Raw genomic sequence first — 72,089 nt, 5'->3', positions numbered from 1 at the left:
GGAAACTACACCCTTCAAACAATTCATTTATGGGTAATGTGACTATTTAGACCCCATAGTTTCTTCACAGAACTTATTTGAATTGGGCTGGGAATTTAAAAAAAAATAATTTTTTCCAATAATATGTAGTTTTAGCTCAAAATTTCTTATTTTCACAAGAAATAAAATACTCAATTTTGTTGCCCAATTTGTCCTGAGTGCAGCAATACCCCATTTGTGGTGATAAACTGCCATTTGGGCCCATGGGAGGGCTCAGAAAGAAAGGAGCGCTATTTGTTCTTTGGAGTCCAGATTTTGCTGGATTGGCTTTCGGGTGCCATGTCGCATTTGCAGAGCCCCAGAGGTATCAAAGCAATGGAAACCCACCAGAAGTGACCCCATTTTGGAAACTACACCCCTCAAGGAATTCATTCATGGTTGTGGTTATCATTTTGACCCCACAGTTTTTTTACAGCACCTATTTGAATTGGTCTGTGAAATAAAAAAAAATGAAATTTTTTCCAATAAGATGGCATTTTTTATCAAAATGTCTTATTTTCACAGGGAACAAAATACCCCATTTTGTTGCCCAATGTGTCCTTAGTGTGGCAATACCCCATTTGTGGTGATAAACTGCCATTTGGGCCCATGGGAGGGCTCAGAAGCAAAGGAGTGCTATGTGTTTGTTGGAGTCCAGATTTTGCTGGATTGGCTTTCGGGTGCCATGTCGCATTTGCAGAGCCCCAGAGGTATCAAAGCAATGGAAACCCACCAGAAGTGACCCCATTTTGGAAACTACACCCCTCAAGGAATTCATTTATGGGTGATGTGACCATTTTGACCCCACAGTTTTTTCACAGAACTTATTTGAATTGGGCTGGGAATTAAAACAAAATTATTTTTTCCAATAATATGTAGTTTTGGCTGAAAATTTCTAATTTTCACAAGAAATAAAATACCCCATTCTGTTGCCCAATTTGTCCTGAGTGCGGCAGTACCCCATTTGTGGTGATAAACTGCCGTTTGGGCCCATGAGAGGGCTCAGAAGGAAAGGACCACCATTTGGCCTACTGGGGATTTTTTGGTGCAAAGTCATGTATGCAGTAGCCCCTGAGGTACCAGTACAGTTGAAACCCCCAAGAAGTGACCCCATTTTAAAAACCGGAGACATACACCCCATAAACTGTAATGTGGGTTCTCACGGGTACGTCAATACCCTACATGTGGCTTTAATCGGCTGCCTAGGCACGCAGCAGGGCTCAGAGGGGAAAGACGAGGGGGGATAAGCTGTGCGGAGTGCATCAGGGTAAGTAAAACTGGCGTAGATTAAAAATCATGGGATGTGTGATAAATTTTGAAGCACTCTTTCATACGGAGCCTTAGTTTTTCGGGACATGTGTCACATTGATATATTGTGTCCTTCCTTATCCCCCTCTTATAGCAGACTTTGTACCTCTTTTGACTTTTTTCTTTCTTGCCAGTTTGGGGAACTTCTCCTGGAAAGTGTTGCCCTGGTACGATGCGTGTGGCCTCGCCTCCAGAAGTACTGGGTGTCCCCCCCCTTCTTGGTCCATAAAAATTAGTTTCTTGATAACCACCTCTTGAAATTCCAGGAAAGTTCCCGTCTGGCCTGTACATCGATGTAGCACGTACGCGTTGTACAATGCCATCTGTATGATGTGCCCGGCCAGCTTCTTATACCACACCGCATAGCGCTGTAGGGCTTCAGGGCTTGATCTGACAAGTCCACCCCTCTCATGTACCTATAGTAGTCCAGGATGCAGTCTGGTTTGGGAGTCTCTGTACTGGTACCTCGTACAGGTACATGGGTACTGGTGTGACATCTCTCTTGTCCTTGTACTTGAAACACAATATGTTGCTGCTAGATTGTGCCCTGGTCTCACCCCTTCTGAGCGTTTGCCCTGCAGAGTCTTAGGGAGGCCTCTCAGATTTCTTCTAGCAGTGCCGCATGCCGCAGGACTTCTGGAAGTGAGGCAGTTGAAGAGTGGGACGCTGGTATAAAAATTATCCAGGTAGAGGTGGTAACCCTGGTCCAGCAGTGGGTGCACCAAATCCCACACAATTTTTGCATTAACTCCCAGTAAGAGGGGGCATTCTGGGGGCTGAATACTGGTGTCCTTCCCTTCATATATCCTAAATCTGTAGGTATACCCTGATGCCCTCTCGCACAGCTTATACATCTTTACGCCATGGCTTGCCCTCTTACCCGGCAGGTACTGGCGGAATTGAACCCTCCCTTTAAAATGTACCAAGGACTCATCAATAGAAATACACTTCTCGGGGGTGTATGCTTGGGAAAACCGGGCACTGAAACGGTCTAATAGGGGTCTCCATTTATACAAACGGTCAAAACTGGGGTCATCGCGGGGTGGGCACGGCTCATTATCAGTATAATGTAAGAAGCGAAGTATTGCCTAATTTATTTATTTTTTTAGGTTCCAGTTCAGTTCTGAAGTTGCTTTGAGGGGCCCATATATTAGAAACCCCAATCAAACACCCCATTTTAGAAACTAGACCCCTCAAAGTATTCACAACAGCATTTAGAAAGTTTATGAACCCTTTAGGTGTTTCACAGGAATTTTGAGCAAAGTAGAGGTGAAATCTACTTTTTTTTTGTCAGAAAATCCTTTTTATACCACTTTTTTTTATAACACAAAAGGTTTTATCAGAGAAACGCAACTCAATATTTATTGCCCAGATTCTGCAGTTTTGAGAAATATCCCATATGTGGCCCTCGGGCGGTAATGGACTGAAGCAACGGCCTCCGAAGCAAAGGCGCACCTAGTGGATTTTGAGCCCTCCTTTTTATTAGGCACCATGTCCGGTTTGAAGAGGTCTTGTGGTGCCAAAACAGTGGAAACCCCCCAAAAGTGACCCCATTTTGGAAACTAGACCCCTTGAGGAATCCATTGTAGTTTTCTTGGGGTGCATGCGGCTTTTTGATCAGTTTTTATTCTATTTTTAAGTGGCGCGGTGACTAAAAAACAGCAATTCTACTATTGTTTTTTTATTCTATTTTTTTACAGCGTTCACCGTGCGCTATAAATGACATATTCACTTTATTCTGCGGGGCGATACGATTACGGCGATACCAGATGTTTATAGTTTTTTTTTATGTCTTATGGCGTTTGCATAATAAAATAAGTTTTGTAAAAAATCATTCACTTTTTGTGTTATCATATTCTAAGAGCCATAAAGTTTTTTATTTTTCCATCAATAAAGCCGTGCAAGGACTTATTTTTTGCGTAACGAACTGTAGTGTCCATCATTACAATTTTTAGGTACATGCGACTTTTTGATCTCTTTTTATTCCATTTTTTGCGAAGTGAAGTGACCAAAGAATTGTGATTCTGGGACGGTTTATTATTATTTTATTTTACGGCGTTCACCGCGCGGGATAAATAATATAATAATTTTGTAGTTCAGGCCGTTACGGACGTGGCGATACCAATTATGTATAGTTTATTTGTTTGTTTATATATTTTTATTAATAATAAAGGACTGATAAGGGAAAAGGGGGGATTTTTACTTTTATTACTTTTAAATCTTTTATTTTCTTATTTTTACACATCTTCTTTTTTTTAACTTTTTTTTAACTTATTTACTTTGTCCCACTAGGGGACATGAGGGCAGGAGGCCCTGATCGCTATTCTAATACACTGCACTACATGCGTAGTGCAGTGTATTAGAACTGTCAGCTACTCACTGACAGCAAGCATAGTGGGTCCTGACTTCGTCAGCACCCACTAGGCTTCTGTCTATGGCATAGCCGGACGCCATTGTTTGGTGTCCGGTTGCCATAGTCACCATCGCCGGCCGCTATCGTGTAGCAGGCCGGCGATGGCAGCTTAACCCCTAAAAAGCCGTGATCGCTATTGAACACGGCTTTTCAGGGTTTTATCAGCGGGGACACAGCGATCGGTCCCCGCTGTAGGAGCTGTGACAGCTGCTGTACGAGACAGCAGCTGTCACAGCTCCTGTATGTGTCGGGAGGACGGCCGAAACGGCCGTTACTCCCGAGACGTACTATTCCGTCATGGAGCGCGAACAGGGCGCTTACCATGACGTAATAGTACGTCAATGAGCGTTAAGGGGTTAAATGACATGGGGTTCTCCGTGATTTTCATAAACAGCCAGATACAACACAGCAGCGGCAGGCTAGCATTACCAGGGTGGGAAGGGATACTGTTTTTGGCCTTTCCCGGCCTAATAATACCACCCTGCATCCATCCCGTAGCCCGACCATTGCTGCAGATGGTCAGGTACTGAATCGTACCTGGATCTTCCCAGTACCCCTGGTGTCGGTTTGTACCAGGGTAATAATGGGTGTTAGTGTTGGCCTCTGCACCGGCTAACACTAAGTCCCGCCTTAGTAATGGATGCTGTCAATCAGCCAGTGGCCATTACTAAAGCGGTAGTAATAAAGTTTAAAGGACATAGAAAAAATATTTTATTGAAATAAATCCCCCCCACACACACACAGTTCTCATTAACCATTTTTTTAAAATAATAATAAAAAAGTAGTCCCGAAGTAGTCATCGAAGTAGTCCCTGAATCCGACGTGCTCCAACGACCGAACCTGTAAAAAACATAAACAAAAAAAGCCATTAGTAACACATGTGGTAGGCTTAGATACAGGGCCCATGTGTGATACTGTCTGTTAGACCATGTATCTAAGCCTACCACAAGGTAGGCTTAGATAATGGGGCCCCAGCAGACAGTAATCTTATATCGTATAAGATTACGGTCTGATGGGGCCCTGTATCTAAGCCTACTATGTGGTAAGCTTAGATACAGGGCCCATCAGACAGGATCAGACATGAGCCATTTATCTAAGAGTACCATGTGGTAGGCTTAAATACAGGGTCCATGTGTGACATGGTCTGTTAGACCCTGTATCTAAGCCTTCCACAAGGTAGGCTTAGATACAGTACCCCAGCAGACCGTAACATTACACTTACCCTCCTATTCGGCTCTGGGTGCAGCGGATGTCCTGACACCATCTAGCGTCGTGATGTCATTCACGGCGCACAGCGTCGTGATGTCATGACGCGAGAAGACGTCAGGACTTCCGCTGCGCTTGGGAAGGAAGATGGGTACGTATGTGTCGCTACTGCAGTAACAGGGCCCGTGTATTTTATTACATAGGACCTAGTTACTATAGTAACTTTTATAGATGCAGTACTGGCGGCCGCGGCGCAGTCGCAATTTTGACCGCTGCGATCTGGTCGCAAATTTCGACCGCTGCGACCCGAATGTGGCAGTCACTGGGGATCCGGAAGGCCCGATGCTAGCACAGCCCCTGCCACATAGTTACATAGTTACTAACTTCAAACCCATAAAATAATTTACAGGGAAAATATCTAAGTAAGAGGAATAAGTCTCATTATAGTAGCGGGGGGTTGGCTTGTTATAGGGGTTTCTTTCCTGCTAGAGGGTCCTTCTTATAAGCAGCTATGGGCAGCAGTTTTAAAGTGTATACATGTAACCAGATTAGCCTATGATGTCATGTGTAAGGGAGTGCTAGCATATCCCTCCAAACCTTAAAGGGAAGGTGTCACAAAATTATTATTTTTTATATAATATTGGTTTTAGTATGTCATTAAAATAAATTTTATTTATTTGTGTTTGTACTTTTTTCTTTCTTTTACTTCTCTATGGGGGCTGCCATTTATTTTTCATCTCTGTATGTGTCGATTAACGACACATACAGAGATGGAATACGGCACATACATCCCTATAGAGAATGCGAACGGGAGCCGTACCATTCACTATAGCGTACGCCATCTGTGTGGGAACGGCGCATGCGCCGCTCCCACACAGACCAAGAGGAAGGTCTTTGGTAAAGCGACATCCGGCGCCATTTTCATGTGGACCGGAAGCCGCGGCCGGACGGTAAGATGACTACTTCCGGTCGCGGCTTCCAGACATATGTTCAAGGCAGCGCAGATGCAAGGACTAGGAGCAGAGGCGGCAGCGGCGGCAGGAGCAGGTAAGTTATGTTTGTGTATGTGATGTGTGTGTATGTTAGTGTTATACTGTCTGATTACCACTGTATCTAATCCTCCTACACTGTGCATTCGCTCAGAAAATGGCGGCACACAGTGTAGGAGGTTTGAACATTCAACCCCCTCCTTTCTCCTGGCACTAGCCAGGATAAAGGGGGGGATTGTGTGAGGACACTAGAGCGAGTGTGTCTACTCCAAATTTGCAGCATAAAGCAATGAGGTTGCTTTACCACATTGCCAATACTGCAATTTTGGGAATTGCTCCCTCTAGTGACCAGCACATGGAAATGTTATAAATTAGAATCTAATTTATAATATTTCCTGACTTGTGAAAAAATAAAAAAAATTAAAACAATGTGTAATCATTTATATACTAACTGTTTAACTGAAAAAATAAATAAATTCTAGCGACACATTCCCTTTAAGATAAGCAACACCAAAGGTGTCTGCAACTAAGGTCTGTGATCTGTCCCTTTCCCCTGGTCATCCTTGCATTATCAACAAATTTAGGTTTCAAGGGGTATTACGGTTAACAAATAAATGTTATATTTTGTATACAATTTTCCATGTACCAATTTCTTATGATTTCCAAGATCTCTGCTTGGAGTCTTTTAGTAGAAATAGTCATTGTTTACTTCCAGTGCATTAGAATCTCCATAATCTTGTGATGGACACACAGGTGCATGTCCATCACATGACCAGGACAGATTTTTATCCACTGGAATTAAACAATGAAGGTTAATATTGAGTGACAGAAAGCAGAGATCTTTCTGTCACTCCATATTAACTGGGAGCAAATGATACATAAATTATATTGGAAAATGTTAATTATACAGAAAATAACATTTATTTGCTTCAATTGTATTAAAAATATAATTAAATGTTGTACTTTAGAAGACATAATCCCAGCAGTTAAATGAAGATTACCCATCTATCAGTCACATAGTGGCAAAGTCAGCTGTACAGTCCAACAAATAATGCCATACAGCTACGCACATCAGATGAATATGGTCTGTACAGTCTTTACTGCTCTTGTCAACACATACAATTCATATGAAGCTCTTCGACATTCCTTTTGGAGGGACAAATGTTTTTTTCTGCTTGCAAGAATGGTGCGATCCCTATTTAAACTAACTTCTCATGCCAATAAGCGGACTGCAAATACTGGCCCATGTTCGTATACACAGTTCCAGCTTGGTTTAAAAATGTTTTTTTTTTTATTCTTATGGTTACATGACCAGCATTGTCCCTGTAACTGGTATTTGAGTGGTTCTTTGCCATGTAAAAATTATAACGCCCAATTTTTCAAATTATTAAAAAGGAAAATTTAAGGCAGTAGCATACATAGATGCAGTGACAGATTAAATAAACCATAGGCCCTGGGCTGTTACCCAAACTTGGGCCCCCCTCCGTGGCCAAACTACTCCGCCATAACTACTGTTAACACACTTTTTGTGCAAGCATTAACAAATGGGTGTTACGATTACCCTTGTCACAGGGCTGTGTACCTACATACTGACGTTATCACACTGTGTAGGGACACATCCTCCGGACAAGTGGAATGGTGACACGCATTTGTCCATCAGTCCTGGACTGCACAAAGACTTTTTGTGAAATACGAGGATTTCGTATAATAAACATGTCAGAGTTGACAGATTCTCTATAAATCCAGTGACTCACAGGTGACGATATCTCAGATTCTAGTAGTTTTTTTCCTCTTTTCATCTCCATCCGGTCCGGACTTCATGGTTACTTCTCCCGGCCATGAATTTGCTGCTCCTCACTTTTTCAACATTTCCACACCTATAAACGAAGATAAAATTATTATGGTACCACACACTGTGCCACTAAATATAATAGCACCATGCATTGCCCCCTGTAGATAACGCCACATGCAGCCACCTGTAGTTACCGGCACACCCAGCCCCTGTAGATAGCATCACACACACTCCCCCTGTAGGTATCACACATTCCCTATGTAGATATCACACACACTCCCCCTGTAGATAGCACACCACACACGTCCTGTAGATAGCATCACACATAGCACCTCCGTAGATAGCATCACATACACTCCCCCTGTAGATAGTGCCACACACCCCCTGTAGATAGCATCACACATAGCCCCGCTATAGATAGTGCCACACACAGCCCCCCATAGATAGTGCCACACACCCCCTGTAGATAGTGCCACACACCCCCTGTAGATAGCGCCACACAGCCCCCCTGTAGATAGCGCCACACACAGCCCCCTGTAGATAGCATCAAACAGCCCCCTGTAGACAGCGCCACAGACAGCCCCCGCAGATAGCGCCACACCCCCTGTAGATAGCGCCACACACAGCCCCCTGTATATAGTATCACATACAGCCCACTGTATATAGCGCCACACACAGCCCCCTGTAGATAGCGCCACACACAGCCGCCTGTAGATAGTGCCACACACAGCCCCCTGTAGAAAGCATCAAACAGCCCCCTGTAGACAGCGCCACAGACAGCCTCCGCAGATAGCGCCACACCCCCTGTAGATAGTGCCACACACAGCCCGCTGTATATAGTATCACATACAGCCCACTGTATATAGCGCCACACACAGACCCCTGTAGATAGCACCACACACACAGCCGCCTGTAGATAGTGCCACACACAGCCCCCTGTAGATAGCATCACACACCTCCCTGTAGATAGCATCACACACAGCCCCCTGTAGATAGCGCCACACAGCCCCTGTAGATAGCGCCACACAGCCCCTGTAGATAGCGCCACACACAGCCCCTGTAGATAGTGCCACACAGCCCCTCTAGATAGCGTCACACCCCCCCCCCTGTAGATTGTGCCATGCACAGACCCAGGATCGGACTGGCCCACCGGAGGACCGGAGCATCCTCCGGATGGCCGCGGCTCCGACCAATGAAATGGTTGCCCCCTGCTGGTCGTGGACAAATCAGCATCTCAGCAGCATCGGGAGTCGGCCGGGCTTAAAGATGCTAGCGCCTGTAACTGTTTCTTCCCTGGCTGCTGTGTACCGCTACGTGTGGCTATAAACTCTGCTTTTAAGCATAGCATTGGTTGGCTGATCTTTAGCTAATCAGTGCTATGCTTGTTTCTTCTCTGCCCCCGACTCAAGTCAGTGCAGTCTGGTGCCGCGTAGGAGTCAGGAGGGACTCCATTTCCTGCAATAGGTGATTCATCAGCATTTTTTCACTATAAATGCCTGCACTGGGCCCTGCTCTGAAGGGGTGGGCACACAACCCCACACAATCCCCCAGCCCACTACAACTCCCCCTCCCCCGACAACCCCTCCAGTCCACTACAAACCCCCCAGCACACTACAACGCCCCCTCCCTCCAGCCCACTACAACTGCCCCTCCCCCAAATGCACTACGTGTCAATTTGTGTGCGGAATCTCGACATATCACATACACAGCATGTGGATGAGATTTGAAATCGTATCCACTCCTCCTCCGCTACTGTATTCTGCTGCGGATTTTCATGCACAGTATTTACGCCACATGTGGACTAGCCCCTAAGGCACTTTATATTATCTGAGGAACTCCATATTATGATCCACGAACCGACTTTGGGCCCCCTCTATTAACACCCAAATAGTCAAGAACAAAAAAACGCACACAAGGGTATGTATATGGCAAAAAAGTCTATAGATGCTGAAAATATTACAAAGCATATACATTTATTGAAGACAGATACTCCACATGGACATGATAACATCACTTAAAAAAGTAAATAGCTGCTATAACTGGTCTTTCTGGGGGATGCCACCCTGATAAGCGGCCCAACACAAACAACCCCAGCAAAGATCTACCTAAATACTCCTCACATAACAAATACAGTGGTAAGGACACAAATAAAGGGAATATAGCATCAAACCATATGAGTGAGCATGATGAAGTGTCCAATTGGAGGAGAAAAAGGTATAAAGTGCCCCACACATATCGCCACAAACGTGGCTTCCTCAGGGGTACTGCTATAGTAAAGTGCAGAGTATTATATAGACAATATTTTGATTTTAATTTCATATAGATGTGTGCTACTTAGAGCACACTTACCTCTCACTCCTTCCCAGAACGAGCACCGGTAAGATGGAGAAGCGGGCGTTCATCAGAGCGCAGCACGCATGCGCCGGAAACCAGCGCCCCCGCCCGTACACAATGCGCACGCGCCAGGGCCGACACCACATGCCCATGGTGCGGCTCCCCGCGCATGCCCAGTGCAACAGGTGAGGGCAGGACCAAGCGCCACACTGCCCGTTCACAGTGCGCATGCGCCAGAGCCGACACTGCGAGAAACACGGCGCGGCTCCCCGCGCATGCGCAGTGCGACAGGTGCTGAACGAGCCGAGTAAAGCAGCGGAGAAATCACATGACCATGAAAAACTTTATGAATGTGCATGGTGGTGTATACAATAACTACCATGTGTGCCCCACATGTAAATAAGAATAATTGGTCCATTAGAAGTGTGTAATAGGATAAAGAGTGACATATATTGTATCAGAAATAATTTATATCTATAACCATTAATATTGTGTGTGAATGTAAAATATGTGAAAAGTTATCAAAAAGACCCTTCGGTTAGTGGTGCATTTAAAAAAAAAAAATAAATATTATGTACCATCTATAATCCATGGTTCGCATCATCATTTAACTGTTTATAGAAACTAATCTTCTACTCTATTTCTACGCCACATATATTGACACCAAAAAACCTTTGGTTTACCTCTGAATTTATGACATGCGGAATTTGAAGACGCAAGAAAACACCTTACATACGAAAAACTATATGTCGTCTCTCTTTATGTATATTACTATATATATATATATATATCTGTTTTTACTTTCAATACGCCTCTTTACCACGAGATATGTCCTAAGCCCTTCCTCTCTCTCTTTCTTATGCGGGTCGTTTTGGTCCAGTGCGGTTTACGGTCCACATGGCAATACAAGTGCGGTGCCCACCGATGTATTTTGTTCAGCTCTATTAGCACCCATACACGACTTGTTGTTCGGGCATGGGGCGGTTTTTCATACAGCCCCTGTAAGTAATGTTCAGGGGTGGCCCCTCTCACGTGCCGTTACCCCTCCCCTGGCTGCAGGACTTATTAGGTGCATGTCAGAAGCACAATATACTGCGATATATTAGTATTTCAGTTTATTGTGTAAGCGATCCAACGATCGCTGGTTCTATTCCCCTTGGGAAACTAGTATAAGAAAGTTAGACAATTAAATAAAAGGTTTTTTCATTAAAAAAAACAAACTTTTCCCATTTTCCCCCTAAAGCAATGTAAAAAACCCAAAACATCAACATAACCGGTATCACCGTAAAAGTCTGAACTATTACAATATAACATTATTTAACCCGCACGGTGAACGGCGTAAAAAAAATAAATTAAAAGCTGCCAAAAGTCTCATGTACCCCAAAATGGTACCAATAAACACTACAGCTCTTCCTTCAAAAAACTCTTCCTGCAAAAAATAAGCCGTCATACCTCTCAATCAATGGAAACATAAAACTTCTGGCTCTCAGAACGTGGAGACACAATTCTATTTTTTATTTATACCAATTAGTTTTATTCCTTGTAAAAGTAGTAAACATAAAATCAAACTATATAAATTTGGTATCACCGTAATCATATCGACCCATAGAATAAAGTTAGCATGTAATTTTTACTGCACATTGAGCACCGTAAAAAACGAAACCTCCCAAAAATGGAGGAATCACTGTTATTTTTTGCCATTCCACCCCACAAATATTTTTTTTCCAGTACATTATATGGTACAATAATAATAATATGGTGCCTTAAAAATCTACAACTCGTCCTGCAAAAAACAAGCCCTCAAACGGCTGTATTGACAGAAAAATAAAAAAGTTATGGCTTTTGGAAGGTGGGAAGGAAAAAAATTAAAGTGAATATCTGAAAAATGGCTGCGGAAGGAAGGGGTTAATTATCCTGTAATGCTTCATTTTGTCTCTATGAGACTTTACTCATATTTTAATTTTCAACTGCAGTGCTGCCTCTCTTTTCTACTTGTGTAAAATGAAAGGGATGCCACCAGATGCCATCCACACATATCTGAATTGAATTAATTTTGGGGTCTGGTGTTTGATGTTATTTCCTACATATGTAGCTGATAGTGTGTGTGGTACCATTGTTTGTGTTTTATCCAACCCCTTAGATTTTATTACTAAATTGGCCCCTTGGAACAGCATGTCACATTAAATAGGTAGCTAATGAGTAATGCCTGAAGGGGTGAAGATGGCGCCAGTTTAGACTTCAGCACAGAGAAAAAAAACTTTAAAAAGTGAGTAAAACTTGTTTTGGCTCAGTGCACCCGCATCTCTCCTCCATAGGGCTGTCCTTTAGGCGGAGCAAGTGGGACTCATGTTCTGGGCCACACACCTGCGCCTCCACATCCATGTACATACCCTCTATGCTCCTGAATTAGGTCCTCTTCGGCTCCGGGTGCAGTGCTGGGTTCTAACGCCGTTGAGCGTCAGAACGTTGTATACGCGGTGCAGATTAGTAAAGAGAGAGACTCCAGGAGCTTGGAGGTTAAAGGGAATGTGTCGCTAGAAATTATTAGTATTTTTTTCCGTTAAACAATTAGTATTTAAGTGATTACACATTGTTTTAATTTGTTAACATTTTTTCACAAGTCAGGAAATATTATAAATTTGATTCTAATTTATAACATTTCCGTGTGCTGGCCACTAGAGGGAGCAGTTCCCAAAATTGCAGCATGGTCACTGTGGTAAAGCAACCTCATTGATGTATGCTGCAAATTTGGGGTGGACACACTCTCCTCTAGTGTCCTCACACAATCCCCCCCTCCCTTCTTCTGGCTAGTGCCAGGAGAAGGAACGGTTTGAATGTCTTCAAACCTCCTACACTATGTGCCACCATTTTCTGAGCGACTGCACAGTGTAGGAGGATTAGATACAGGGCTCAGCAGACAGTAATACACTAACATAATACACACGAACATAAATTACCTGCTCCTGCCGCCGCCTCCGCTGGTCTACGCTCCTCTTCCTTGCGCCTTCGCTTCGTTGAAAAATATGTCCGGAACCGCGGCCGGAAGTTGTCATCTTGCTGTCCGGCAGCGGCTTCCGGTCCGCATGAAAATTGTGCCGGATTTCGCTCTACGAATGAGCTTTGTTTTGGTCTGTGTGGGAGCGGCGCATGCGCCTTGCCCACACAGACGGCGCACGCAACTGCGAATGAAATGGCTCCCATTTGCTTTCTCTATGGGCTTTCTCTAATCGACACATACAGAGATGAAAAATATGGCAGCCCCCATAGAGAAGTAAAAGTCAGAAAACATTAAAAAGTAAAACATAAGAACACAATTTAATAAAATTTTTGAAAATATTACATTAAAAGCAATATAATAAAAAAATAAATAATTCATGACACCTTCCCTTTAAGTACATGGATACTGACTGCTGGGGCACTGTATCTAAGCTTACCACGTGTGATACTGTCTTCTGGAGCGCTGGATCAAAGCCTATCATGTGTTCATGAAATTAATAAATTAAACGGACAACATGGGATCTCCCCCACAAATCCTCAACTAATGCCTTGCCTGGCAACCTGATGACTGGTTTTCCCTAAAACAAGCTGTCCCCGTGCTGTCCATTTGATTATTTATTTACTGGTTTATTCTAGCTCAGTGAATGGTTAAAGGTTTTATGCTGTTTTATTGTGCAACAATATAAGGCCGGATTCACACGAGCGTGTTCAGTCTGGGCTCTTATCGTCATCGTTATCTATGACGCTAGAAGTCACTGCCTCGCTGCGGGAAAACTGTCACGTACTGAAAACATGTTTTCAGTAAGGGACAGTAGCGTCATAGTTAACGATGATGCTAGGAGCCCAGCTCCCTGCAGTGTGCTCATTCCGGGAAATGCGGCCGACCTGTGGACCGTATATCATGGACTGAACACGATCGTGTGAATCTGGCCTAAGAATGTTTTGTTGCACAATTAAGAGTGTTCTTGGGTGGTCCCCAAGAATGATGTTCTCTGGTGGACACAAGGTGCTCCAGTCCAACACTGGTCAGCAAAGAGTCTTTTTACTGAATAAAGTCCCTGAAATACTTTAAAACATTCAGAGAGAGAGAAAAGAGCGATAGCCATATGCCCCACCATACCAAGTTCCAGCCACAGACCCCAACGATATACCATGCCTGCCACATGCACTACAAATATATTATATGCCCTGTATAAGTGCCAGTCAGAGGTGTTGGTAGACTCTTTAAGATACGGTACTGTAACATCAAGGGCCCTGGCAGATGGGGAAGCCACAGATGCAATTGAATAAGGTGATTGCTGGTATCATAGACCCAGGCATCGGGCAAAAGACCAAAGCTTGTGCCCCTGATGCCAGGTGCCTGTAACACCACTAGTACCAACCACTGGTATATGCCCTTCAATATAAAGTGCTTGCCACAGTCCACTATTAGTTACTGCCATATCCCTTGGGCAGCATGGTGACTTAATGGTTAAAACTGTTGTGTAGCAGCACTGGTTAAGGCCTCGTTCAAATCTGCGTTTGGGTCCCGTTCTGATGTTCCGTCGGAGCTTTCCGTCAGAACGGGACCCTGAACAGACACAAACTGACACAAACGGAAACCAGAGGTTTCCGTTTCCATCACCATTGATTTCAATGGTGACGGATCCGGTGCCCATGGTTTCCGTTTGTCTCTGTTGTGCACCGGACCCGTCGTTTTGCCGGGAGCAATAGCGTAGTCGTCTACTCTATTGCTTCGCTATTGCTTCTGGCAAAACGACCAGTCCGGTGCAGAAGAGTCAAGAGAGAGACTCCAGGAGCGGGGAGTTTAAGTATATGTATACTGACTGCTGGGGCACTGTATCTAAGCCTATCACGCGTGATACTGTCTGCTGGGGCCCTGTGTCTGACTGGGTTCAAATCTGACCAAGGGCAAAATCTGGCAGGAGTTTTTATGTTCTCCACATGAATGGGTTTGCTCCAGGCTCTCCGGTTTCTTCTGACACTCCTGTAATTCATACTTATAGGTCAATTGGTTTTCTATGAAATTGGACCTGCAGTGTATGTTTTATATAGGGAAATTAGATAGTGAGACCCATTGGGGGCAGGGACTGAGGTTAAGGCCGGGTTTAGACGAGCGTGTGCGTTTTGCGCACGCAAAAAACACGGCGTTTTGCGTGCGCAAAAGGCACTTAACAGCTCCGTGTGTCAGCAGCGTATGATGTGCGGCTGCGTGATTTTCGCGCAGCCGCCATCATTATGACACTCCGTTTGGATGTTTGTAAACAGAAAAGCACGTGGTGCTTTTCTGTTTTCATTCATTCTTTCACTGCTGTTGCGCGAATCAGGCTTGTCCCACGGAAGTGCTTCAATGGGTGCGTGATGCGCGAACAGCGCACAAATATAGAACAGGTCGTGAGTTTTTCGCAGCGGACTCACGCTGCGTCAAAATCACGCACCTGTCTGCACGGCCCCATAGACTATTATAGGTCTGTGCGACGTATAACACGCTCGTGTAAATGAGCCCTAATAGTGAGAACCTCACTTTGTGGAATGTATTGGCGCTATATAAGCAACTATAAATAAAATATGTCTCACCATACAAACTGCTTGTCCACCCAGGCCCTCAGTCTGATAAATGTACACAACCCTGCGGGTCAGCGCTGCAGAGAGGTCTGTTTTAGGTACTGGATTTCACTAAACTCTTTGAAAGTACCATCTGGATGTGTACTTAAGGTGGTCTTTCATGGCCCGACGTGGGTCGTGTAAACGAGCACAGACCAACGAGACAAATCATTGATCGGCACTCGCTTGCTTCTTTCACAAGGAGCTCTAGTATGGGGATGAGTGCTCATTACTCCGATCGCTCATCCCCACACATTTCTATCTTGTCGGCAGCATGTCTCCCAGATGTGCTGCCGACAAGGATAATATTTTCAGCGTTTAAAATGATACAATCAGCCGATTACTCAGCGTTTGCTCGTTCAATGGCTGATCGTTGCCCTGTTTACATAGGGCAATGATCAGGAATGAGCGTTCTGTGAACACTTGTTTGCCCTATAATTGGCCCGTGTAAAAGGGCCCTTACACCTCACTGATTATTCTTTGCAACATGTATAACTTGCTGGGCTGCCACCACATTAGCTAGACTTTTTATTCCATGGGCCAATGCACACGACTGTGGTTTCCACGGTACGTGCATTGGCCGGGAGCCCGGACCGCAAAAAAATAGGACAAGTCAATGGCTACTTAGAGTCAATGCACATCTTGTATGTGCACTGTCCGTGATTGTGGATGGCCCGCGGACTACACTTCGCTGCCGTCCGTGCCTATAATCACGGGCCGTGTTCACTAGGCCTAAGACTTGAGAAAAACACATTTATTAGAATTGGACCTGTGCTCGATACTCACTGGGCGTCGCACGGTTGTCACATAAACTGTACCACCCAGGTTGCAGGATCATCTTTCCACGCCCAAGGTTAGTTCAGGCAGGAGAGTGTTAGGGCTTATTCAGACGAACGTGTAATACGTCCGTGCTACGCGCGTGATTTTCACGCCCGTCGCACAGACCTATGTTAGTCTATGGGGCCGCTCAGACAGTCCGTGATTTTTACGCAGTGTATGGCCGCTGCGTAAAACTCACGACATGTCCTATCTTTGGCCGTTTTTCATGCATCATGCACCCATTGAAGTCAATGGGTGCGTAAAAACCGCGCACGGCACACGGACGCACTTCCATGTGATGCGTGCTACAGTAGTCAAAACTATGAATGAAAACAGAAAAGCACCATGTGCTTTTCTGTTTACAAACATACAAACAGTGTCATAATGATGGCGGCTGCGCGAAAATCACGCAGCCACGCATCATATGCTGCTGACACACGGAGCTGTTATGGACCTTTTGCGTGCGCAAAACGCCGCGTTTTATGCGCGCGCAAAACGCATACACTCGTGTGAATCCGGCCTAACAAGAGGGACACTTTAAGGGTATATTCACATGGCAGCGTCCGATACGCCTGAAATTATGGAGCTGTTTTCAGGCGAAAACAGCTCCTGAATTTCAGATGTTTTTGCATGTGCAGGCGTTTTTCTCGGCATCCATAACGGACGTAATTGGAGCTGTTTTTCTATGGAGTCAATGGAAAACAGCTCCAATTACGTCCCAAGAAGTGACATGCACTTCTTTGACGCGGGCGTCTTTTTTACGCTCCGTCTTTTGACAAAAAAAAAGACCATCTGCACAGTACATCGTAAAACCCATTCAAATGAATGGGCAGATGTTTGCCGACACTTTGGAGCCGTATTTTCGGGCGTAATTCCTGAATTACGTCCGTAAATAGGGCGTGTAAACATACCCTAAGGCTTAGAGAAACCAATAGGGAAAATAACACCAAAATCTATATATAATATTCACTACAATTTGCAATGTACTGATGTATTCATCAAAATACTGGAAAATTTGAAACTTTCACTCATCCTTATTGACAAACCTAAAGACCTGAACCGAATGTAGGACATTATAACAAAAGAAGAAATTTACTTGATGGCTCTTTATCACAATGATACTTTTACTTAAAAAAAAGTAACACAACCCTGACATATGGATAATATGGACACAGAAATGCACTCTTCTTATGCTCTTGTGGAACTCTAAGCGCTGACCGGTGATTTCTCTCTTTTTGGTTCAATTCATTGATTTTCCAGTATAACGCTCTTTGAAATATGTTTTTTTCTATGTACAGTAAATAAATAAATATTATTTTAGAAAAATGGAATAAGGGGCAGGTGCATCTTGCATATCATACACTTCATAGACAAATAATGTAATCTGAAATTCTAATTGTGTAACAAACGATTTATATGAAGACAGAACAAGCCAAAACACGTGTACAGTAGATAATTTACACATCATTGTCACATAATCCCCAAGAGCCTAGTAGTGACTCAGGTTTTTCCAGTAACACCCTTACAAGTTCCCATAGAAATGGGCAGCCTCCTATTTCTGCATGCATCGCTTGTTCAGCAACTGTATCTTTTCAAACCATGTACTAGAAACCGACCCTTGTGTTATCTAAGTAGTAGTGTGGTTTTAGGGCCCACTGGTGTCTAACGTCTAGGGCCATGACTGTAAGAAAGTGATACCCCTTTAAAAGTTGGTTAAGAAGCACATCCTAGCAGGTTTAGGTGAGAGGTGCTACTGCATCGCAGGGCTGTAGTGTCCTTTCCCCACATCAGCTGTCTGCTTCTATTCAGAACAGCAGTGGAGGGGAGCAAGTTTATTATGATGCAGAGGCTGCAGTTCACCCATTTTCACCCCTTCACATTTTGCCCCTCCACCCCCTGGTGCTGCTCCATTGCCCACCTTGGCCCTTGCACCCCAGCTTGTGGTTCATGCCTCCTCAGGCTGTCATGGCCGTGGATGGCTATAGATCTGGTTGCGTAGTACAAGCTACCAGAACAAGAGGCGCATGTCGCATTACACACTGGACCCCTCACCATCTTCAGAGTCGTTGGACATACTCCTCGTGAGTTACCGCTCTGGTTCCTCCAGTTCTGGGGGCACCTCCCAGAGAAGGCAGTGGCACCATCGTCATTACACTACAGCAAAGGGCAAGTTCTCCAGAGTTTTGTCAGTGGCCTGCACAGCTCCCTCCACTCCCCCTGCGAAAGATGTTCGGCCTTCGACTAGAGTTCTATTGGTAATACCCCAAGTAATTGCACCAGTGTTCTAATTGCCTTCGTACATGGGGTTTCTGTGTAGAGTCAACGATGCAGCATTTTATTTCTGACATGCAGACCTTGGTGGGGAATTTGGATTCCACCTATATGCCTACTGCTGCGCCCGCTGCTAGGACAGCAGTACTTCGACTTGGGATCCACCAGTCAGGGCTTCGTGACTTATTTTTGCAGTGTCTCTCCATTGGGTGCTCACCTTTCGGAGGACACGCGTGATAAAAATAAAAGAAAATAAGTGGACATTTGGTCCTTGCTGCCCTTAGATTTGGCGACGATGGATAAGCTTAAAAGGGTTGTCCACTACCGGACAACCGATGACCTACCCACCATGATATGTGGAGGTCTGACACCTGGACCCTGCACCGTTAAGCCGCTCTGGCTGCCTCCGGGCACCGGACATACATGCTGGAAGCAGTTGGCTCCATCCATGGGACAGTACTGCAGCTCTGCTATTCAAGTGAATAGGAGCAGAACTGCAGTTCGGCAGCACGTCCGCTATTCTATGTACGGAGCCAACTGTTTCCGACTCCATACATCGCATAATGGGCAATAACATCCGCTGCCTACAGGCCACTGGAGCTGCTGATCGGTGCAGGGTTCGGGTGTCGGACCCACACCGATGATATACTGATAACCTATCCGGTGGACAGGCCATCAGTTGAGGACAACCCCTTTAACAATTGGTTGCAGGCTTACCCCGTTTTGGCGGTATGAGGAGGAGTTAGGATACGAAGACCACGGATGTGTGGCTTCGAACCATGATGTCGCAGCCTCTGCCTTTTCAATCTGCCCCATCAAGCTACATTTTACACTCAGCTGGGTAGCTGGGTTTAGGTGGCCCACCGCTCCCTGCTGGCTCCTTAACGAGGGTCACTCTATCTTCTATGGACCCTGTACATTCCGTCATGTATGCTCCTCTAGCGGGGGTACTCACTTTGCACTTCATTGCTAACGTCCTCCTGGTAGGGAAATATGCCACCGCTCACATGCGGTGGTGAATAGGCACACGATTTTACTGGTAATACCACAGTTTTAACAGCTAAATCGTGTGCCAATTTGTCACCGATGTGAGCGTGGTTTTGCCAGCCTGCGGCTGTTGCACTGTTTGTTCTCTCCCTACAACATATAAGCATCATGAGTTGCTTACATTTAAGAATTTTTTTTACGTTAGATAATATGTGAATTTAGGTAATATTTTGGGATATTTTGTATTACTACATAAGTATTGACATAGATATACTAAAGTCTGGTGTAGATAACCAACATTTGCTGTGTAGAAATGTGTGTTATGTAAGCAGCGCCCACCAGCGTGTACAGTGGGAGAGGCTTGGAATCCTATCTGTTACAAAACCACATCTTACTTAACCAGAGAAACACAAAGAGCACATGTCACACAAACTGCACAGGCCCGGCCCCGCAGCCTCCGGTATAAAACCAGAGTAACAGAAGCTCTCAGCAACAGCAGAGCCTGGGGAGAGGTCTGTATGTGGCTTTTTCAGCGTTCCTCATTTAAGATCAGCGACATTGTATGCCTTCCTTACATATGCTGGGGAACTATTCTCAGTCCGCATTGCTAAAAATAAACTTAGTGCAAAATTCTGTGTGACCGTGTAAAGATGTAAGATCGAAATTGTTAGCAGATGTATGTATATATACATTTTGGTCCCATCTGTCATTGCTTCTTTTCTGCATTGGTGAAGGTCTGTTTGCTCCAGCTTGATCTTTATAAATACATTTGTTATAAATGTTGATGATAAATCGTGTTACTTATCTGTCTATGTACAGATCACTGCTGACACAAGCTTTAGACACCAGCCTAAAAGAAGGTGAGAGAATTACTCTATAGAAAATACATGTCTATCATCCATTGTCAAGAAGAGGCTGGACGCAGCCCGCAGGGATTAAGGGAGGCCGACATGACCGTCCTGGTAGGGAAAGGGTTACTTAGGTGAGGGAGAGTTGGTAGGAGCTGGAGGAGGGACGGGGAGGAGTTAAGGGGGACGGGGGGGGCTGTTCTGCGCTTCCCGCTGTTTCTCGGCATTGAGCCGGAAGCAGCGGGAGGAGTAACACAAGAACAGTAAGCTCCCCCGTTGCCCGTGCTTTTAGTGATGGCAGAGGCCTTAATGTTGGAGCGGCTGCGTGCCGCTGCTGTGCACCACGGTCCCGGATGGCTAGAGGAGACCGTGGCTGCCATAACGAGGATCCCGGACGCCGTTTCGCCACGTCGGGCACGGCGTTCGGGGTCTGTTGCAAAGGACAGGCTCCCCTCCCCCGGCCCCCTCACGAGCATGGCTATGGCGGCGGGGGGGGGGAGTCGGCAACAACCGCTCCTGCGCTGGGCGGGCAGAGAGCGTTGCCAGGGGTGACGGCGACGCAGGCCGGGTCGACCCGTCCCTCTCGGCGGTCCCGACCTCCAGAGCGCCTCAGCCCGGAGGCAGTCCCGCGGACACGGCGTCGCAGGGGGAGCCCGATCCCGGACGCTGCAGGCCAGGCAGCTGGGAGGACCGCCCCTTCCCAGGCCCTGCGTCCTGGCAGGAATCCCAGGCCGCGACGGGGTCCGGCGGTAAGCAGGGAGTCGCAGGCTGGGCTCCCTGTCACCCCTCCCCCATCAGATGGAAGATGTGGAGTACAAGGTACGGCCGCCCCGCATGGTGATGTTCCGGCCAGGGGGCAGGCTTCGTCAGGATCGTCTAGACGGACGCCTAGATCTGCAGCGACGTCGAGGCAACAGGTCCGGTCGGAAGTCTGGGTCCCGGCGGTCGGGCGGCAGGTTGCCGGCCCATCGGTCAGCGCGTCCTCATCCCCGTTCCGAAGATGTCGTTGGGATGGACAGTCGTCGGCGAGAGAAGAATTGGAGGAAGGTGAACTGGACGCGTATCGTCGAGGTCAGGATGGTCCGGCTGACGGGAACACAGCGCCTGTGCAGCCCGGTGAGTGTATAACTCCATCATTGTCTTATCCAACGATTTTTATGTCGGGTGTCGGCGGGGGGGCTGCTAGCATTGCATCGGGGGCCGGTAGTGGCGTGGGCGGACGCGACGGAGCGGGTTTGGCAGACTTAGTGGGTTGCTTACGGGAGCTGGTGGGGCGCCTGGACAGGGCCGCGGCGCCGGTAGTAGCGGAAGTGTCCCCTGCGGTAGTTTGGGAAGGCCCCAGGGACGTGGGATCGTTACAGGCGCGTCCGGTGGCGGCGGTTAGAGAGGCGGTCGCGGTGTCGGTACAGACCGAGGCGCAGAAGGACGGCGATCGAGTGCGTATTGATGATCGTGCTCGGGGGGAGGTGTACGTTTGTTTTGAAGGTCCGTTGGGGGCGCATTTAAAGCAGGAGGTGCGCGAGCGGATCTGGAAGGACGAGTATGTTGACATTTTTTCTCTCTTGCCGCTCGCTAAATTTAATTTGGATAAGAGCAAGCGGGATGAGAGTAAAAAGGACGAGGAGGAACGGCGGCGGTATAGGCTTATCCCGCAGACGTTCGTTAATTGGTCGCAGGCGTTCGCCATATTGGCTAGTGTGATAGGGGAAAAGGCGCCGGAAAATTGTTCGGCGTTGTTTTGTTATTTTGATGCTATTGGGGAGGCTCATAGGGCATATGGGGGGCAAGCGTGGCTGCGATACGATGAGCAATTCCGTCAGCGGAAGGTGGTTCGGCCGGCGATTCGGTGGGACCAGGAGGATATTGCTCTCTGGTTACGGGTTACGGCCCCGGTTAGGCAGTCCTTTCCCGGGAGCGCCGGCCAGGGAGGCCAGTCTAGTCAGGTTGGACAAAGCGGCGGGGGAAAGGCGGGGTTTTGCTGGCAATTTAATGAAGGTCAGTGCAAGTTCGGGGCCACGTGCAAGTTCAAGCACGTGTGTTCCGAGTGTAATGGTGCATCACACGGGGCGGAAAAATGTCTGCGAAAAAAGAGGTCAGGTAACCAGCACGCGGCTGGTCAAGGGGGTGTCGCCGGTGAGGGTGGAAAAGATGGCCCCTTATCTAAATGAGTATCCGGATAGGGCGGCGGCTAAGTTGCTTTATGAAGGGTTTTGTGTTGGTTTTGTTATTCCTCCGCCTCCTTATGAGGTTCCGGTTACGCGGAGGAATTTAAAATCGGCTTACTTGCATGCAAAAGTCGTGTCGGAAAAGTTGTTAAAAGAAGTTTCGTTGGGCCGCATGTCGGGGCCGTTTGTTGAGTCGCCGGTAAAAGATTTAGTTGTGTCCCCTTTGGGTATTGTCCCTAAACGCGAGCCCGGAAAATTTCGTTTGATTCAACATTTATCGTATCCCAAGGGTTCGTCGGTAAATGACGGGATTGATCACGAGTTGTGCTCCGTAGTTTATACCTCATTCGATAAGGCGGTGGGGTTAGTGCGGGCTGCGGGTCCTGGGGCGCTGCTGGCAAAAACTGACATCGAGGCGGCGTTCAGGTTGTTGCCGGTCCATCCAGAAAGCCAACGGCTGTTGGGTTGTTTTTGGAATGGGGCTTTTTACGTGGATCGGTGCCTTCCGATGGGGTGTTCCCTTTCTTGTGCATACTTCGAGGCGTTTAGTAGCTTCGTGGAGTGGGTAACGAGGGGAGTATCCGGGGTCGATTCGTTGATCCATTACTTGGATGATTTTTTGTGCGTTGGCCCGGGGGGTTCGCCGGTTTGCGGTAATTTGCTTCATGCTCTACAGAAGGTGGCGAGGGAGTTTGGGATTCCTTTGGCGCCGGAAAAAACGGAGGGCCCGGTAGCGACGATTTGTTTTTTGGGCATCGAAATAGACTCGGTGGCAATGGAGTGTCGTCTCCCGGCGGATAAGTTGGGTGCGTTGAGGCTGGAGGTTCGACGGGCTTGTAGAATGAAGAAAATGGCGCTGAGGGAGCTTCAGTCGCTGCTGGGGAAGTTGAATTTCGCCTGCCGGATTATGCCGATGGGGAGGGTGTTTGGTAGGAGGTTGGCGGCGGCAACGGCGGGAGTGCGTGCGCCGCATCATTTTGTGCGGCTCAAGGAGGAGCACCGAGCTGATCTTCAGGTTTGGGATGACTTCTTGGGACAGTACAATGGTCGCTCGCTATGGATGGCCCCAGCGCAGGATACGAGTGATTTGAATATTTTCACGGATGCGGCTGGGGCGGGTGGTTTTGGAGCTTACGGGGGAGGTCCGTGGTGCGCAGGTCAATGGCCGGCTAGCTGGGTGTCCAGTGGACTCACGCGGAATCTGGCCCTGCTCGAGCTGTTTCCCATCGTGGTGGCGGCTACCATTTGGGGGGACAGGCTCAGGGATAAGAAGGTCCGTTTTTACTGCGACAACATGGGGGTGGTGCTTGCCATTAATAACATCACGGCGTCCTCTCCTCCGGTAGTTCAATTGTTGCGACATTTAGTGTTGGTGTGTTTGTCGTTGAACGCGTGGGTGGTGGCGGTGCATGTCCCGGGTGTACGGAATTGTATCGCTGATGCTCTTTCTCGCTCGCAGTGGGACCGGTTTCGGCAATTGGCACCGGGAGCGGAACGTCTCGGTTTGGCTTGTCCGGAGCATCTTTGGGATCTGGTCTCGGTCCCGTAGAACAATTGGTACAAAGGTCTTTGGCGCGCACGACGTGGAGTGCTTATGCTGCTTGTTGGAGGCAGTGGGAGGAGTGGGTAAGAGAGTTGGGTGACGTCAATACGGATAGAGACAGGTTGGTGGCACTTTGGTACTGGTTAGGGGACGCCTGGGAGGCGGGGTTGTCAGTGGCGAAGGTGAACCGGTTCATATCTGCGGTGGCGTTTGGGTTTAAGTTGCGGGGCTTTCAGGATGTATCGAAGGAATTTCTGGTATCGCAGGCTTTGAAGGGGTTGCGCCCCGGGGTCGGTTATGTGCCCAGTAGAGTGCATGCGGGGTTTTACGCCAAACAGGGGGTCTCCAGATTTGCCTTTGTTACGTCATGTGGACGGGTCGTTTTTGTCCAGGTTTCAGTTTGGAGCTGTATTTAAAAAATGTTTGATGGCGGTTGGTGTCGCGGCAGGCTCATATTCATCTCATTCCTTCAGGATTGGCGCAGCAACAGAAGCGGGGCGCTGGGGGTTGGATGATGAGGGGGTGAGGCGTAATGGTCGTTGGGAGTCCAACAGGTTTAAGTCCTATGTCCGCCCCCATATGTTATGAATTTTGCTGTTAACGCTATACAAATGTTATATGGTGGTGCCTAATTGTTTTTTCCGTTTCAGATTCGCCTCCGTGTTTGGTGTGGTTGATGGGTCATTCTTACGTGCACTGGGGGGCTTTGAGGGCGGACGTCCGCCCGAATGGTCGCCAGTTGCGCATTCCGCGACAGGATGCGGTTGTGCATTGGCTGGGTTTTAGAGGTATGTCGTGGAGCAGGGTGTTGGCGGAATTCCAGACATATGCTCGGCTTGATAGGGTTCCGGAGGTCTTAGTGTTGCACGTGGGTGGGAATGACTTAGGAGTCCGCCCCTTTCGTGAGTTGGTGCGGGATATCAAACATGATATGTTGTGTTTGTGGGTATCTTATCCCAAGTTGGTGATAGTGTGGTCGGACATAGTCCCAAGAAAGCATTGGCGGTTAGCAAGATCTGTGGAGAGAGTCAATAAGGCTCGCATTAAAGTTAATCGGGCGGTGTCCCGTTTTGTGGCAAAAAACGGGGGCATTTGCGTGAGGCATAGGGATTTGGAGTCAGGAGTGGGGAATTTCTGGAGGAGTGACGGGGTTCATCTGACCGAGGTTGGCATTGATCTTTGGAGCTTGGCGATAGCAGAAGGAATAGAAAGGGCGGTGGTGGTGTGGAGGAACTCACAGGCTTAAGGTGGTCAAGGCCTGTTTCGCTGTGGCGGGGGGAGTCCTTGAGGCCAGTCAGTACAAAATGGTGGGGGGGTCGCATCGGGGGTATGCGTCCCCCAAAAAAGGTACATGGTTGAAGACTTCATCGGGTGGTATCCCTTTGAAGTGGTCTTCTGGTAGAAGGTATATCACTTGAAGGCTTCATCGGGTGTTATCCCTTTGAAGTGGACTTCTAGTGGTCGGTATATCACTTGAGGGCTTCATCGGGTGTTATCCCCTTGAAGTGGACTTCTGGTGGTCGGTATATCACTTGAGGGCTTCATCGGGTGTTATCCCCTTGAAGTGGACTTCTAGTGGTTGGAGCCATCTGCAGAGGTGAACGGTGCTTCCGAGCTGGTTTACGGCTGGAGGTAATTGGTGGTTTGCAGATGGCTAATTCGGTGTGTTCTTAAAAAGGAACATCTGAAGGGGCTTCAAGGACTTCCTCTGCTCGGGTTAATGTTAACGTTAAATTGTTATTTACGATTCTGACCCATGTTGGGTCATGTGAATTATTAGGAGGAATTCTATGGCGGATTCCTAACTAGTTATCCGAATGTTTCGGATTTAAATTGTTTTTATAAAACTGTGAAATTAATAAACGGCTGCTGTGGCCATTTCACATCCAACCTCGGTGTCACGTGTCTTTACTAAAATGGGGGTGGGGGGATAGGATGATCTAAGGTTAACGCACGACTCTACCTAGGCAGGTCAAGAAGAGGCTGGACGCAGCCCGCAGGGATTAAGGGAGGCCGACATGACCGTCCTGGTAGGGAAAGGGTTACTTAGGTGAGGGAGAGTTGGTAGGAGCTGGAGGAGGGACGGGGAGGAGTTAAGGGGGACGGGGGGGGCTGTTCTGCGCTTCCCGCTGTTTCTCGGCATTGAGCCGGAAGCAGCGGGAGGAGTAACACAAGAACAGTAAGCTCCCACCCTCCCGCCCTTGGTTTTGTTACTCCTTAGGTCTTATGTACGTCCGTCTATGAGCGTTGTGTTTTATTTGTGTGCTTATTTAACATGTTTTTCTTTTTTCCGGAGTAGGTTCTGTTGTCATGGCAGCTGGCGGGGGGAGTCCTTGAGGCCAGTCAGTACAAAATGGTGGGGGGGTCGCATCGGGGGTATGCGTCCCCCAAAAAAGGTACATGGTTGAAGACTTCATCGGGTGGTATCCCTTTGAAGTGGTCTTCTGGTAGAAGGTATATCACTTGAAGGCTTCATCGGGTGTTATCCCTTTGAAGTGGACTTCTAGTGGTCGGTATATCACTTGAGGGCTTCATCGGGTGTTATCCCCTTGAAGTGGACTTCTGGTGGTCGGTATATCACTTGAGGGCTTCATCGGGTGTTATCCCCTTGAAGTGGACTTCTAGTGGTTGGAGCCATCTGCAGAGGTGAACGGTGCTTCCGAGCTGGTTTACGGCTGGAGGTAATTGGTGGTTTGCAGATGGCTAATTCGGTGTGTTCTTAAAAAGGAACATCTGAAGGGGCTTCAAGGACTTCCTCTGCTCGGGTTAATGTTAACGTTAAATTGTTATTTACGATTCTGACCCATGTTGGGTCATGTGAATTATTAGGAGGAATTCTATGGCGGATTCCTAACTAGTTATCCGAATGTTTCGGATTTAAATTGTTTTTATAAAACTGTGAAATTAATAAACGGCTGCTGTGGCCATTTCACATCCAACCTCGGTGTCACGTGTCTTTACTAAAATGGGGGTGGGGGGATAGGATGATCTAAGGTTAACGCACGACTCTACCTAGGCAGGTCATGTACATTATGGCAGGTTGGGTCATTTTACAGAACACTTTATATTTCCCCTATGCTATATATATATATATATATATATATATATATATATATATATAGATAGATAGATAGATAGATAGATATATATATATATATAGTGTGTGTGTATATATATATATTCATGTATATATATATGTATGTATATATATATATATATATATAGTATATATAATCTATATAATGTAACATATATTATAATTATATAATATATATATACTTATATAATATATATCTATTATAATATATGCTATAAATCATAAATCACAAATACATCTACATTCCCTCCTTGTTAATTTTTTTATTTTTTCAGATAACAATGCTGAAGACTGTGAAGCAAGCTTTATTTTCATCTGGATTAGAAACACCTAAATGGACTGCGATAGAAACTCAGGTACAGTCCAATATTCTTGCATTGCTCTATAAGTGAACCTTTACAGAAATGTAGAAATTTTGCACAAACTGTATTTCTTTCATGTAAAATGGTTATCTTGTGATCTGATAAAAGAGCAGAACAGCTGTGGGAGGAGGAACATATTTACTGAAGGTTCCTGAGAAAATCTATTGTTGTTTTGGGGGGGGGGGGGGGGGGGAAATGGGACCCACATTATAAGGTACTATCCAAAATGAATAACCTCTGAGATATGCATAATTTCTTGTGGCAAGATCAGGCTATTATTATTTGCTCCGTTGAGGCGTAAATAGGGCAGAGCTTCAATATCAGACCCAGTCCATTGACAATAGTGGCGCTGTTTCTGGGAAAAATATATTTTTCTTTCCTAATCTCATACAATTTCTTTCATTTTGGTCTTCGTGAAACACGTGGTCATGCTCTACAATTTCGCACTTTCCTAATTTCTGAGTGAAATTGCGGATCCACCATAGGCTATGTTTACATTTAGGGTATGTGCACACACACTAATTACGTCTGTAATTGACGGACGTATTTCGGCCGCAAGTACCGGACCGAACACAGTGCAGGGAGCCGGGCTCCTAGCATCATACTTATGTACGACGCTAGGAGTCCCTGCCTCGCTGCAGGACAACTGTCCCGTAGTGTAATCATGTTTTCAGTACGGGACAGTTGTCCTGCAGCGAGGCAGGGACTCCTAGCATCGTACATAAGTATGATGCTAGGAGCCCGGCTCCCTGCACTGTGTTCGGTCCGGTACTTGCGGCCGAAATACGTCCGTCAATTACGGTATGTGTGTGCACATACCCTTATAAGTAATATGTTTTGATAGGTATTACCCTCGTACAATTTTATATATAATGTTGGAGCAATTAGATTCACACTAGGTGTACACCACCAATTATAGATATATGATTAAAGGAACGGGGAGCAGGAAAAGTAGTGTGTATTACCGAAATGGAAAAATAAAAAATACTTTATTATTGAAATAATGAAGAATTTTTTATTTTTCCATTTCGGTAATACACACTACTTTTCCCGCTCCGCGTTCCTTTAATCATATACATTTATAAGTAGTATTATCAAGCTACTAGAATGTTTCCATTACTTTAGGGCTCATACATCTATTGCACATATTGTTTCTTGGGGAGAATATCGTGCTGTACAGAGGCATCATATGGCAGCAGACAGCGTGCCTACAGCGCCATAGTACAAATCTTCAGGAATGTGCCTCCATACGAGCCCTGTGTGCATCATGCCTTACTTTAAATTTCTCATTCTGTTTATCCAACACTACCTTCTTCATACAATATTGTCAAAATAGATCACTCATGACAAGAGAAAGGCCTCATGCACACGACCGTAGCCATGTGCACGGCCGTGATTTTCGAGTCGGCCGGCAGCTGACTGTCAGCCGTGAGCCGCCCGCAAATTATGTTCAATGTGCCCAGACCGCAGAAGACGGCCGTAATAAGACATGTCTATTCTATCTGCAGTGCGGGCTCCCGGGCCATGCACGGACCGTAAAAACTATGGTCGTGTGCATGGCCCCATAGAAATGAATGGGGCCGCAAAAGCACGTTCGTGTGCATAGGGCCAAAGTAGGAGAAAAGTAGCATAAAGTTACGTATTTCTTGCTGCCCCAGAAATTCCTGCTCTACTGACATGGTAAACACCTCCCTGTCATTACCATATAATTAAGGCGTTCACATTCAGTTTCTATGCAGTTGGAGAAAGTTGCAATATTGTTTTTTAATTGTTTTTTTTAAAATTAGAACGTCATTGTTTATTGTGTTCATATCTTTCCTGTAGTCTTCAGATTATGAAATGCGACAGTATGCACCTGCAAAGTGGGTGAGCACTGAGGTGACATCGGTGAAAGACTGGGACAGTGCTGTCAGCACAGGCTTCATGCGTCTTTTTGGCTATATTCAAGGAAACAATGAAAAAAGTGAGTCTTTCACGCTCCTTAATCTGTACGATAATTCCAATAAATCAGCTAATATTTTGTCTTTATTTTTATTGAAGACTTTTCCTTCACACAATGAAAAAATTGACTAGAATCCTTTACTTTATAAGTGACCTTTAGTATGCATTCAGGATGCAGTGCAAGCTCTCTGAACATCAACTCCTGTCCACTGGCACTTGACCTCAGTGTTCAATGATGTGCCAGCAAATATTAGTCAGGTTTGTAGAGATAGTTGGCATATTTTAAAGGGTTATTCCTATCTCATAAAGTAATGGCATGTAGCTTGTTTAGTTTAAATAATTAAATATAAGTATGTAGCAGAGAAATAATGTATGTAAATATTGTAGTTATTTATTTTATATTTATATTTTAAAAACTTTCCTAGAGGAGGAAATATTGGAGGCACACACTTCTTTTTTGTATTGTCTGCATATAGACAGTGGAGTAGGGTGTGTGTGCTTTATGGCAGCTGCAAAGAATAGGAATTATTGTTAAGAAACAATTGTCAGTAGACTATTACGGTCCACAGCAGGGTCAGACTGGCCCACAAAAGGATCTTATAGGGAGCCCAGGCTCTGACAAAATAATGGTACCCGAAAGTTCAGCAGAAGAAAACCCCATTTGGAGCTAGCTTTGGAGCAAATCACTTGCCACTAGGCTTTATTTGTTATGGGTTTATTCACAAATAAACTATTAGGCCCAGTTCACACTGAGTTCTTTGACATGGAAACCGAGTTGGAATCAGTAACAAAAAAATGGCCAAAACCAACTCCTATTGATTTCAATGGGAGGCGGAGGCATTTTTTCCCGCGGTGGCTTTTAGCCATAATCGGATCAACCGGTAGAATAAAGTGAACATCTCTGCAGCCTTTGACAATGGAGGCCAGAAACTCCTACTTAACATGCTTCACTCTATTGGGCTTAAAGACACAACTCTCTCTTGGTTTTCCTCCTATCTCTCTGACCGCTCGTTCAGTGTGTCATTTGCTGGTTCTACTTCTTCTCCTCGTCCACTTGCTATCGCAGTTCCTCAGGGATCAGTCCTAGGTCCGCTTCTCTTTTCTCTCTACACAGCGCCTATTGGACAAGCCATCAGCAGATTTGGCTTCCAGTACCATCTCTACGCTGTTGACAACCCACTATATACCTCTTCCGATGACATCACCCCTGCTCTAATACAGAACACCAGTGATTGTCTGTCCGCTGTCTCTAACATCATGTCCTCTCTCTATCTGAAACAGAATCTTTCTAATACTGAGCTCCTTGTGTTCCAACTATCTACTAACCTACCCAAACCTGATGTCTCCATCTCAGTGTGTGGCACTACTCCCGCTGTCTCTGGGTTATTTTTGACTCAGATCTTACCTTTACTCCTCACATTCAATCACTTACACGCTCCTGTAATTTTCAAAAAACATCTCCAAAATCCGCCCTTTTCTTACTGAGGAAACAGCCAAAACTCTCAGGGCATGGCCAGATGTGACGGAATTGCTGTGGAATTCCGCTGCGGACAGTCTGCAGTGGAATTCTCCTGCGGCCGTTTTTTACAGTTGTTTTAATACATTTTTAGGAAAGTTAGTTCAGACGTTGCGGAAAACTCCGCTGCGGACAATAGGCTGCGGTGCGGAATTTTCCCTCCGCAGCATGCACTGTCTGTTGCAGAGAAGAAGCGGAATTTCACTGCGGATTTCAGGCTTTGCAATGCAAAAACTGAAATCTGTGGCAAGTCCGCTGTGATATCTGCAACGTCTGAATTACCTGTCAAATATGGAAATGTTAGTGCAGATTCGTTGCGTAATTGCCCCAAATCTGCACCAACATTTGCAGTGGAAAAACTCCGCCACGTCTGGCCGTGCCCTCATTGTTGCTCTGATTCACTCTCGTCTTGACTACTGTAACTCATTATTAGTTGGTCTTCCCCTCACTAAACTCTCCCCTCTCCAATCTATCCTCCATGCAGCAGCCAGGCTCATCCTTCACACCAACGCCTCTACCCTCTGCCAGTCACTGCACTGGTTGCCCATCCCCTTCAGAATTAAATTCAAACATATTACTCTGACCCACAAAGCTCTCCACAGCGCTGCACCTTCTTACATCTCCTCCCTCATCTCTGTCTACCACCCTACTCGTGCTCTACGTTCTGTCAACGTCCTCAGATTAAAATCCTCCTTAATCCGAACCTCCCACTCCCGTCTCCAAGATTTTTCTCCTGCTCCACCCGTCCTCTGGAATGCGCTACCACAGACCATCAGATTCATTCCCAATATCCACGGTTTTAAACGTGCCCTGAAAACACATCTTTTTAGACAGGCCTATAACATTCCCTAATCTGACTCCTTTCCTTGGCCCCATTAGTTATCAGAATAGGATTCCCTCACAGTCCTTGCACCCTAATGCACTTCATGTCCGTCATACACGGATACTGGCTGGTGACCGGCTCATACAGTTTTATGTGTATCACCCCATGTGTATAAAAGACGGCCGGACCATTGTACTGAACAAACACTTTTACATTTTGTGTCTGCCTTATTTTCTCATAGATTGCAAGCTCTTGTGAGCAGGATCCTGAATCCTCCGGTCTGAATTGTAAATTAGCTTCGTCACTATGTAATGTCTGATATTGTCTGTTAATGTTCCCACTAAATTGTAAAGTGCTGCATAATATGTTGGCGCTATATAAATAAAGATTATTATTATAATTAAACCACGATCGATGGCCTACTACAAGATAGCGGGCGGCGATAGTTTCTATGGTAACCGGAGGCCTAACAATAGCCTCCGGCTATGCCATCTACGGAAGCCTAGTGGGTCCTGACAAAGTCAGGAACCACTATGCTTGCTGTCAGCGAGTAGCTGACAGCTCTAATACACTGCACTACGCATGTAGTTCAGTGTATTAGAATTGAGATCAGCTCCTCCTGCCCTCAAGTCCCACAGTGGGACAAAGTAATAAACAAATAAACTATGCATAATTGGTATCGCCGCGTCCGTAATGACCTGAACTACAAAAGTATTTAGTTATTTATCCCACACGGTGAACGCCATAAAAGAAAATAATAATAAACCATACCAGAATCACAATTTTCGTTACTACAGTTCGTTACGCAAAAAAAAAGTCCTCACACTGCTTTCTTGATAGAAAAATAAAAAAGTTATAGCTCTTAGAATATGGCAACTCAATAAGCAAATAATTAAAAAAAGATATATTTTAATGTGCAAACGCCATAAGACATAAAAAAACTATAAACATCTGGTATCGCCGTAATCGTATCACCCCGCAGAATAAAGTGAATATGTCATTTATAGCGTATGGCGCACGCTGTAAAAATAATAGAATAAAAAACAATAGTAGAATTGCTTTTTTTTTTGTCACGGATCAAAAAGTTGCATGCACCCCATGAAAACTACAATGAATTCCTCAAGGGGTCTAGTTTCCAAAATGGGGTCACTTTTAAGGGGTTTCCCCTGTACTGGTACCTCGGAAGCTCTGCAAATGCGACATGGCGCCCAGAAACCAATCCAGCAAAATCTACATGCCAAATAGCGCTCCTGCCGTTCTGAGCCCTGACGTTTGTCCAACCAGCAGTTTATGACCACATAAGGGGTATTGCCGTAATCGGGAGAAATTGCTTTACAAATGTTGGGGTGCTTTTTCTCCTTTATTCCTTGTTAAAATTTTAAATTTGTACCTTTCATCGGAAAAATGTGATTTTCAATTGCACAGCCTAATTCCACAAAATATTTAACTGCCTGAATGAACGTTTAATAAACGTTCATTCAGGCAGTTGAATATCTTCAATAATTGAATGTATACCTTCATTTGGTTGTTTATAGATAATTTAACAAAATTCAGCAAAATACCTGTGGGGTCTAAATGCCCACTATACCCCTTGATAAGTTCCTTGAGGGGTGTAGTTTGTCAAATAGTGTCACTTTTGGGGGTTTACAGTGTTTTGGCACCACAAGATCTATTCACACCGAACATGGTACCTAATATAAAGGAGGCCTCAAAATCCACTAGGTGCTCCTTTGCTTCTGAGGCCGGTGCTTCAGTCTATTACCACACTAGGGCCACATGTGGGATATTTCTAAAAAATTCAGAATCTAGGCAATAAATATTGAGTTGTGTTTCTCTGGTAAAAGCTTCTGTTTTAAAGAAAAAAATTGAATAAAAAGGATTTTCTGACAAAAAAAAGAAATTTGAAAATTTCACCTCTACTTTGCTTTAAATTCCTGTGAAAACAACTTTCGGATTTTAATTTTCGTTTTTTCCTCCCCACCTTCCAAAAGCCATAACGTCTTTATTTTTCCGTCTATATATTACTATGAGGGCTTGATTTTTGCGGGACGAGTTGTAGTTTTTGGTAGCACCATTTATTTTGTCATATAATGTACTAGGAAATGGTAAAAAAAATTATTTGTGGGGTAGAAAATGAAAAAAACAGCGATTCCTCCATGGTTTTTTGCGTGCCGTTTTTACGGAATTCACGTCAATACAATTACGGCAATACCAAATATATATAGTTTTTTCTATATTTTACTACTTTTACAAGTAAAAACCTAAGTGGAAAAAAGAAAATGTATTTTGTGTCGCCAAATTCCGAGAGCCATAACTTTTTTATTTTTCCGCTGATTAAGTGGTATGTGGGCTTATTTTTTGCGGGATAAGCTGTCGTTTTTAATAATACCATTTTGGTGTACTTGCCACGGTTTGATCACTTTTTATTGCATTTTTTGTGGGAGATTAGGTGACCAAAAAATAAAGATTCTGGCGTTTACAATTTTTTTTTACGGCGTTCAACGTGCGGGTTAAATAATTATATATTGTAATAGTTCAGACTTTTACGGACGTAGCGATACCAATTATGTTTATTTATTTATTTTTTTACTATGCTCTATGGGGAAAATGGGAAAAGGTTTTTTTTTTTAACTTTTAATATTTTTTATTTTTTTCTTACAAAAAAAACAAACCTTTATTTAACTCATTTATACTTTTTTATTAGTACCCTTAGGGGACTTTAACCAGCGATCGTTAGATTGCTTGCACGATATACTGCAATACTAATGTACTGCTGTATATCGTGATTCTGACAGGCATCTATTAAGCCCTGATTATTAATGCCAGAGGCAGGGCTTAATAAGTGCACAAAGATGGCAGACCTGGGGGCCTTCATTAGGCCCTCAGGCAGCCATAGCAACCATCGACCCCCCACGATTGCGTTGCAGGGGGGCGCGATAAGCTGTTAGAGGGGGTCGCCCCCCTCTTTCTAACGATTTAAATGCTGCGGTCGCTATTGACCGCACCAGTTAAATGAGCGGGATCACGCTCGAGCGCGATGCCGCTCGTTACTCTGAAGTGTCGGCTGTAACAAACAGCCGACACCCGCATCGTATGGAGCGGTATACAAAAACACAGAAAAAGGCCATACTTGCAAATGGACACAGCCAGCTCAGAAACGCCGATGAAGGAGTAAGCAGGTGCTTTAAATAATAAAAGCCACTCCCACTAGTCTTAAGGGGAGTGGTGTGTGTGGTGCATGGGATGTGTAGTAAGAAATAATAAATGGTGTGTGTGCAAGTGTAATACTATAAGTGAAATATAGGGGGCAGTAATGAGTGAAGTGCCTCAATAGAAATAAATGGATAATGGGGTGCAAGTGAGTGAAACATGGAGGGATAGTGTGTACGTCATGAGGCACAACGTGTATAGCCAGGTAGAAGCCTATTTGCGACGCCTTGATAATTCATAGAGCGGGCTACCCTGCTTGCTATGCCAAACAACAACACACCATGCTCTCCCAGCATCAAAGACCCGGCTGTGTCCAAGAGAAGCGAATATACATAATAATAAAAAATACCTGGGGTATTAGTAATCATTTTGGCCAAAAGGACGCAAGCTCGAAATCCACGACAAGGATCCCCAGACTTGCGAGTCCCTAACTCCTAAACTGGAACAGAACGTTCCTGATGCACAAACAGAACCGATAAAAACAAGGGGACATATACAAAAACACCGAAAAAGGGCATACTTGCAAATGGACACAGCCAGCTCAGAAACGCAGATGAAGGAGTAAGCAGGTGCTTTAAATAATAATAGCCACTCCCACTAGTCTTAAGGGGAGTGGTGTGTGTGGTGCATGGGATGTGTAGTAAGAAATAATAAATGGTGTGTGTGCAAGTGTAATACTATAAGTGAAATATAGGGGGCAGTAATGAGTGAAGTGCCTCAATAGAAATAAATGGATAATGGGGTGCAAGTGAGTGAAACATGGAGGGATAGTGTGTACGTCATGAGGCACAACATGTATAGCCAGGTAGAAGCCTATTTGTGACGCCTTGATAATTCATAGAGCGGGCTACCCTGCTTGCTATGCCAAACAACAACACACCATGCTCTCCCAGCATCAAAGACCCATGGTGTGTTGTTGTTTGGCATAGCAAGCAGGGTAGCCCGCTCTATGAATTATCAAGGCGTCACAAATAGGCTTCTACCTGGCTATACACGTTGTGCCTCATGACGTACACACTATCCCTCCATGTTTCACTCACTTGCACCCCATTATCCATTTATTTCTATTGAGGCACTTCACTCATTACTGCCCCCTATATTTCACTTATAGTATTACACTTGCACACACACCATTTATTATTTCTTACTACACATCCCATGCACCACACACACCACTCCCCTTAAGACTAGTGGGAGTGGCTATTATTATTTAAAGCACCTGTTTACTCCTTCATCGGCGTTACTGAGCTGGCTGTGTCCATTTGCAAGTATGGCCTTTTTCAGTGTTTTTGTATATGTCCCCTTGTTTTTATCGGTTCTGTTTGTGCATCAGGAACATTCTGTTCCAGTTTAGGAGTTAGGGACTCGCAAGTCTGGGGATCCTTGTCGTGGATTGCGAGCTTGCGTCCTTTTGGCCAAAATGATTACTAATACCCCAGGTATTTTTCATTATTATGTATATTCGCTTCTCTTGGACACAGCCGGGTCTTTGATGCTGGGAGAGCATGGTGTGTTGTTGTTTGGCATAGCAAGCAGGGTAGCCCGCTCTATGAATTATCAAGGCGTCACAAATAGGCTTCTACCTGGCTATACACGTTGTGCCTCATGACGTACACACTATCCCTCCATGTTTCACTCACTTGCACCCCATTATCCATTTATTTCTATTGAGGCACTTCACTCATTACTGCCCCCTATATTTCACTTATAGTATTACACTTGCACACACACCATTTATTATTTCTTACTACACATCCCATGCACCACACACACCACTCCCCTTAAGACTAGTGGGAGTGGCTATTATTATTTAAAGCACCTGCTTATTCCTTCATCGGCGTTTCTGAGCTGGCTGTGTCCATTTGCCATTATGGCCTTTTTCGGTGTTTTTGTATATGTCCCCTTGTTTTTATTGGTTCTGTTTGTGCATCAGGAACATTCTGTTCCAGTTTAGGAGTTAGGGACTCGCAAGTCTGGGGATCCTTGTCGTGGATTGCGAGCTTGCGTCCTTTTGGCCAAAATGATTACTAATACCCCAGGTATTTTTCATTATTATGTATATTCGCTTCTCTTGGACACAGCCGGGTCTTTGATGCTGGGAGAGCATGGTGTGTTGTTGTTTGGCATAGCAAGCAGGGTAGCCCGCTCTATGAATTATCAAGGCGTCACAAATAGGCTTCTACCTGGCTATACACGTTGTGCCTCATGACGTACACACTATCCCTCCATGTTTCACTCACTTGCACCCCATTATACATTTATTTCTATTGAGGCACTTCACTCATTACTGCCCCCTATATTTCACTTATAGTATTACACTTGCACACACACCATTTATTATTTCTTACTACACATCCCATGCACCACACACACACCACTCCCCTTAAGACTAGTGGGAGTGGCTATTATTATTTAAAGCACCTGCTTACTCCTTCATCGGCGTTTCTGAGCTGGCTGTGTCCATTTGCAAGTATGGCCTTTTTCTGTGTTTTTGTATATGTCCCTTTGTTTTTATCGGTTCTGATCGTATGGAGCGGGTTCACACCGTGAGCCCGCTCCATACTTCCCCTACTCGACTATGATGTAACTGTATGTCATATGTCGGGAAGGGGTTAATAAACTTTCTAAATGCTGTTTTGAATACTTTGATCGGTCTAGTTTCTAAAATAGGGTGTTTATGGGGGTTTCTAATATATAGGCCCCTCAAAGCCACTTCAAAACTGAACTGGTACCTAAAAAAAAAGAGGCTTTTGAAATTGTATTCAATATATGAGAAATTGCTGCTTATGTTCTAAGCCTTGTAACGTCCTAGAAAAATAAAAGAATGTTCAAAAAACGATGCCAATATATAGTAGACATATGGGAAATGTGAACTAGTAACTATTTTGGGTGGTATAACCATCTGTATTACAAGCAGATGTATTTAAATTCAGAAAAATAAAAATGTTCCCAAATTTTCCCTAAATTTTGCTATTTTTCACAATAAACACTGAATTTTACCACTAACATAAAGCCCAATGTCTCACGAGAAAACAATCTCAGAATCGCTTGGATAGGTATAAGCATTCCGATGTTATTAGCACGTAAAGTGAAATATGTCAGATTTGAAAAATGGGCTCTGAGTCTTAAGGCCAAAACTAGGCTGCATCCTTAAGGGTTAAGGGGTTAATGGCTGTTTGTGATGATGCCACAATGGTCAATGTTTCTTTATTTATAAACTGTGCTTGATTGTGTTGATGTCACAATAGTGTTTGTTTTAATTTCTAGGCTTTGTTCTATTGTATTGATGTCACAATGGCATTTATCTGAATTCCTGACCTGTCTGTATTTGTAATAATGTGACAAAAGTTTTTCCCTTTATTTCTAGGCTGTGTTCTGTTGTGATGATGTCAGAATGACCTTTGTCTTAATTTATAAACTGTGTTCAAATGTGATGATCTCACAATACTCTGTGTTTTATTCTTACCCTGTGCTGTATTATGATGATGTCACAATAGTGATTGTCTTTATTCCTAGGCTCTCTTCCATTGCGATTATGTGAAAATATTTTTAAAGGTGATCTGTCAGCCGTTTTAATTCCTCAAAACTGCTGAGAGAGCAATATAGGGGAGGGGGTATTTTAAACATACAGTACCTTTTGATTTTTAATTACCCTGGCATGCCGATCATAAGTGCCACTAAGGCGGGACTTGATGTGCAAGTGTTCCTGCACTGCACGCTGCAAGCCCCACCACACTGTTCTGAGTCACGGCTCTAGCAGTCTCCTGATTAGCTGCTAGAGCCATCAATTTGAGCAGAGAGTGGCACTTGCGACCGCAGCGCCGGAAGAACCAACCGTCGGTTTCTTGGTTATGCAACTTGCATAATCGAGAAAAAAGGTACGTTTAATATGTACTACACTATATCGCTCTGGCAACAGTATTGAGGCCTCTAAAATGCTGACAGATTCTCTTTAATTTTTATTCTGAGGGCCCCGAAAAACTGCTAAATATACGGAGGCTGAACGCCTCCAAACATCTGCCCATTGATTTCAATGGGAAAAACGGCGTTGCGTTCCCACAGGGTGTTTTTTCGCAGCCGTTTGTAAAAACAGTGCGGAAGAAAATGCCCCTAAAAAAACAAGTGCATGTCACTTCTTGAGTCGTTTTTCATTGTCTCAATAGAAAAATAGCTCCAAAAACGTCCGTTAAAAATGCATGAAAATACGCTTGATGCATCAAAAATTTGTGAAAATCAGAGGCTGTTTTCCCTTGAAAACAGCTTTGTATTTTACGGCCGTTTTTCATTTGCCGTGTGACCATACCCTAAGGCCCCATGCACACGTCCATAGAATTCTGCCCCATTCACTTCTTTTGACTGCGGACAACCTTCCGTATCGCTACGGATGAGTGTCCGTGCCGTATAACTTTTTCCCGGGAATTTTGGAACATGTCCATTTTTGTTTTTTTTCCAGACCGTGCTCCCATGCTTTATATGGGAGCATGGCCCACAAATGCGGGTGGCCGTCAGCGGGCAGCCGTACCCATAATCACTGACCGTGATTACAGGCACGGCCGTGTGCATGGTGCCTTAGGCTGTGTTGCAGTGTGTTGCCACAATAGCCTGAGTTTGTCTATAAGCTGTGTACTATTGTGATGATGTCACAATGGGCTTTATTTATAAGTTTTGTTTTATTGTGACGATGCCACAATAGACTGTATCTTTTTAAAATACACTACATGGACAAAAGTATTGGGACACATCTATTAACCCCTTCAGGGCACAGCCTGTTTTGGCCTTGTGAACCCAGCCAATTTTTTCAAATCTGACATGTGTTACTTTATGTGGTAATAACTTTGGAATGCTTTTACCTATTCAAGCGATTCTAAAAATTGTTTACTCGTGACATATTGTACTTTGTGTTAGTGGAAAAATTTGGTCGATAAATTCAGTATTTATTTGTAAAAAACACCATTATTTTTGGGAAATTTTCAATAATTAGGATTTTTCTAAATTTAAACGTATCTACTAGTAAAACAGAAAGTGATACCACACAAAATAGTGACTAGTTAACATTTCCGGTATGTCTACTTTATGTTGGCATCGTTTTTTGAACATCCATTTATTTTTCCAGGATGTTACAAGGCTTAGAATTTTAGCAGCAATTTCTCACATTTTCAAGAAAATTTCAAAAACCTATTTTTTTAGGAACCAGTTCAGTTCTGAAGTGGCTTTGTGGGCCTTATACATTAGAAACTTCCCATAAGTCACCCAATTTTAAAATCTGCACCCTCAAAGTATTCAAAACAGCATTTAGAAAGTTTCTTAATCCTTTAGGTGTTTCACAGGAATTAAAGCAAAGTAGAGGTGAAATTTTTTTCAAAATCCATTTTAATAATTTTTTTTCTGTAACACAGAAGGTTTTACCAGAGAAACGCAACTCAATATTTATTGCCCAGATTCTGCAGTTTTTAGAAATATCCCATATGTGGCCCTATTGTGGTAATGGACTAAAGCACAGGCCTCAGAAGCAAAGCAGCACCTAGTGGATTTTGTGGTCTCCTTTTTATTAGGATATATTTTTGGCACCATGTCAGGTTTGAAGAGGTCTTGTGGGGACAAAACAGTGGAAACACCCAAAAAAAAGACACTATTTGGCAAACAACACTCCTCAAGGATTTTATCAAGGGGTATAGTGAGCATTTTGACCCCACAGTTTTTATTTTTTTGCTTAATTGAGTATCTCATTTTTTTCCAATAAAACTTAGAAATTATACATTTTTACAAAGCATAAAGGGGAAAAAGCACTGCAGCATTTGAAAAAGCAATTTCTCCTGATTACGGCAATACCCAATTTTTGTCAATAAACTGCTGTTTGGACCCACAGCAGGGCTCAGAAGGGAAGGAGCACCATTTGGCTTTTGGAGCTCAAGTTTTGCTGGAAAGGTTTTCGGTTGTCAGGATGCATTTGCAAAGCCCCTGAGGGACCAAAACAGTGTAAATGCCCCAAAAGCGACCCCATTTGGGAAACTACACAACTTCAGGAATCTATCCAGGGGTATAGTGAGCATTTGGACCCCACAGGTCTTTTGGCAGAATTTATTAGATTTAGGCCGTGAAAATGAATATCACCATTTTTTCAGTAAAATGTTGAATTTTTTAATTTTCACAAGGAATAAAGGAGAAAAAGCCACCCAACATTTGTAAAGCAATTTCTCCCGAGTACGGCAATTCCCTACATGTGGCCATAAACTGCTGTTTGGACACATGGCAGCGCTCAGAAAGGCAGGAGCACTATTTGGCATGCAGATTTAGCTGGATTGCTTTGTGGGCGCCATGTCGCATTTGCAGAACCCCTGAAGTAACTGTAATGACAGGGTAGGGAGACAGACAGGTGAGCCCTAATCTACCCGCCACTCAGTCCCTGCCTACTTGCATGGCCCATCCTAGGCAACGGCGTACAACTGGGCGACGGTCCCTACGCTCAATAAGTGCACGACAGACAAGCAGACAAGGGTACACAGAAGCTAAGGGAAATGGGGCAGTTGCCCACGGCAACACCGTGAGCAACAAGAGTAGTGAACGAGCCGAGTCAAACCAGGAGTGTACGAGATACCAAACACAGAGCAGTAGAGTAGTCAGTAAAGCCAGGGTCAATTTGAAGCAGAGGTCAATAGTACTAGCAGGAACAGCAGAGCCAGGAAACCAGACAGAATCACAGGCAAAGGAAGAGCAGGAAATGAAGGTATAAATAGACCGAGGGCGGGAGCTAGCTCCGTCTGGCCAGGCTGTGATAGGTTCTCCCACTCCTCAGCCTACCAGCCTGAGTGGTAGCAGATCGAGTCACTCTATCAGACCTAGGAGCAGATGCAGACTGATTAACCACGGGCGTCGACACAGAAGCTGTGTCTGGCAGATCCTTTACAGTAACAGAGTACAGTGGGTGCCCCCAAGAAGTGACCCCATATTGGAAACGACACTCCTCAAAGCCTTTATCATTTGCCTGAACATATGACAGGGCTCAGAAGTAAAGAGCAACATGCGCATTTGAGGCCTATTTAGGTGGTTTTCGCAGTATTGGCTCAGGGCTCTGAGGTCAAATAGTAAAACAAACCCCCAAGTAGTGACCCCTATTTTGCTACAGTTTTTCTATTGCAGAAAATCTGCTGCCTATCCTGTGTGTGGAACATGCCCTAAAAAAACGTTGGTAACGCTGGTAAGTCTATCACAGAAATCGTTTACACTATGTGGGAACCCAGCCTTAATATATATATATATATATATATATATATATATATATATTTATTTATTTATTTTTTTTTTTTTTTTTTTTCCACTACTAATAACTTTATTTAACTTTTTTTTTACACATTTTATTGGTCCCCCTTGGGGAATTGAACAAGCGGTCATTAGATCTCTGGTTTAATACACTGCAATACTAATGTATTGCTGTACATTGTCATTTTTACAGGCTTCTATAAAAGCGAGATCGCTGTTCCTGTCTGTTAGTCCCGGGTGTCAGCTGTAATACACGGCTGACACCCGCAGCGTATGGAGCAGGCCCAGCGCGTAAGCTCACCCCATACATCACCCCCCGCACCACAACATGCTATTACATCATGGTGTGCAAAGGGGATAATGCACAGCGGATGGTGCAAATTGAAAATGGCAATTTTCCACTGATATGCCATTTTAGTGCACAATATGTTGTGCCCAGTTTGTGCCACTGAAGACAAATATCTCATAAACTGTTAAGCGGGTTCTCCCGGGTATGGGGATGCCATATACACCGTGTTCCAAATTATTATGCACATTGGATTTAAGTGTCATAAACATTTCATTATTAGTTTTTCAATTAAACTCATGGATGGTATTGTGTCTTAGGGCTCTTTGGATTATTGTAATCAATCTCAGACACCTGTGATAATTAGTTTGCCAGGTGTGCCCAATCAAAGGAAAACTACTTAAGAAGGACATTCCACATTATTATACAGGCCACAGGTTTCAAGCAATATGGGAAAGAAAAAGGATCTCTCTGCTGCCGAAAAGCGTGAAATAGTGCAATACCTTGGACAAGGTATGAAAACATTGGATATTTCAAGAAAACTTAGGCGTGATCATCGTACTGTGAAAAGATTTGTGGCTGATTCAGAGCACAGACGGGTTCGTTCAGATAAAGGCATAATGTGGAAGGTTTCTGCCAGACAAATTAATAGGATTAGGAGAGCAGCTGCTAAAATGCCATTGAAAAGCAGCAAACAGGTATTTGAAGCCGCTGGTGCCTCTGGAGTCCCGCGAACCTCAAGGTGTAGGATCCTCCAGAGGTTAGCAAGTGTGCATAAAGCTATTATTCGGCCACCCCTAAGCAATGCTCACAAGCAGAAACGGTTGCAGTGGGCTCAAATACATGAAGACTAATTTTCAAACCGTGTTGTTTACTGATGAGTGCCATGCAACCCTGGATGGTCCAGATGGTTGGAGTAGTGGATGGTTGGTGAATAGCCACCATGTCCCAACAAGGCTGCGACGTTAGCAAGGAAGTGGCAGAGTCATGTTTTGGGCTGGACTCATGGGGAGAGAGCTGGTAGGCCCCTTTAGGGTCCCTCCTTTACCTCGAAAGTCCCTAATGGGCCGCCAGGGACCACTATGGAACTAGGAGTCCTGGAGTAGCGGTTCAGGACCACCGGTTTTAGCAGGGAGACGTGAAAGGAGTTAGGAATCCTGAGGGTGGGGGGGAGCTGCAGCTTGTAGGATACCGGGTTAATTTGTAGCAGGACTTCGAAGGGATCAAGGAACCTCGGGGCAAATTTGCATGACAGCACCTTCAGCCGGATATTCCTAGAAGACAGCCAGACTTTAGTCCCTGGAAGGAACTGCGGAGGCACCCGTCTTCTTGTATCTGCCATTCTCTTCATGCGGTCCACCGCCAAGAGGATAGAAGATCGGGTCTGTTGCCATATCTGTAGAAAGTCCCTGAAGGTGGAATCGGCTGCAGGCACCTGGGACATTGTAGAAACAGGAAGAGGTATATGTAATGATGGGGGTAAGGAAACAGACAAGTGAGCCCTAATCTACCCGCCACTCAGTCCCTGCCTACTTGCAACGACCCGCCCTAGGCGACGGGGTATAACTGGGCGACGGTCCCTACGCTCAATAAGTGCACGACAGACAAACAGACAAGGGTACACAGAAGCAAGGGAAAAGGGGCAGTTGCCCACGGCAACACCGTGAGCAACAAGAGTGGTGAACGAGCCGAGTCAAACCAGGAGTGTACGAGGTACCAAACGCAGAGCAGGAGAGTAGTGAACAAGCCGAATCAAACCAGGAGTGTACGAGGTACCAAACGCAGAGCAGGAGAGTAGTCAGTAAGCCAGGGTCAATATGAAGCAGGGTCAAATGGTTCAAGAAGCTGCAGCAGGGCCAGGAAACAAAACGAGAAGAATCACAAGCAAGGAGGAACAGGAAAGGCAGGTATAAATAGACAGAGGGCGGGAGCTAGCTCCGTCTGGCCAGGGTGTGATAGGCTCTCCCACTCCTAAGCCTGCCATCTTGAGTGGTGGAAGATGGAGTCAGTCTCACAGACATAGAAGCAGGTGCAGACTGATTACCTATGGGCGTGGATACAGAAGCTGTGCCTGGCAGATCCTTAACAGTATACGAGGATGTTGGCTGTAGACGATGAAAAATTTACTGGATGTGGTCGACTCACTGGTGTGGTTGTTATAGGAGAACTCTGCCCACGGTAGCAACTGCATCCAATCATCATGGCGCCTGGACACAAAGTGACGTAGGTAGTTCTCCATAATCTGGTTAACTCTCTCGACTTGCCCATTGGACTGGGGATGATAGGCCGAAGAGAAGTCCAATTTCACACCAAGGAGCCCACAGAGTGCTCTCCAAAACTTCGAGGTGAACTGGACACATCTGTCCGAGACAATATGCAGGGGCAAGCCGTGCAGACGGAAGATGTGCTGTATGAAGAGGTCAGCCAATCGCGTAGCAGACGGCAGAGCGGTCAACGGAATGAAGTGAGCCATCTTGGAAAATCGATACACCACCACCCAGATCACACTGCAACTCGCAGAAGAAGGAAGATCCGTGACAAAGTTCATAACGACATGTTGCCACGGGGCAACGGGCAAAGGCAGTGGTTGGAGCAGACCAGCAGGTCTGGAGTGAGCAACTTTATTTGCTGCAGAGACTGTGCAAGAGGAGACAAAGTCCATGACATCTTTGGGCAGCGTGGGCCACCAGAACTGATGGGTGATTAGATCTTGGGTCTTACGAGCACCCGCGTGACCTGCCAACTTAGAACTGTGACCCCAGCGAAGAATTCTTCCTGGGTCAACCAGACGCACAAAAGTCCTACCCGGAGGAATGTCTCTGACTTGCAGGGGATTCACAGAGAAGATGCAAGATGGGTCAATGATATCCTGTGGAGATTCCATGGCGTCTTCGGTTTCAAAAGATCTAGACAAGGCATCGGCCCTCACATTCTTGTCGGCGGGACGGTAGTGGAGTTCGAACCGGAACCGAGCAAAGAGCAACGACCACCTGGCTTGACGAGGATTCAACCGCTGGGCCGTCTGTAGGTAGGTCAAATTCTTGTGATCCGTGAAGATCAGGATAGGATGAACCGCGCCTTCCAGTAGGTGTCTCCACTCCTGCAGAGCCAGTTTGATGGCCAGTAACTCCCGGTTCCCAATCGAGTAGTTACGCTCTGCGGAAGAAAACAGTTTGGAATAGTAGCCACAAACCACAGCCTTGCCTTTCGGTCTTTTCTGGAACAACAGTGCACCAGCACCCACCGAGGAAGCGTCCACCTCTAACGAAAACTGTAAGGATACATCCGGATGGTTCAGAATGGAGGCAGATGTGAAGGCTTTCTTTAAGGATTCAAATGCGGCTTCAGCCTTCGGGGTCCACAGCTTGGCATTCATACCTTTCTTAGTGAGGGTGGAGATAGGGGCTGTCAAAGATGAGAAGTTGGGGATGAAGAGTCGGTAGAAGTTGGCAAATCCTAGAAATCGTTGGATGGCCCTTAAGCCTTGGGGGCGTGGCCACTCCAGGACCGCCTTTACCTTCTGGGGGTCCAAGTTGAGGCCCTGATCTGAGATAACATAGCCCAGGAAGGATAGAGACTTCTTCTCAAACACACACTTCTCCAACTTGGCATAAAGTCGATTCTCTCTTAGACGGAGCAACACCTGGCGGACATGACTTTGATGAGCTACTGGATCTGGGGAAAAAATCAGAATGTCATCGAGATACACCACAACACAAACATAAAGGAGATCACGAAAAATGTCATTGACAAATTCTTGAAATACTGCGGGGGAGTTACACAGGCCGAAGGGCATGACTAAGTATTCGTAATGCCCATCACGAGTATTAAAGGCAGTCTTCCATTCGTCACCTCGACAAATCCGAATCAGATTATAGGCCCCCCGCAGGTCCAGTTTAGAAAAAAAATTTGCCCCCCGTATGCGATCAAACAGTTCCGAAATTAAAGGCCTGTTCTTCACCGTGATCTGGGTTAGGCCTCGGTAGTCAATGCAAGGTCGTAACGATCCATCTTTCTTTTAAACAAAGAAGAACCCTGCTCCGGCCGGGGATGAAGATTTACGAATGAAACCCCTCTTCAGGTTCTCCTTAATGTAAGCCGACATGGAATGGGTCTCTGGCAAGGAGAGAGGGTACACTCTACCACGAGGAGGAGACGATTCCGGAATCAGGTAGATCGGGCAGTCATATGCCAGGTGTGGCGGCATGGTCTCGGCCTCCTTTTTATTGAAGACATCGCCGAACATGGAGAAACAAGGAGGCAAACCTGCCAACGACTGAAGAGGAGCAGGCTGTGGCGACTGGATGTGACTCAGACAGCGGTCAAGACACTTCGGGCCCCACTAGAGAACCTCTCCAGAGTTCCAATCCAGGACGGGGGCGTGCAGACGAAGCCAAGGCAAACCCAGCAGCACGGGGTTGACGGCCTTGGACAGGACGAACAGAGAGATGAATTCAGCATGAAGGGCTCGCACTTGGAGTCTCAACGGCTTGGTTACGGACACAACTGGGTCCGGTAATGGCAGTCCATCCACCGAGGCAAAGATCCTGGCAGATGAAGTTGGCTGCAGAGCCGGAGTCCAGATATGCGGAGACCTGATGGGACCTCTCGCCAGCAATGATGGTTACAGGGATGAATAGTTTGGAGGAGAGTTCTTGCTCAATGTGTTGACGCCCAGGGTTGTCTCTCCAACCAAGCCTAGGCGCTGGGGTTTTTTGGCTTGTGAGGACACAGACGCAATATAAGCAAAGTCCAGAGGTGCGCCTGCGCTGTTTCTCCTGGACCGATAATTTTAGTCGGTCAACTTGCATCGGAACCTCGGGCAAAGCGATAGAAGCAGGCAAGAGGGGTTGCTGAAAGTTGGGCGCCAGTCTAGGGTGCCGGCGTTCCTGACGAACCTCATGGGATCTCTCCCTCAGCTTTATGTCAACCCGAGTAGCAAGCAGAATCAAGTCGTGCAACGCGGAAGGCAGGTCTCGAGCAGCCAGTTCATCCTTGATCTCGGGCGACAGGCCATGCCAATAGGATGCCACGAATGCCTCATTGTTCCAGGATAGCTCTCCTGCCAGAGTCCAGAACTGAATAGTATATTCGCCCATGGAGGTGTCCTCTTGGCGAAGGTTGAAGATGGCGGTGGCGGCTGATGAGACTCGCCCCGACTCATCAAAAACGGTTCAGAATATTAGTGCGAACTCATGGAAGTCTCGGGTCTTGGGTCCCTGACGTTCCCATATAGGGTTAGCCCATGCCAGGGCCTTGCCGGTCAGGAGGGAGATGATAAATGCGATCTTGGCTCCATCTGACGGAAATGCCCGAGAGTGCAGGGTAAAATGAATGTGGCATTGATTCAGAAACCCCCGACAAGCACTGGCGTCTCCATCGAACCGAGAGGGCAATGGCAGCGAGAACCGAGGGTCCGTACAGGAACTGCCAGATGGAGCAACAGGGGGGTCGGCTTGAGCAACTTGCATGGAAGCAGGAATGGAGGCAACTAGCGTCCCTAGCTGCTGCGCCATAGAGTCCACGGCCACGAGGAGCTGGTCCTGCCTAGCTCGGAGATCCAGCAGATCCGCCTGCATGGTTTGGGAGGGTGTCAAGCCCTTGAATTGGCCAGCGGGGTCCATGGCCAGAGCGTACTGTCACAGTGCGAGGTGTGAACCCACTGGGCCATGCCTCGTAGCGGGATGGCAGCTGGCCAAACCGGTGAGTACACAGTTCAATGGTTCAGCGAGAGTACCTGAGGCAATCGTAGGCAGTGGCGAGGCGGACACGTCCAGGACCAGGCGACGGGAAGTCGTTCGGTGAGGCGTAGCAGGGCAGCGTAGGCTGTAGCACAGCATGGCAGGTAGCACAGCACGGCAATAGCACTAGGTAGCACGGAAACAGGATACGGGATACAGGAGCAAGGTACACTGGGAGGCTGGAAGACACTGGGAGACCATAAGCAAGATGAATAATGGAAAACTAACAACGCTCTGGCAAAGGGCAAGAGGGCAGAGCCCTTTTTATAGTCCAGGGCATGCTGGGCCAGATTGCAGTTTTACTGCAAAAACGCGCGCACTGGCCCTTTAAGGGCGTGCACCCGCCGGAGACACTCGGAATCCGGAAGTGAGTGCCGGCGCCTGACTGGGGGACGACGCTGCAGGGAGGTAAGCTGTCCATGGCCACGGCCGTCGGGGTTAACGACCGAACGACGGGCCGTGGCCATAGACGTTACACTCATGCTAAATGAATCCCGTCCTAAAAGACGTGTTGGAACCTAGACTACACTCGTAAACATAAAGGTACCGGTGAATGAACATCTAGCCAAGAGTTTGAAATCATCCTCTCTATGCATACTTGGGGAGTGTCTTATACGTCTCTCCCGCAAACACATGAAGTGAACTGGATGTTGCCAAATCTCACAAAGAGATCGATCGGTTCTTTTCTTGGCACATACCTTCACTACCTGGCCATCTTCAGCTACATATGGATGATATGTGGATGACTGTTCCCCTGAATTAAATACTGTTTATAAGGATTGCTTGGATGCATGCATCTATTGCTCGGTATATCGGAATTGCACCCGTACTATATTAATGATATGTTACCATGTTTTCACTGTATTTTCATATTTATTAACTAATGTTTAATATTTTAATAATTGAATAATTTTGTATTTTGTTAAATAACCTTGCACTTATTTCTTACCCAAAGTGTGCTGGTTTTGTTCAATAGTTTTTCTTTTCTCTTTTGCTATAGTTTTTTTTTATGTTTTGCAGTGTATTCACAATAAAATCCCTTTTTTTTTTTTTTAAATTTCGTTTTTGTGTCATTATATTCTGAGAGCCATAACTTTTTTATATTTTCATCAAAAAAGCTGTGTAAGGGCTTGTTTTTTACAGGACGGGTTGTAGTTTTTATTGGTGCTATTTTTGGGTACATGCGACTTTTTGATCAAATTTTATTCTATATTTTGGGAGGGGTGGTGACCAAAAAATAGCGATTCTGGCATTGCTTTTTATTTATTGTTTTGCAGAGTTCACCGTGTGGGAAGAATAACATTGTAGTTTTATAGTTTGGGTCCTTACAAATGCGGTGATACAAAATGTGTACTTTTTTTAACGGTTTCATTTTTTTCCTATAATAAGATACTTATTATAGGAAAACCACACTTTTATACAACTTTTTTATTAACTTTTTTTTTGTCCTACTAGGGGACTTGAACACCAGCAGCACTGATCTCTGCTATAATATATTACACTACCTACGTAGTGTAATGTATCATAGCTCTCAATGTGACGCCGACCGGAAGCCTATCAGGACCCGCCAACCATCAGCACCCCCTGTGATCTTGTTATGGGGGTTGCCGATCTGCTAGAAACCCCTTAAAGAGGCTCTGTCACCAGATTTTAAAACCCCTATCTCGTATTGCAGCAGATCGGCACTGCAATGTAGATAACAGTAACGTATTTGTTTTTTTCAAAAACGAGCATTTTTGGCCAAGTTATGAGCATTTTTATATTTATGCAAATGAGCCTTTCTTAAGTACAAGTGGGCGTGTTTAAAGTTAAGTACAAGTGGGCGTGTATTGTGTGTGTACATCTGGGCGTTTTTACTTGTTTTACTAGCTGGGCGTTAGGAATGGGAGTGTATGATGCTGACGAATCAGCATCATCCACTTCTGTTCGTTAACACCCAGCTTCTGGCAGTGCAGACACACAGCGTGTTCTCGAGAGATCACGCTGTGACATCACTCACTTCCTGCCCCAGGTCCTGCATCGTGTCGGCCACATCGGCACCAGAGGCTACAGTTGATTCTGCAGCAGCTTCAGCGTTTGCAGGTAAGTAGCTACATCGACTTACCTGCAAACGCCGATGCTGCTGCAGAATCAACTGTAGCCTCTGGTGCCGATGTGTCCTCGCTCGTCCGACACGATGCAGGACCTGGGGCAGGAAGTGAGTGACGACACAGCGTGATCTTTTGAGAACACGCTGTGTGTCTGCACTGCCAGAAGCTGGGCGTTCTGAAGAGAAGTGGATGATACTTCTCGTCAGAACGCCCAGCTAGTAAAAGTAGTAAACACGCCCAGATGTAACACACATAATACACGCCCAGTTGGACTTTTACTGTAAACACGCCCAGTTGGACTTTAGAAAGCCTCATTTGCATAAATACAAAAATGGTCATAACTTGGCCAAAAATGCTCGTTTTTTAAAAATAAAAACGTTACTCTTATCTACATTGCAGCGCCGATCTGCTGCAATAGCAGATAGGGGTTGCAAAATCTGGTGACAGAGCCTCTTTAAGAAAGGCTCATTTGCATAAATATAAAAGTGCTCATAACTTGGCCAAAAATGCTAGTTTTTGAAAAAAACCAAAACGTTACTGTAATCTACATTGCAGCGCCGATCTGCTGCAATACGAGATAGGGGTTTGAAAATCTGGTGACAGAGCCTCTTTAAATGCAGCGATCAATATGGATTGCCGCATCTGAGGGGTTAATTGCCCAAATTAGCGGCGACCGCTCTCCGGTAACAGCTGACCTCACGGTTCCCGGATACTGTCCGTTAGGACAGTGAGCACCGGGAACCGCTCAGTAATTGTACGTCCTCTAAGTAACTTTCCGCAAGGACGTACAGTATAGTTGCATCATCGTATGCCTAGGGGTTAAGTATTGAGTTCAGGTGTTTCATTCAGTCCCGTTGCCACTGGTGTAAGCACCTAGCCATGCAGTCTGCCTTTACAAATATTTGTGAAAGAATGATTTGTTCTAAAGAGCTCACTGAATTTGCGAATGGTACTGTAATAGAATGCCACTGTTGTAACAAGTCTGTACGTGAAATTTCTTCCATCAACGATATTCCACGATCAACTGTGAGTACTATTATTGAAAAGTGGAAGTGTTTAGGAACCACATTGTACTTATTAAGTCATTGTAGTAGTGTTCACTTAACTGATTTCCCTGCTGGGCTAAATAATATACAAAAGTGGCAGGTCGTGACCCTTTATCTGCAACGTAACCTTTATTGGATTTGTTTAAAACCCCTTCCCGACGTCCGCCGTATATATAAGGTGCACGCTGGGTGGGGGAATATGGAGTGGGCTCACGGGCTGTGACCGCTCCATAAAGCGAGTGTGTCGGCTATGTGTTACAGCCCACACTTCCGGGTAACGAGCGGGGGCCATCTTTGTACTCCTATGTCAGAATCGCGATATACTGCAATACATTAGTATTGCAGTATATCATGCAAGCGATCTAACAATCGCTGGATAAAGTCCCGTAGGGGGACAAGTAAAAAAAGTAAAATAACGTTTTTTTAACAAATAAAAAAAAATAAAAAAATTTAAAAGCTCAAAAAACCCCCCTTTTCCCATTTTCCCTCAAGTACAATGTAAAAAAAACAAAAAGCTAACATAACTGGTATCGGCACGTCCGTAAAAGTCTGAACTATTATAATATATCATTATTTAGTCCGCACGGTGAACGCCGTAAAAAATTAAAAATTAAAAATATTAGAATTGTTTTTTGGTCCCTTCTTCTCCCACAAATAATTAAATAAAAAGTGATCAAAAAGTCTCACGTCCCCAAAAATGGTACCAATATAAACTGCAGCTCGCCCCGCAAAACAAAAGCCCAATAAAAACGTTATTGCTCTCAGAATGTGGCGACAAAACTCACATTTTATTTTTAACAATCAGTTCTTTCCTTGTAAAAGTAGTAAAACATAAAGAAAACAATATAAATTTGGTATCGCTGTAATCATATTGACCCACAGAATAAAGTTAACATGCCGTTTTTACAGTACGGTGAACGCTGTAAAAACAAAACCACCCAAAAGGTTGAGGAATCACTGTTTTTTTCCTATTTCACCTCACATATATATTTTTTCTCGTTTCCCACTACATTATATGGTATAAAAAATGGTGCTGTGAAAATATACAACTCGTCCCGCAAAAAACAAACCCTCATACGGCAAAATTGATGGAAAAATAAAAGAGTTATGGCTTTTGGAAGCTGGGGAGGAAAAAACAAAAGTGAAAATCCGAAAAGTGGCACTTTGTATTTATTTACACATTACACATTATTCTTTGGCATAATCCTAGTTACAACATTAACGCTGTTTGCCCATCTCCTATTAATTTCCTACAGCATCTATTTTTATCACATCCGTCCGATCATGTACTTGATGTAAATTACTTCTTTCACTTACCCACGTGCTGGGGGGAGTGTCCGGGGTGCTCTGCGGTCTCGTATCTCCATCTGGATGGGCGTAGTCTGAGTGACGTTGTCGGCGCTCTCCCTCAGGCCCCTCCTGATGACGCGATCCCGGAAGTGCACCGCCGGACACTCTCGCACCTGACGTATGTCGCCATATAAAGGCTGTTCCCTCTTGTTTTCGGCATTCCCCTCCTCACATGATTGGACGACTGTCTTACAAAAATAAGCTTCCACTGTCTCCAAGGTGTAGGAGCTATAACATGGGTAGGTAACCTCGCTTACATTACCACTTGGACATGCCAGACTTCTTGGTGTTACATTATGTCCATATATTTTTTGGTCCTCAGTATTACTAGAAATCTTTCTCTTATTTGAAATATCTGTGATAAGAAACTGTATACTACTTTGGACTAGTTCAAATACACACATGTTTTTTTTTTACTCATAATTACATTGTATGTATCCTGACTCTGTTTCTTTGTGGTATATGTATCACATTCCAAGCTATACCCATATGCTCCTCGATTGGTAAAGACACCTTATATTGCATTGCATGCTTCATTTTTTAACCTGTCTTGTCAAAATATAAGTTTATAATAATAGATTTTTTGTATGTTTCTAAAAACTCTGTGTTAATTGACCTTATTTGTAGGCAATATTGTTAATATAATAGGTCAGTACACCAAGCTTCTACTTGGTAATATGTTTAATCTTTCATCACTGATGTGTGTAAGATTTTTCTCCTGGATGCACAGATAGACTATATATTATGCTAATGATACATAGGTCTGGACTCCTTTTATACATTCTCATGAAGTCCTGCCGGACTAATAGATTTCATCCTGTGGATCCATCTGCATTCTACCTGTAGAATCCTTTTATCCCAGTTACCCCCTCTACAATTTTTGGGAACAAGCTGGATTCCCGTGAATTTCATAGAAGCAGGATTACCCCGATGTACCGTATGGACAAGTCGTGAGATTGGTGTATCTCTCTCATTTTGGATATCATTAAAGTGATCCCTCATCCTGCGTCTAAATTCGCGCTTGGTTTTACCAACATAGTCTAAGGGTATGTTCACACGCTAGCTGTCATTTACGGCTGAAATGACAGCCTGTTTTCAGAAGAAAACAGCTGCGTCGTTTCAGCCGTAAATGCTCCTCCTCGTAATATACGAGGCGTCTGTGGCGCTCGTATATCTTGAGCTGCTCTTCATTGAGTTCAATGAAGAACGGCTCAAATTACGTGGCAAAGAAGTGCCCTGCACTTCTTTGCCGAGGCAGTCAATTTACGCGTCGCCGTTTGACAGCTGTCAAACGACGACGCGTAAATTACAGATCGTCTGCACAATACGTTGGCAAACCCATTCAAATGAATGGGCAGATGTTTGCCGACGTATTGTAGCCCTATTTTCAGGCGTAAAACGAGGCATAATACGCCTCGTTTACGCCTGAAAATAGTTAGTGTGAACCCAGCCTAACAGACACTCACATCTAGCCAGGTATACAGCCCCGCTGGATTTACAGTTAATGAAATTTCTAATTTCAAACTGTTCACCCGTTGCTGAGCTGGTAAATGTGCGTGAGGGCAATAACTGGTCACAGGCAAGGCATGTTCCACATCTAAATGTCCCCATTGGCTTTCTGGACAGCCAATTGTCCTGTGGCTGTGGTGGGGCATAATGGAGATTGACTATGCGATCCCTTAGGCTCCTCCCTCTACGAAAAGGTAAGTTGAGGTCTTGGGCTTAGGATATTACCCAGGTCCTGGTCAAGCAACAGAAACCTCCAATGTCTTTCCAGGATTTTTCTAATTTCTCCATGAGCCTCATCAAAAACCCCAAGTACCCTTCAAATGCTTCCCACAAAATGCAATCAGGATATCCCCAAGTTTTAAAACGACTACGGAGATCGGAGATCCTTAGCCTGTCTCTTCAACGTTGAGGTTTTAGAACAGTACCTCCTTAGGCGGAGGTATTGCCCCCTAGGTATACCCTTTTTAAGAGCATATGCATGAGAGCTCTCCCACCTCAGGAGGCTGTTTGTTGCGGTACTTTTCCGAAACACCTCTGTTTTTATATATTTATTAGGATCACGTTTAATGAGAACGTCCATAAAGGGCAGTGCATGTTTATCGGCTTCCGCTGTAAATTTTAGACCCAATTCATTGGAGTTAATTTGCGCAACAAAGTCCAGGAATGAGTCCCTGGTACCATTCCACAGCACAATAATGTCATCTATAAATCTCAGCCTGAGGCAGATGTGTTCCTGCCACCGGCAGAGGTCCTCCGAGAAGACGACATTGGCCTTCCACCAACCCAGGAGCAAATTTGCGTACGTAGGATCACAAGGGCTCCCCATCGCAGTGCCCCTGAGCTGTTCGTATCAGCCATCAAACACAAAGACATTCCTTGTCAAATTGTACTCCAGTAGTTCTAGCACAAATGTATAATGTGCCTGTAGATGTATCTCTCTAGTATGCAGATAGTATTTTACCGCGCCCAAACCAAGGTGATGGTGGATGGAGCTATAGAGAGCCTCTACATCTATGGAGCCCAACAACATAGTGTCCTCCATCTTTATCCTCTCTAGTTTTAATAATAGGTCTGACGTATCCCTGTTGTACGAGGGTAATGCGTTGACGAAGGGGCGTAGTATGACGTCTATATATGTTCCAATGTTCTGGTTTATACTCCACATCCCCGATACAATTGGTCTTCCCTTTAGGGGTGTTATCCCCTTATGGATTTTGGGAAGTGAGTAGAATGTGGCCAGAACTGGAAATTTTGGGAACAAGAAGTCATACTCCTCTTTATTGATTAGTTCGGAGGACAGGGCTCCTCGAAGGAGTCCATCAAGTTCTTTCAGGAAAGCACTGGTCGGGTTCATGTCCAACTTCCTATAGAATGTAGTATCTGACAATAGTTCCAGACATAGGGATTTGTACTTTGAGGAGTCCAGGACTACCACATTCCCCCCTTCATCTGAGGGTTTGATTGTGATGGTCCTGTCTTTTTCCAAATTAGCCAAAGCCTCCCTCTCCAGTCTATTTAAATTATTGAACCCCCTTGCCTTTCCTCCTAATGCCTCCAAATCCTGGTTCACCAGTTTTTGGAAAATTTCAATGTTAGGATTATCTGCCTGTGGTAGCATGCACACACTTTTTTGTTTTAAATTAGTGAAAGGTCCCAAGGATCTGTCCCTTTCATTATGCTCCATAAGTTCCACCAGTGACCTCACTGCTGGTAGATCGCTTGCCTCCAGATTATTTTCAAGGCAAGTGTCCAAATATCCAGTGCGGAATAGTGTTTAAACCACTGGAGCTTTCTAATGAATAGGGAAATGTCCTTAGTCCAAACAAAGGGATCAAACTTCTCGGTTGGTACAAATGATAGACCTTTTTTGAGAACTATGAGTTCTATCTCGGTCAAAACACGGGTGGACAGATTCACAATCTGATTCACAGATGTTCGGTTCCGTAGGGGGTATTGGTTTAGAGGCGGGCCTGGGCTAAAAAAGAGTTGCCCTGTTGTTCAGCCCTGCTATTGTTGGACATATTACCCCTTTGTGGAGCTCCCCGTCTATATGACCTGCCTCTACCTCTTCCCCCTCTACTTGAACCTCTTCTTCCACACTTTGGCTATCCTTCCCATAATCTGAACAATCAGCATCTCAAGAAGACGGGACGGGATTTAGCCAAAAAATAATAAGCTCTATTTTCCTTGAATTCTTGTAGATCCCTTATGAATTGTTGGTGTTTTCTGTCACTGATGGTATTCTGGAACATTTCTATAACCCCCTTCAGGATGGCCTCTTTCTTATCAAGTTGGGGATCAGTTTTTAGCTTTAAAATCTGTTCACTAAGGTAATTTAATCTCTTGGATTTGATTTCCCAGGAACCCCTTTCCTCCTCCAAGAGAATTTGCATGAATCTAAGGTAACTCGCTGTAGCCACTCTCTCCAATTTGTTCATTAGGTTCACACTGCGTACCCTGTCTGCTAGGGACAGAGTGATTCACAGCCCCCTTGGAACGATATTGTTTTTTATATAGCTTTCCAGTTACTGAATCTCCCACCACGTGACAATATAGTCCTTATAGACCTTTGTTAACTCCTTAAATGCAGTCTTTACATTAGTGGTTAATGTATTAATGATTATTTGTATTCTTTCTCTGAGAACACATCCCTCGCTACAGTGTTCCATTTGTCAAGGTCTGGTACTCCTGTTAGGAAACTGGCCATATTCGCTAACTCAAAATTAAAGTAATATGCCGCACCACAGCCACAGGATAATTGGCTGTCCAGAAAGCCAATGGGGACATTTAGATGTGGAACATGCCTTGCCTGTGACCAGTTATTGCCAGTCACGCACATTTACCAGCTCAGCAACGGGTGAACAGTTTGAAATCAGAGATTTCATTAACTGTAAATCCAGCAGGGTTGTATACCTGGTTAGATGTGAGGGTCCAATGGACTATGTTGGTAAAACTAAGCGCGAATTTAGACGCAGGATGAGGGATCACTTTAATGATATCCAAAACGAGAGAGATACACCAATCTCACAACATGTCCATACGGTACATCATTGTAATCCGCTTCTATGAAATTTATTGGAATCCAGGTTGTTCCCAAAAATTGTAGAGGGGTAACTGGGATAAAAACATTCTACAGGTAGAATGCAGATGGATCCACAAGATGAAATCTGTTAGTCCGGCAGGACTTAATGAACATGTCAGTTTTGGCTGCTTTTTGTGAAGTGTAGGAGTATAAAAGGAGTCCAGACCATTGCATCATTAGCATAATGCAGCCACTCTATTTTGTGTTGATCCACAGACCGGCATTCAATTTTACCTGATAGTGTCACCCATAAAAGTGAAGCATCAAAGGGTGTCACATATAGCCATCTAATATGTCCCTATAATGTGTGAGTTTTAGGAGACTGGTTTAATACAAGCTAACTACAGTCCCTATGTGATGCTGTGTCCGCTCATGCGGTCACTGGATAAATGGTTTGTGAGATTTCTCTGCAATGCACTCTGCTGCAATGTTTCCTGATCAGGAGATCTGACAGCTTCTTTATGTTTACTGAGCTTTGGGGATGTGCTGTTTGGTCCCCATGGTTACTCTATCTCACACGCCCAGCTCCCGTCCCTCTTACATCAGAGAATAGGTGGTGCTGAGCTCTCTAGCCGCGCCTGCCTTGCTCTTGATTGGATACAGGGGGGGTTTGAACAGGGAGGGGGCGTGGCTATGAGTATATAGCAGCAGCAATGCTGTGATCTAGTTGCCACTGCTATTATCAAAACTGTCCTGTTATGCTGCCAGTTTGCTCCCTGAAGAGCCAGTAAATGAGGCTGGTGATACATGTTGGAGCAGTGAAATTAATATAGGGACTATCTACCAGAATAGTATAGAAGCTCTGTGAGTCCGGAGGCCTCCAACATATACAGAGGAAAGGGCTTCAACTCCCACACAAACAAGAAGACTTGTGATCAGGGTCCAGGCTAGTGTGGGAATTGTATAGATGTTAGTCAGTCCCTAGTGCACACAAAAAGAAAGTGACACTAGTGGATACAGTCCTGAGACTCTAACTCTGGTCAGAATTGTATTTTAAACACTTTCACACCAGGGTGTTTATTTTTTTGTATCTTTTTAAACAAATCCAATAAAGGTTATGTTGTAGATTAAGGGTCATGTCCTGCCACTTTTGTATATTGTTTAGGAACTGCAGCAACTCAGCCACGAAGTGGCAAACCACACAAAGTTACAGACCAGGGTCACCGAGTGCTAAGACACATACTGCATAAAAGTCGTCAAAGCTCTGCTGACTCAATAACTGCAGAGTGGCCGAGCAGCTGCGTGTAAGCCTTACATCACTAAAAACAATGCCAAGCGTTGGATGGAGTGGTGTAAAGCACGCCGCCACTGGATTCTGGAGCAGTGGAAACATGTTCTGTAGAGTTACGAATCACGCTTCTCTATCTGGCAGTCTGATGGATGAGTCTGGGTTTGGCGAATGCCAGGAGAACGTTACCTGCCTGACTGCACTGTGCCAACTGTAACGTTTGGTGGATTTAGGATAATGTTATGCAGTGTTTTTTTTAGGGGTTGGCCTAGGCCCCTCAGTTCCAGTGCAGAAAAATCTTACTGCTTCAGCATGCCAAGACATTATGGACAACTGTATGCTTCTAACTTTGTGAGAACAATTTGGGGAAGGCTCTTTTCTATTCCAGCATAACTGTGCACAAAGCAAGATCCATAAAGACATGGTTGGGTGAGTTTAGTGTGGAAGAACTTGACTGGTCCACACAGAACCCTGACCTCAACACCATCAAATACCTTTTTGATGAATAAGAACAGATATTGTGATCCAGGTTCACAATCTCCAACATCAGTGTCTGACCTCACAAATGCTCTTCTGGATGAATGGGCAAAAATTCCCACAGACACATTACAAAATCTTGTAGAAAGCCTTCACTGAAGAGTGGAAGCTGTTTACACTGCAAAGAGAGGACCAACTCCATATTAATGCCTATGGATTTAGAATGGGATGTCATAAAAAGCTCTGGTAGCTGCAATGTGTAGGTGTCTCATTACTTTTGTCGATATAGTGTATGTTTTCTATTTTGAAGCCATCACAGTTTTGTTTTTGTCTTTTCTTAGACTGTGTTCCATTGTGGTGATATCGTAATTGTGTGTTTGTTTGTTTTTTAGGCTGTGTTTTATTGTCATAATATCACAATAGTGTTTGTTTTTTGTTCCTAGACTGTTTGATTGTGTTGATCTTACAGCAGCCTCTCTCTTCACTTATACGCTGAGTCCTTTTGTGATGATGTGTATTTATTCTTAGGCTGTGTGAGTATGGTCACTGAGTGGGTAGCATTCTTGTTTACACCCAGGGGATGAACACCTGAATCCAGTCAATCCTCTGTGAGCTACAAACATCGTAAGAAGCCCAAACCCTTCTCCATTTTTGATAGTTTGGTGCAATGTTTCAGCATAAAATGTATCAGACTGGGTCGCTGTCTGTTTAGCACAGAAAGTATTGCCTTTATGGGAATACTATAGCAAAGTCTCAGCTGTAAGAAGTGCTAGTACTGTACAGGTTTTTACTGACAGAAAAATAGAGATCCTTAAAATGGTGCGGAATAAATAAACTACATTAGACATTTGTAGCACTTTTCATTATAGACTTATCAATGTTATTTCCATAAAGCAGGAACACGTTTGAGCATTTTTATTATAGTAGTTATAGGAGGATAAATGGCTGCAGACTTGTCTAGGAAACTTGATGCAGCTGAAAAGAGACAAGATTGTCAGTGGATCCCACTGGATTTACTAGGATCCGCCAACAAAAATCTCAAGCCTATGGGCGGCTTTACAGTTTGTCTCTTTACAATAACTTACAGCAAGGCCTCATGCACACGCAGGGGCGTAGCTAAAGGCTCATGGGCCCGGGTGCAAGAATTCAGCTTGGGCCCCCCTACCACTCCCCAACACCACCATCATCATCATCAGACCCCTGCTCGTGCCTATGCCCAGACGCCTTGCCCAGCAGCCCCCATATTATATTGCCCCCACACAGTATAATGCCCCATAACGTATAATGCCCCCCCATAACATCCCCATACCGTATAATGCTCCCCATATCAGCCCCCCATATCAGTCCCCATGCAGTATAATGCCCCCATCTTATCAGCCCCCATTCCATATCAGCCCCATGCAGTATAATGCCCCCCCCCACAATATCAGCCCCCATACAGTATAATGCCCCCATATGTGCATAATAGAAAAATAGCATAATTACTTACCTATCCTTGTTCCCACGTCGGGTGGAGGATCCTTCGCCTCCTCCGGTGTGTGCTATGAGTGACTCAGCGCAGGCATGCGCGATGATGTCGCTACATCCCGCCTGCCTGCGTCGAGCCGCTCAGGGCACAGTGAATGCTGGATCAAGGAGATGTCAGCTCCTTGCTCTAGGATTGAATGGAACCGGGACCTCGGTGAATGACTAGCGACCCCCCGGAGGTCTTCACACGAACCCCCAGGGGGACGCGACCCACAGTGTAGGGATGTCACGATACCAAAATTTGGACTTTGATACCGATACTTCGTTTACTTTGCCAACAGTAATAAAAAAAAAAAGTTCTTTCGTTTTCTGATGTGAGGCGCTAGGTGTGATGAATTTTGAATGTGCCTCACATTAATAGTAATTAACCCCATCATGTTTCTTAGTCATAATGGGTTAATATGTAAGGTACATGATGGGGTTAATTACTTTTAGGCCTGATTTACACGAGCGTGTAAATTTTGCGCACGCAAAAAACGCGGCGTTTTGCGTGCGCAAAAGGCACTTAACAGCTGCGTGTGTCATCAGTGTATGCCATCATTATGACACTCCGTTTGAATGTTTGTAAACAGAAAAGCACGTGGTGCTTTTCTGTTTACATTGAGAGTTTGACAGCTGTTGTGCGAACCATGCAGTTCACACGGAAGTGCTTCCGTGCGACCTGCGTGGTTTTCACGCACCCATTGACTTCAATGGGTGCGTGATGCGCGAACAGCGCACAAAGAAAGGACATGTCGTGAGTTTTACGCAACGCACTCGCGCTGCGCAAAACTCACGCACTGTCTGCACTGCCCCATAGCCTAATATAGGTGCGTACGACACTCGTGAAAAGCACGCGCGTCGCACGCACGTATATTACGCTTGTGTAAATGATGCCTTAATGTGAGGCACATGGCGGTTAAATTCATCACACCTCGTGCCCCACAATAAGTGATAGAAAACAGTTTTTATTTTATTTTTTTACAGCGTACACATAATAAATTATGCAAAAAAAATTATGTGTAGGTTATCACGGCAGCGCCATTACTGAATATGTGTATATTTTATGTATTGAGACTTATTTTAATGTTTATTGTAAAAAAGGTGTATGTGTATTTTTTTTATTTAGCATTACTTTGTTTTTACTTTATTTTTAAACTTTAATGTACTGGCATATATCTATATATATATTGCGAGGCGTCAATTACGGGCGTAATTTGTACCTGTTCTTCATTGGATTCAATGAAAAACGGCTCAAATTACGTCTCAAGAAGTGTCCTGCACTTCTTTGCCGAGGCAGTCATTTTACGCGTCGTCTTTTGACAGCGACGCGTAAAATTAAAGGTCGTCGGCACAGTACGTCGGCAAACCCATTGAAATGAATGGGCAGATGTTTGCCGACGTATTGGAGCCGTCTTTTCAGGCGTAAATCGAGGCATAATACGCCTCGTTTACGCCTGAAAATAGGTCGTGTGAACCCAGCCTAAACGTTAATAACTTGACCAGCGGTGCAGACTTTAATTCCACAGCATGTCAATTTATGCTGTATTTTCGTAAATTTTCTGTAGCAGACTTTCCCCATTGAATTCAATGGGGATGAAAAACCCGCAACAGAAAGCCAAGTGTTGCGACTTTTGTGGCGTAATCGCAGCATTTATGCAACACTGAAAGAAATAAATAAAAAATATATATTTACCCAGAACGCCCTCCTTCTTCCTGCAGTCCGGCCTCCTAGGATGAGGTTGCATCCCATGTGACCGCTTCAGCCTGTCACATGGCCTGCGACGTCAACCAGGGAGGCCGGAACGGACGTCAGAGGAGGGAGGGCGTAAGTATGAATGGCTTTCTTCCGATGTGGATATTCCGTTTGAAAAACCGCACCACGATTTTTCGGACGGGATGTCTTGCGGGTTCCAGGTCAGACACGCTGCGTGATTTTTACGCAGCATATCCACCCCGTAGGGACCCGGCCTAACTCAAAGACAGGTAGCTTTCTTCCAGATCTTAATTCAAGAAATGCTCTGTGCTGCTGTAGTTATTTTGATTTAGCAGAATCTTACACTGTATCTTACAAGACTTTTGTTATTTGTTAAGATATTTTATTAATAATATATTTACAATGAAATTGTTTTAATACAGTGTGCAGCATTTGTAGGTGTTTGGATTTCGATTTTCTTTCCAGTAATAGTTTTCAAATCTATTATTGCTTACCCTATATCTGCAGAAGTAAAAGTTGAGATGACTGCACCAGTGACCACCTATATAGAACCGGGTGCCGGACCAGCCTGTGAATCCACAATCACGGTTTCATTTTACATTCCACCAGAGAACCAGGATGATCCACCTAAACCTTCTGAAAGCAATATATTTGTTACAGAGAGACCACAAACTACAGTTTATGTCCGGTAAGATTGTTTTGTGGCATAGGTTTCTCGGATTAGTAACTGTACATTTTTCTGTAATGCAAGTCAAACTGAGAAAACTGTTGTACAGATCCGTAATTTAGTAGCCATGGAATGTAACCTTAAAGGAGCATTCCACTTTATTTTTTATTGCATTTGTACATTGGTGTTGCAGTGGAGTGCTTTGTGCAAAAATACTTACCGATCCCCGCATCTTGTCTATTTCGGGTCCAGCGCCGCTCACGTGAACTTCCCTCACTGAGCTTTTGAATAACCGGAACTCAGGCTCCCAATGCATTCCTATTGGAACCAGAACGAGGCTCCATAGGAATTTATTGAGAGCCTGGCTTCCGGTTTTCTGAAAAGCAGCGTTTCCAGACCAGGTCAGAATGATGATTACGTGAGCGGCGCTGGACCCCAAAAAATGACTAGTTGCGGGGATCAGTAAGTATTTTTGCACACAGCACCCCACTGAAACACCAATGTACAAATGGAGGGTGCAATAAAAAAGTGGAGTGTTTCTTTAACCCCTTAAAGATACGACCTAATTTGGGCCTTCAGGACGTGATTTGTTTTATTTTTTCCTCTGCGCTTTCTAAGAGCCATAACTTATTTTTCCGTCGACGGTGGCTTATTTTTGAGGAACGCTTTGTCATCTTTATTACAATTGTATAATTAGACAATGGAGTCTCACAGGACACATAGATAGTCAAGGTGGGAAGCAGAAAGTCTCAACCACCTACTGCATTTATTGGAGATAAGGACTCCAAAATTAATATATAGACACTAGAGAAGAAAGGAGTCCATAACTATCAAGTATGAGAAAATATCTTTATTAAATAACAAAAAATGAGAATCTAAAACACATTTCTAACTGGATCAGCATTTACATATAGCAGTTATGTGTACACACAGTGTATAACATGGGAAGTCACGATGTCAAAAAAGAGACAGAGTAGAAAAGCTCAAAGTGACAGCTTACACCTGATAAAGGTAACAGGTGAAATGACAGTAAGTGAGACCCAACAGAGCCAGGGAGTAAGATAGCGCCCCTTACTCCGCTGGGTCAAGCCACCACGTTATTTGAACATGGGTAAGCTCACAATTGAGGCTCTGTTGGGTCTCACTTACTGTCATTTCACCTGTTACCTTTATCAGGTGAATAATATTTTTTCGAAATGAATTGTATTACCGTTTCTGCTTCTGACAGCAGCCCAGACTGTCTATAGGATTCTATAGCTCTGGTGGCCGTTCTGCATAAGGAGCCATTGAGACGAGCAGGACGCTACAACTCCTACTGCAGAGATATGAACCACCGGCAGCACAAATTATAGACAGTTTGTGCTGCCGTTAGAAGCGGAAACGGTAATACAAGTTATTTAGAAAAAACTATTATTATGCACAATCCTGCACTATAATAGTTTTTCTCAGAAAGTGGAGGTACGCTTTAATTTAATTTTATTGAAATGTGCTTGGTAAGTTGATCCGGTAAATTGGCAGTGTTTTTAAAAGAGGTACTTAGAACTTCATGTCACTCTCTATAAAAAAAAGATTCTACAGCAGCTAAGACAGTTAACCCGTACCCCAGCCACTGCAGAAACTAACGTTTTCCTGAAGGTTATGCAATATAAATAATTCTCATATATACATACTTTTCTTTTTGCTTAAAGAACTTTTGGAGGGTTCACTAATGGAGCAAAGAACCAAGAACAAATCTTGCAGCTGTCAGAAAGCCTAAAACGAGATGGGAAGTTATTTGATGAGAACATCTACTACACTGCTGGATATGACAGTCCATTTAAGCTACTAAATCGACACAATGAGGTGTGGTTCATAGCAAAGCAATGACGGACTACTATGTGAGACTCCATAGTGCATCTAAAATAGACTTATTGTGTTTATATTGAAAAGAAGAAGGTCTTAATTTTTATGTGCCTTAACTGTGAGGGTATGTTCACACGGCCTATTTACGGACGTAATTCGGGCGTTTTTGCCCCGAATTACATCTGAAAATAGCGCCTCAATAGCGTTGACAAACATCTGCCCATTGAAAGCAATGGGCAGACGTTTGTCTGTTCACACGAGGCGTAATTTACGCGCCGCTGTCAAAAGACGGCGCGTAAATAGACGCCCGCGTCAAAGAAGTGACCTGTCACTTCTTTGGCCGTAATTGGAGCCGTTATTCATTGACTCCAATGAATAGCAGCGCCAATTACGCCCGTAATTGACGCGGCGTTCAAGCGCCTGCACATGCCGTTACGGCTGAAATTACGGGGATGTTTTCAGGCTGAAACATCCCCGTAATTTCAGCCGTAACGGACGCCCTCGTATGAACATACCCTTAGGGTATGTTCACACGCTAGCTGTCATTTACGTGTGAAAAGACAGCCTGTTTTCAAGAGAAAACAGCTGCCTCGTTTCACACGTAAATGCTCCTCCTCGCATTTTGCGAGCCGTCTGAGACGCTCGTAAATCTTGAGCTGTGCTTCATTGAGTTCAATGAAGAACAGCTCAAATTACGTGGCAAAGAAGTGCCCTGCACTTCTTTGCCGAGGCAGTCCATTTACGAGTCGTCATTTGACAGCTGTCAAACAACGACGCGTAAATGACAGGTCGTCTGCACAATACGTCGGCAAACCCATTCAAATGAATGGGCAGATGTTTGCCGACGTATTGGAGCCCTATTTTCAGACGTAAAACGAGGCATAATACGCCTCGTTTACGTCTGAAAATAGGTCGTGTGAACCCAGCCTTACATGTCTGACTAAAACTCAAATGCTCTAAATAAGGGTATCGTAATGCTTAATGGTGGTATGGGCAATATAAATAATTGCTATTGGTTGTCAAATAAGTATGTTTGCAATTGAATTGAATAGAAAAAAGAATTGACGTGAGTTCCATAGGTAATACCAATTACTGACCACCACTATGGAAAGAAGAGACAAGAACTTAGTAATATAACTAATATAACTAATATATCTCCAAATACTAAAGTGAAGCTCCAACTTTAATTATTAAAGGAATGAAAAAAAATAGATGTGCTTTTTTTCTAAAAACAAACCTGTGCCTCTCCTTTCCATGGGCTGTCTGGTATTGTAGTTCAACCTAATTTTACTTAAGTAAATGGGACTGAGTTTCTCAGAGCAGCGCTATTTCCAGAAAACAAACAGACACGTTTTTTTTTTAACTTTTTAATAGGTATATAATGCAGGAAATGCAAAGTGGGAATTCATATGCCATAGAAAAAAAATGGCACACTCAGAGAATACTGTTTTGGAAAATGAATTCCACTGGCTAGAGCAACTTTCTTACATCAATGCAATTTTCTTTTTTCTATGCAAATAAAGAATTATTATAAGATACTACATTAACCATTGTTAATCAAAGGGAGACTTCATTGTCCATTATAACATCAGGCTATGTTACAGCTTAATTTACCAAATTTAACAGTGTAAACTATTAAAAGCGCATCCTTACCCTTAAAGAAAAACATCAGGCAGAAATACTGATTCAGTGGGTAGGACTTTTGACCATTGAGGCAATTTGCCGCGTTTTCTTGTTAACATTGCAGAGCTTATGGACATGGGATGGAGCCAAGGCTCATCCTTCCAAAGGGCCCCATAGTAGCCACAAGGGCCAAAGATTTATATACACTTGGTTAACACTACATGAGTGACATTCAGAATACTGTGACACTGTTGTCACATAGGCAGGGATGTCAACCTAAATAAAACAAGTGCCAGAGTTATAATGTCTGGAGAGGTAGTGCACAGTATTTGTGGGTGTAGCCATTAAAATAAGGGGTGTGGTTATGCAAATAGGGACTGTGGTAAGATACTGCATCATTTCGAGACTGCATGTTAATGCAAAAAAAATGTTACAGTGTTACTTGCAGGTTAATAAAAAATAAAACTATATTACAAAATAAAAACATATTTTATGTTCTATCACCCCAGGACTGAGCAACTAATCTGCTTCAATATGACTGAATGCTTTAAAAAAAAATATATTAAACATAATACAAAGTCAATGAATAGAACAAAAATCTAAATCAAATCAATATTTGGTGTGACCACCCTTTGCCTTCAAAACAGCATCAAGTCTTCTAGTTGCACAAAGTCATGAATTTTGTAGGATTATAGTATATAATTATATTGATTACAGTATATATTATATTGCTTAACCAATTATACCAAACAGATGATAATGATTATAATTTTCAGAAGTGGCTTGACACACAGTCATTAACTGTAACAGAAACATCTGTGTAGGAGGCATAAAACAGCCAAACTCTGCTACAAAGGTTAGGTTGTGGAAGACCGTTTCATGTCACGGGTCCATGATGGCAAGACTGAGCACAGCAACAAGACACAAGGTAGTTATACTGCATTAGCAATGTCTCTCCCAGGCAAAGATTTCAAAGCAGACTGGGGTTTGAAGATGTACTGTTCAATCTCTTTAGAAGAAACACAAAGAAACGGGCAATGTTGAGAACAGTAGACTCAGGTGTCGGCCAAGGAAACTTAGTTCAACAGATCAAAGATGCATCATGCTTACTTCGCTTTGAAATCTGAAGATGTCCACCAGTGGCATCAGCTCTAAACTCGCAGAAACCAGTGGGACCCTGGCAGATCCATCTACGGTTCAGAGAAGTCTGGCCAGAAGTGGTCTTCATGGAAGAATTGCCGCCAAAAAGCCATACCTTCGACGTGGAAACAAGGCCAAGCGACTCAACTATGCACAAAAACATAGGAACTGGGGTGCAGAAAAATGGTAGCAGGTGCTCTAGATTGATGAGTCAAAATGTGAAATATTTGACTGTAACAGAAGGCAGTTTGTTCATCAAAAGGCTGGAGAGCGGTGCAATAATGAGTGTCTGCAGGCAACAGTAAGGCATGGTGATGGTTCCTTACAAGTTTAGGGCTGCATTTCAGAAAATGGAATTGGGGATTTGGTCAGAATTAATGTTTTCCTCAATGCTGAGAAACACAGGCAGATACTTATCCATCATGCAATACCATCAGGGAGACATATGATTGGCTCCAAATTTATGCTGCAGCAGGACAAATACCCCAAACATACAGCCAATGTCATTAAAGGGAATGTGTCGCCAGAATTTTTTTTTTCCAGTTAAACAATTATTATTTAAGTGATTACACATTGTTTTAATTTTTTAAATTTTTTCACAAGTCAGGAAATATTATAAATTAGATTCTAATTTATAACATTTCCATGTGCTGGCCACTAGAGGGAGCAGTTCCCAAAATTTCAGCATGGTCAATGTGGTAAAGCAACCTCATTGATTTATGCTGCAAATTTGGGGTGGACACACTCTCCTCTAGTGTCCTCACACAATCCCCCCTCCCTTCTTCTGGCTAGTTCCAGGAGAGGGAGGGGTTTGAATGTATTCAAACCTCCTACACTGTGTGCCGCCATTTTCTGAGCGACTGCACAGTGTAGGAGGATTAGATACAGGGCTCAGCAGACAGTAATACATGAACATAATACACACGAACATAATACACACGAACGTACACGAACATAAATTACCTGCTCCTGCCGCCGCCTCCACTGGTCTACGCGCCTCTTCCTTGCGCCTTCGCTTCGTTGAACATATGGCCGGAAGCCGCGGCCGGAAGTCGTCATCTTACTGTCCGGCAGCGGCTTCCGGTCATACACTTCTATTCACAACGCCCAGTTGGTAAAAACACAATACACGCCCAGTTGGTAATACGAGAAAACACGCCCAGTTGTCCATTGAAAAGCTCATTTGCATAAATATAAAATTGCACATAACTTGGGCAAAAATGATCGTTTTTAAAAAAAACAACAACTTTGCTGTTATCTGCATTGCAGCGCCCATCACATTCAATAGGAGATATGGATTTGATAATCTGGTGACAGAGCCTCAGGTGCGCGCGCTGGCCCTTTAAGAGCGGGCACTTCAAGATATTATTGTAATTTAATTTCATCAATAAAGCAGAGAAGGATTATTTGGATATACAAGCATTGTCTCTGTGTCTCTTACTTCTCTCCGATATATCGATATAACATGTGGATTTGGATCTGGATAAGTGTATACACCGCGTTCCAAATTATTATGCAAAATAGTCGATGCAAATGACAGTCAGTATAATGCGAATTTTATTGAACAAATCTCCTAATGAGAAGTAAAAAACTCAAAATGCACGGTTTCAAATTATTATGCACAACAGAGATCAAAACATTTTAAAGTTTGTAAAGAGAACTAAAATGGTAATTTGTTGAATTTGCAGCATCAGGAGGTCATATTTACAGAAATCAAAAGCTCTTTCAATCAAAAAAAACTTAACAGGCCAAGTTACATGTTAACATAGGACCCCTTCTCTGATATCACCTTCACAATTCTTGCATCCATTGAATTTGTGAGTATTTGGACAGTTTCTGCTTGAATATCTTTGCAGGATGTCAGAATAACCTCCCAGAGCTTCTGTTTTGATGTGAACTGCCTCCCACCCTCATAGATATTTTGCTTGAGGATGCTCTAGAGGTTCTCAATAGGGTTGAGGTCAGGGGAACATGGGGGCCACACCATGAGTTTCTCTCCTTTTAGCAGCCAATGACACAGAGGTATTCTTTGCAGCATGAGATGGTGCATTGTCATGCATGAAGATAATTTTGCTACGGAAGGCACGGTTCTTCTTTTTGTACCACGGAAGAAAGTGGTCAGTCATAAACTCTACGTACTTTGCAGAGGTCATTTTCACACCGTCAGGGACCCTAAAGCTGGCTACCAGCTCTCTCCCCATGATTCCAGCCCAAAACATGACTCCGCCACCTCCTTGCTGACGTCGCAGCCTTGTTGGGACATGGTGGCCATTCACCAACCATCCACTACTCCATCCATCTGGACCATCCAGGGTTGCACGGCACTCATCAGTAAACAACACGGTTTGAAAATTAGTCTTCATGTATTTCTGAGCCCACTGCAACCGTTTCTGTTTGTGAGCATTGTTTAGGGGTGGCCGAATAATAGCTTTATGCACACTTGGAAACCTCTGGAGGATCCTACACCTTGAGGTTCGCGGGACTCCAGAAGCACCAGCGGCTTCAAATACCTGTTTGCTGCTTTGCAATGACATTTTAGCAGCTGCTCTACTAATCCTATTAATTTGTCTGGCAGAAACCTTCCTCATTATGCCTTTATCTGAACGAACCCTTCTGTGCTCTGAATCAGACACAAATCTTTTCACAGTACGATGATCACGCTTAAGTTTTCGTGAAATATCCAATGTTTTTATACCTTGTCCAAGGTATTGCACTATTTCACGCTTTTCGGCAGCAGAGAGATCCTTTTTCTTTCCCATATTGCTTGAAACCTGTGGCCTGCTTAATAATGTGGAACGTCCTTATTAAGTAGTTTTCCTTTGATTGGGCACACCTGGCAAACTAATTATCACAGGTGTCTGAGATTGATTACAATGATCCAAAGAGCCCTAAGACACAATACCATCCATGAGTTAATTGAAAAACTAATAATTAAATGTTTATGACACTTAAATCCAATGTGCATAATAATTTGGAACACGGTGTACAAGGGACACATAATATTACCATATTATGACCACATATTACCATTATATAGTGACTGGATAACAACAGGATGCTATTAGGGTATGTTCACACGCAGTGGTTTCAGACATAATTCGGGCTGTTTACGCCTCAAATTACGCCTGAAAAACGGCACAATTACACCTCCAAACATCTGACCATTGCTTGCAATGGGATTTACGGTGTTCTGTTCCCACGAGGCTTAATTTTACGCGTCGCTGTCAAAATACGGCGCGTAAAAAGACGCCCACGAAAAAGAAGTGCATGTCACTTCTTGGGACGTTTTTGGAGGCGTTTTTCATTGACTCCATTGAAAAACAGCTCCAATAACGGCCGTCAAATACGCCGCAAAAAACGCAAGTTGTTACAAGAACTTCTGAAAATCAGGACCTGTTTTCGCTTGAAAACCGCTCCGGATTTTCAGACGTATTTTGCTAAGCGTGTGAACATACCCTTACTGAATAAAAAACCCTGTACAAAAATGTGGAAAAATTCATGAAAGCAAAAAGTTGGTTTCTAATAGATAAAGAAAGAACATAATTGGAATTCACATGCATAAAAAATAAAATGCACATAAAATATATAAAAAAGTTTTGATGGAATGGGGTCAAAAAGATAGGTTCAAAAGTGTAGTTAGTTGGAAGAAGACATAGGTAAGGAAAGGGATGATTTTTGGATTAATATCTACAATAACACGCGTTTCTTGAAAAAAATGCTTGTAAAGGGACACACAGATTTTTATTTGTCACGGACTGTACTACACCCCCAAAAAATTGGTATAGGTGATTTATTTTATGTGATGTTATAACTTTGATAACTTGTAAAAAATACATAATAAAATAAATAAATAAAGTATTATACTTCACAAAAGGTTATTGACATGTGCAAAAATGAATCTTTTCTAATAATTTATCATCATTTTCTCATTACACATTTTCACTTGTAGGCTTTGCAATTGCATTGTCATATTTGTCAAAGTTTTGTTTCATATTCACTGTAATAAATTAGCAAAGGGATTGTCCAATTTCAGCAAATTAATGTTATTTTTTGTATTATTAAAAAATATAACATTTTCCTATATGCTTTATGTATTAATTCCTCATGGTCTTTAAGATCTCTGCTTGTTGTTATTCAGTAGGAATCTATATTGTTTTCTTCCAGTGAATAAAATTCTGTCCATGGTCATATGATGGACACACAGGTGCTGGGATCGTTACAATTACAGTATTTGTACCAAAGCTGTGTCTTCTAACGATCCCATCACCTGTGTGTCCAGGTTTCT

At 44.2% G+C, this 72,089-nt stretch overlaps 1 protein-coding gene across 2 annotated transcripts; it reads left to right on the top strand.

The window, feature by feature from the left end:
* The first annotated feature begins 20,152 nt into the window (after positions 1-20,152).
* Positions 20,153-69,374, top strand: HEBP2 (heme binding protein 2). 2 transcript variants are annotated; one of them, XM_075864281.1, is made up of 6 exons: positions 20,153-20,250; positions 20,558-20,598; positions 27,667-27,747; positions 29,578-29,716; positions 63,040-63,220; positions 64,888-69,374. In XM_075864281.1, the coding sequence occupies exons 3-6, from the start codon at positions 27,673-27,675 to the stop codon at positions 65,063-65,065; spliced, it is 573 nt and encodes a 190-aa protein (XP_075720396.1). In that variant the 5' UTR covers positions 20,153-20,250; positions 20,558-20,598; positions 27,667-27,672; the 3' UTR covers positions 65,066-69,374. The 2 variants fall into 2 exon arrangements, with proteins under 2 accessions (XP_075720396.1, XP_075720397.1); XM_075864282.1 differs by lacking the exon at positions 20,558-20,598.
* Positions 69,375-72,089: the final 2,715 nt, after the last annotated feature.

Source organism: Rhinoderma darwinii, chromosome 4 (assembly GCF_050947455.1).
Source record: "Rhinoderma darwinii isolate aRhiDar2 chromosome 4, aRhiDar2.hap1, whole genome shotgun sequence".
Classification (NCBI taxonomy): domain Eukaryota; kingdom Metazoa; phylum Chordata; class Amphibia; order Anura; family Rhinodermatidae; genus Rhinoderma; species Rhinoderma darwinii.
Note: the sequence above shows the minus strand (reverse complement) of the source record. Positions and strands in the feature narration are given on the sequence as shown.

What these genes read in the sequence shown, in the direction of transcription:
- HEBP2 (XM_075864282.1), top strand. Translation starts at nt 27,673, where the DNA reads ATGCTGAAGACTGTGAAGCAAGCTTTATTTTCATCTGGATTAGAAACA. An exon ending in GGACTGCGATAGAAACTCAG is followed by an intron (nt 27,748 to 29,577) that starts GTACAGTCCAAT and finishes TCTTTCCTGTAG; the next exon opens with TCTTCAGATTATGAAATGCG. An exon ending in TCAAGGAAACAATGAAAAAA is followed by an intron (nt 29,717 to 63,039) that starts GTGAGTCTTTCA and finishes CTATATCTGCAG; the next exon opens with AAGTAAAAGTTGAGATGACT.